This window comes from Syngnathoides biaculeatus, chromosome 3 (assembly GCF_019802595.1).
Source record: "Syngnathoides biaculeatus isolate LvHL_M chromosome 3, ASM1980259v1, whole genome shotgun sequence".
Lineage (NCBI taxonomy): Eukaryota > Metazoa > Chordata > Actinopteri > Syngnathiformes > Syngnathidae > Syngnathoides > Syngnathoides biaculeatus.
The window spans coordinates 24442515-24514418 of record NC_084642.1 but is presented as its reverse complement, the minus strand read 5'-3'; the positions used below and the strand labels follow the sequence as shown (position 1 = coordinate 24514418).

The 71904-nt window shown below is 42.4% G+C and overlaps 4 protein-coding genes across 5 annotated transcripts; 2 read left to right on the top strand and 2 right to left on the bottom strand.

The window, feature by feature from the left end:
• Positions 1-399: 399 nt before the first annotated feature.
• Positions 400-11268, bottom strand: dhodh (dihydroorotate dehydrogenase). Its single transcript, XM_061814936.1, has 9 exons — positions 10862-11268; positions 8414-8626; positions 5353-5552; positions 3651-3733; positions 3259-3446; positions 2443-2556; positions 1859-2012; positions 1627-1786; positions 400-662 (listed from the first exon to the last, which is right to left on the bottom strand). The coding sequence occupies exons 1-9, from the start codon at positions 10877-10879 to the stop codon at positions 587-589; spliced, it is 1206 nt and encodes a 401-aa protein (XP_061670920.1). The 5' UTR covers positions 10880-11268; the 3' UTR covers positions 400-586.
• A 26679-nt stretch (positions 11269-37947) lies between these two features.
• On the top strand, positions 37948-41718 carry nr2e3 (nuclear receptor subfamily 2, group E, member 3). Its single transcript, XM_061814935.1, is given in 13 exon segments — positions 37948-37984; positions 37987-38025; positions 38028-38101; positions 38103-38121; positions 38162-38202; positions 38205-38316; positions 38828-38978; positions 39534-39637; positions 39767-40057; positions 40475-40653; positions 40799-41039; positions 41220-41325; positions 41465-41718. Coding segments are annotated over 13 exon segments (1527 nt in total). The 3' UTR covers positions 41598-41718.
• A 6214-nt stretch (positions 41719-47932) lies between these two features.
• On the top strand, positions 47933-60668 carry LOC133498055 (receptor for retinol uptake stra6-like). Its single transcript, XM_061814453.1, has 17 exons — positions 47933-48033; positions 48217-48283; positions 48776-48861; positions 48943-49082; positions 49337-49503; positions 49583-49690; positions 51750-51820; positions 52003-52082; positions 52155-52216; positions 55948-56110; positions 56197-56272; positions 56710-56843; positions 57279-57396; positions 57488-57589; positions 57724-57887; positions 58061-58198; positions 60313-60668. The coding sequence occupies exons 1-17, from the start codon at positions 47933-47935 to the stop codon at positions 60564-60566; spliced, it is 2031 nt and encodes a 676-aa protein (XP_061670437.1). The 3' UTR covers positions 60567-60668.
• Positions 60669-62872: 2204 nt separating this feature from the next.
• On the bottom strand, positions 62873-66515 carry LOC133498477 (immunoglobulin superfamily containing leucine-rich repeat protein 2-like). 2 transcript variants are annotated; one of them, XM_061815358.1, is made up of 2 exons: positions 66402-66515; positions 62873-65207 (listed from the first exon to the last, which is right to left on the bottom strand). In XM_061815358.1, exon 2 carries the CDS (start codon positions 65196-65198, stop codon positions 63165-63167), a length of 2034 nt encoding a protein of 677 aa, XP_061671342.1. In that variant the 5' UTR covers positions 65199-65207; positions 66402-66515; the 3' UTR covers positions 62873-63164. The 2 variants fall into 2 exon arrangements, with proteins under 2 accessions (XP_061671342.1, XP_061671341.1); XM_061815357.1 differs by lacking the exon at positions 66402-66515 and adding an exon at positions 66075-66292.
• Positions 66516-71904: the final 5389 nt, after the last annotated feature.

Below are 71904 nucleotides of genomic sequence, written 5' to 3'. Positions count from 1 at the left end.
AGATACAGCAGCTCAAATTTACTTTCCATAAGAAATGACACATAATGGTTCTCTATTAACTGGTATAATTGATCTAGAAAATAAAATAGGTACTACATATAAGTGCTGTGTTCACATGAACTGCTGCTCCACAACAAGAAGGCTCCAGGTTTGACGTGCAGCTGAAGCCGTTACTGTATGTACTGAGTATGTTCTCCCATTGTATGTCTAGCTTTCTCCTAGTGTCGAAAAACACGAGTCTGAGTGGTTGTCTTGTCTCCGCTGTGTTTGACAGGTGATCAGGTTGGGGTGTATTGCGCCTGTAACCAAAGGTCACATAGGATTGGCTTCACTTTCCCTGTGACCCTGTACAAGGGTTCAGAGACCGAATGGATTGGTACAAGATACCAAGTAGGCAGAATGGTAGATTGTTTATTTACAAGAGCATTTATTAATTTGTAAAAACAAAGAGCGTGGGTGAAAGAGTTGAAGCACTTTGCTAATTACTGTTACACTGTAACAAAAGATGAACCTCTGCCCAGCTGGAGGAATAACTGCTACAGAGGAGGCGGAGATATCATCTTGTGTTTTCCATCCATGCCAGGAGTCACCAATGAGTTGAGCCATCTAATCCCCTATGGTCAGCCCCAACGGCCTCAGAAACGGTGCTAAATCCTTGTTCTCTGCAAAAAGTCACAATAATGCAATTTGAGATTAGATCTTGAAAATGAGTCACCTTTTCTTTAGCCATGGGAAGTCTCTTGTACAACAGTAAAATACACCGAAAGGCGACAACACTGATAAAGGAGATCCAGCACAAGAGCATTATGAGATGTTATCAATTCTTTACATCTTAGACCGTGTTAACATCAGCAATTGTTGAAGTAATTATCTTGACAAAGTAAGCAGTAAAATGCCAAGACAGTATCTTGATTTCAAATGCTGGAATTAAAAATAAAAAGTGGTCAGAAAAATGCAGACGTAAAGAAAAGTATAGATACGTGAAATATGAACTTAAGTAGTACTGATTATATTATTAGAAAAAAATTCCAGCTCTCGTGACACAGTGGCACAGTTGTAAAGCATTGGCCTCACAGTTCTGAGGACCTGGGTTCAATCCCGGCCCTCCCTGTGTGGAGTATGGATGTTCTCCCCGTGCTTGCGTGGGTTTTCTCCAGGGACTCCGGTTTCCTCCCACGTCCAAACACATGCAACATTAATTGGACAATTAAGGACACCTAGGTGTGACTCTGAGTCCCACCGTTGTCTGTCTCGACATGCCCTGCGATTGGCTGGCAACTAGTTCAGGGTGTACCCCGCCTCCTGCCCAATGACAGCTGGGATAGGCTCCAGCACTCCCGCAACTATTGTGAAGATGAGCGGCAAAGAAAATGGATGGATGGATGAATTCCAGTTCTACGGAACAATGCAAGTTTTCCCACCACTGGGCAATGGAGGATACATAGATTTTCAATGGAAACTATCTTTCTGTGGGAAAGCACAAAGCTGATCTGGCTGTGGATGAAAATGAGTCAGACGACCCTGCTGATCCGAGCAAAACTCCCCATGACAAACGCTTCATGATCTCTACTTCCGTCAATGTCAGCATCTAATTAACTGGCGGTTTGAACAAGCAAAGATACTCACTTCAAAAGATGTTCCAATTCCCGCTTTATCTTGGTCACGACAGGAGGACCCTGGAAGGCCAAAGCTGTGTAAAGCTGAACCAATGATGCACCAGCACGGATTTTGTCCATCGCGTCTTGTCCGCTGGCCACACCACCGATCCCAATGATTGTCACTTTCCCTAGGCGAACATGAGCCCACTTGCACTGACTGCCACTTACAGAGGAACAGGAAAAAAACTGAAGGCACACACCTTTCGTGAGTCTGTACATTTCTCTGACTGTGTTTGTGGACATGTCTTTGAGAGGCTGCCCACTCAGTCCACCAGTCTCACACCGTTGGGGATCTTGTAGCATCTCTGGCCGGGACACAGTGGTGTTGGACACCATTAAGCCATCCACTCCGAGCTAGAAAAAAACAAAAGACATATGTGTGTGTGTGTGTGTGTGCATGTTTGGTCTCCTATGTATATTATCCACAACCCCACCTCCCACAGAAGAGTGTTGTAAAAATATTTGCCCTTCTTAGTTCCTCTTCCATTAAGGTCTGCCTCCCATTCGCTCGGCTGAACACAGCTGCGGAACACTGCTGTGTTCTTTCTAAAAATGGCCTCCAGAAGTAATGGTGAGGCAACAGTGTAAAGGCCAATGCTGACGTAGGCTGTTTAAAATTTAAAGCCTCTGAAGTTTATTCAACAAAAATCTTGATCATTTTTATTTAAACAATTCAATTCACATCAACAAAAACAAAGTAGCAAAGATACAGCTTTCTGGGAATGAATCTAAAGAGCTCAAGAGTAATTGCTCGTCAAGATTAGATTGAAATCAAACTTCTGACCTCAGTAACAACGTCAGCAATGTCCTGCTTGTCCTGTGCGCTGAGGTCAGGTGCGATCTTGACCAGGACTGGAGGCTTGTGTCCTTCATGCATCTCATCCCGCTCCTTCAACACCTGCCATCATTTAAGAACACATTAAAAGCAGGATATTAGAGCAAATGGTGGCATTTACAAACAATACCCATTTTGAAGATTCAAAAAGAAGTAATTTTACAAGGGCTTTTAACAGATGATCCCTAAAATGTTTTGTTCTACAAATCTTAAATTACTCAAATATTTGAAAGAGATCCAAGGTACTGTACAAAACAATGAGGTAGCAAGGGTGCGGTGGCTAAGATTTGTCGGAGTTGAGGGCAAAGTTGAAAACAAGAGCAGTAGATCAATGACAACTAGTGGAAACAATCATGAAAAAAAGAAGAATTGCTAAATTGCCTTGTGCATCAATATAGTAATAGCTTGCTCCTTGACAATCTATATTCTAATATTATAAAACCATCTGCTGTGTAGGTAAATCAAAGTGACACCTGTGATTTATACTGATTTACCTTAGAATACACTTGGGAATAGACAGTGTACTGTTATAAAATTTGAATCCGTTGCATCAGGGGCAGGAGTTATTGATCTGTCTGTGAAACAGGAAACACCAAGTGGTATTTTTGTTCCAGGAGTGCTGGAAGTGGTAATGTTCAGACATTATAGAGGGATACATTATTTTAGACATTGTGAGTCTTGGAAGGTGAAGGTGGGTAAAGTTTGGTGGATGATAATTGCACCAAGTCACATGAAGTAAAGTAATGAAGTGATGTTTCAAAATACCGTATGGAGGAGCTGGTGGAGCTCAGCTTTGCCTTGTAGGTTGCGGAGACCTGGTGTATTGGGACTGCTGACATTTACAACAAGGTAGTCAGCCAGTGGGCCCAGCACTCTCATCCCCTCCAAGTAATCTGCCCTTGCATCACGGGACTGCTTGTTCTTTCCTAGGTTGATACCTAGGGGAAGGCCGGCTGAATAGAAAAGACAGAAAAACACAACAACCTGCATCATCCCACGTTTGACTCAGCCACAGCGCACACAATTAATGAGGACAAAGATGAAAAGAAAAAAAAAATCTCACACAGTGAAAAATCCAGTGGGCAAAAAGTGAAATAATAATAATAAATAATTGAGTAAACCCATAAAAGGTGCACACAAAACATGGAAAAACCAACCTTTAGTTTGCGCTTGCTGTGCTGCCTCCCGGACCTTTAGCCTCTGGTGTGCGTCTATAACACCACAACTGTTGAAACCATATCTAGACAACAGGAGCAAACAGAAATCCTTTTGCTAAACAGAGATGAAAGTGGACTTTCGTGAAAATTCTTGAAAATACAAATGCCAGCATAGGGGGGTCTGAGGGCATGCCCCCCCTCGCAAATTTTGGAAAAAATGGATGGCTGTGGTGCATTCTGGCGATATTTGTGAACAAATTGAAAGTAAAATTCATATCATGCGCATTGATTTGAGTCAATCACCGTCTTTGTTGTTTACTAATATGAGAAGTCGAGTGGATGACAGGATCAGTAAAAGCATGCAGGAGAATATTTCTTTGAAAAACACAAAATCAATACTACAATACTGTTTTTGAGCATGGATTGCAGCAAATCAATGATTTGAATTATACATTGGGTTTCCTGGATCTGGGATGATTTTTGTGGGTGTGTATTATACTCGAGAGCAGTGAACATTAGAAGTTAAAAGTAAGTGTAGGTACAGTGTATACGTTTGTGAAGATCTACTATGAGATATAAATCATCATACTTGGCGAATACTTATGAAACTCATCAGTTCGCAAGGTAGAATTCATGTTAAATGTTCCACTCTTTAAGATAAAGCAAATCAACTTTATCTATACTCAATGTGCTTTAGATGATTAAAAATGTAAAAAAGAAAAAAACAGCTTTTAAGCATTTAATACAAAGAGAAAAATAAAAATATAGTTAAAGCAGTGTTAAGTGCAAGAAATTTGTGAAAGTGGAAAAAACATGGGGTTGGGGGTTAACCTGGACTTAAAAACATTCATGTTTGAGAGTGACATCACTTTTGTTGGTATTTTATTCCATTTGTGTCCAGCATAACAGCTAAATTATCTTTCAATATATTTGCTTTGGACTTGTCATATCAAATCAATCCAATCACAAAACTGCCTTTTACAACATGAAAAACATTTCAAGAGTGAAAGCTTGTATGTGTCAAGCAGACCAGGAAAAGCTCATCCTTGCTTTGATCTCAAGTAGACTTGACTCCTGTAATGGTCTTCTAATTGGACACCCCAAAGACTATTAAACAGCTGCAGCTCATTCAGAATGCTGCATCTCGAGTTCTGACCAGAAGAAAGAAGTCAGACGATATAACGCCAATCCTAAAGTTCTTGCACTGGCTTCCAGTCAGCTATAGAATAGATTTTAAAGGTCTGCTAGTGGTCTATAAATCACGACATGATTTAGGTCCTGAATACATGAAAGATATGCTTACAGAATACAAACTTAGAAGAGCTCTGAGATCGACTGACTCAAATAGTCAACAAGGAAAGTAGTCCAAAGCAAACATGGTGAAGCAGCATTTAGCTATTATGCTGCACTCAAATTGAATAAGTTCCCAACAGAGGTGGGGTCAGCCCCAACTGTTATTTTTTTTTTAAATTCAGGTTGAAGGTTAAAGCAGCAAATAAGTTGTTTGAAAAAATTTAAGGCGATAAAAATATGGTATATACAATGATCCCCCCCCCCCAAGATAAAGCGACGTAAAGGTTATAGCAACCAGTTAAAAGAAGACAATTCTGAATGGATGACATTCTTTATCTGGTTTAAAAATGACAAATGTTTTATGAAAATTAATGCAAAAGATAGTTTTCTTGATCAGTGATAACCATACCTGTTAATGATGGCATTGTCTGCTGCCAGTCGGAACACACGTGGTTTGGGGTTGCCTTCTTGGGGTTTGGGAGTGATGGTCCCAACTTCGACAAAGCCAAAGCCCATCTTGTACAAACCATCCACTGCTTCTCCGTGCTTATCAAAGCCTGCCGCGATCCCAACAGGGTTTTTGAACTTTAAGCCAAGGACGTTAACTCCCTGTGCACATGAGAAAGCCAACAAAGGATTTGTACACATTTTTGGAAAAAACCTTTTACATAACTTACAAGACAGAAAAATTTGATTTTGCTACTGTTTTATCCACAGAATATTTCAGAATCCATGCTGAGCGGAAAGCAAAGGTTGTTTGTGTTTGAATTTGACCTTTTATGGGTTCTCATTATAATACTGGTTCCAAACAATTGATTGTCCATTATGATTCCTATGGGGGTGAAATTGCAGAGACTGGTTTAACCGTCTGCCTCACAGTTCTGAGGACATGGGTTCAAATCCCGATCCAGGCTTTGGAGTTTAGATGTTTTCCCCCATGCCTGCATGGGTATTCTCCAGGCACTTCGGTTTCCTCCCACATGTTAGTTGAAGAATCTAAATTCTCCATCGGTGTGAACATAACTGCAAAGGTTGTTCGTTACTATGTGCCCTGTGATTGGCTGTCACACAGTTCAGGATGAATGCCACCTCGTGCCTGAAGATAGCTGAGATAGACTCCAGCATTCCCACAACCCTTGTGAGGATAAGTAGTTCTGATCATGGATGGGTAGATTCTTTTGGGAGGAAGATAAAAAAAGGTTCACACAATTTAAATCACACAGATATCCAAAGATAATTATTTTAGCAGCCCGCAGTTTACAGTAAAATTCAGATTTGACATGCCCGTTGTTTGCCTACATTGTACAGTACTTACAATATGAAGTTTGTTCTCATATCTCACTTATTTTCAACCAACCACAGATTTGCTTAAATGTTCCACCAAGGTCATTTTTGTACAGAATTCTCCTGTTATAATTCTTAATGTGGAAATCTGATTCTGCTATTGCTCAGTGCAGGAGTGGACCAATTCCCCTGAGATAAAGGAGCACTTCCCATTGCTTTATATATTAGTATATCCATCCATTTTGTGTACCTCTTCTTCTCACTAGGGTCACGGGCGTTCTGGAGCCTATTCCAGCTATCTTTGGACGAGAGGTGGGGTACACCCTGAACTGGTTGCCAACCAATTGCAGGACACATACATGAAAAACAACAACCATTTAAATTCATCTTTTAACATTTCAAGTGCTCAATTAACCTACCGTGGATGTTTTGAAATGTGGGAGGCAACTAGCATACCTGGAGAAAACCCACGCAGGCACGGTGAGAACGTGCAAACTTTACGGAGGTGAGGCCAGATTTGAACCCAAGTCTCAGAACTATGAGGCAGATATGATGTGCTAACCAGTCATGCTCCTCGATATATAACATATATCAAATTAAACTTGGCTTCGCATAGCTTTACCTACAAACCCCAAATACAGCGAACCTTGAGTAAATGAAAGATAAAATGATTTGCAAATTCTTTTCAACTTAAAGCAGTTGAAATAAGTGTGGAACATGTTAAAATTTTTCTCACTAAATATACTTCCAAAGGTGGTATTTACTTACAGGTTTCACCAGATGTTGGGAAAAACCCAAGTAATTCACATACTCAAAGAGAGTAGAACAAATAAGATCATAACTATGGAAGTCTTTAGTGCCGCACCAGCATGCCGGGAGCATGTAAATAGCGTTCAAAGTGCATGTTTTGTGTCAATTATTTTGTTTTGTCATTTGCTAGCGACGCTATTCTGTTTGATGTGGTGTGATAATTTTAGTTTCGATATGACGCCGTGAGTGTGTACAAAATTGTCAGTAATGACCTGCCTACACAGGCAACGTATAGAGCAGGGGTTGGGAACCTTTTCAACTGAGAGAGCCATCAATGCCGAATATTTTAATATGTAATTTCAAAAGACGCATACAATATTTTAAAAAGTAAATATAGGTGTATTTGCGCATTTATGCAAGACCACCACTTTTAGAGTACAATAAGTCTCTGCATTCTTTTACATAACATTGTTATGATGTTGCTAACCAATGATGACAAAAATACTTCTTAGCATGAATGCGGCTTCTGGTGCATCACGGTTTTGCTGATGCCTTTGGAGTCTGTTTCATATGTTGTTTGACGTATGGAGTGTCTCATTTCTAATGCAAATTATCTTATCTAGACAAAAATATATGTTCAACTGTACAATAAAATGGATAACCTTCTCAATGTTTTTACCAAAAAATATAAGTGTTTATGAATTAAAGTCTTCGAAGTTTGACCTAGCCTCCCGTGTCTGAAAAACACATGTGGCTGACCTCTGATGTCACTACAGGAAAGGACATCGTACTGCAGATAGGTTCTCACACAAGCATGCACAGGCAGATCCATCACGCTGTACAATGAACGGACAGCAAACGACGGCTACCCTACTAGGACAAACTGCGTTTGCGATGCCTCTGCGACAGAAATGAAATATGTAGAGTATGTTGTTATGAGGGCTCTCCGAGCCATATGCAACCATCAAAAGAGCTAGATATGGCTCGCGAGCCATAGATTCCCAACCTCTGGTGTAGGGCAATGTAAGCTTCTTCTGCTTACAGATGTGAAATGCAATTGTTGCTCAATGCCTTGTGAGCGCCATCATATGGTTACATTACGAAGATGCTAAAACACATGCTGGCATGTATGATGATAGTGTAACCAGTGTGTATTAATACAGCATCCATTATTTGTCAATTTTTGTTTTTCACAGTGATGTAAGGAATGTAACAGGGGAACACAACATTTTGCTTCCAAGTCACTTGCAATTTTAATCACAGCCTATACAATTTTATTTATATTTTAGACATCCTTATGATAGTTAACTTTTCAAGGAGCTGGACAATGCATTTTTAGTTTCATTAACTTTTCTTGGTTTTCTTGACTGTACAAACCCTGCCAAGTGTTGAGGACACAATATAATGTTTTCGGGAGACTAAGATGATGCACTCACCAGTGACTGTGGGTCCTGATAGCGGTTGAGAGGAACCAAACCCAGACTAATCATTTTAACAGCGAGCTCATGGCCCATCTCTGCCCCCACTACAGTTTGTAGGAGGGGCATCAACTGCTGGGCATAGAAACGCTCATCTCCCACCACTGTGAGGTAGGAGGCAAAGAGGAGGCTCCCTGAGCCGATGACCTTCAATGCCTCTTTTAGCTGCTTCTGTTCACAGACAGGAGAACCAAAAAAAAAAAAAAAAAAAGACACACACATGCGAGTTTATGGTTGACAGACATGAACAGACTATATTATTTCAATAAACATTCTGGTTATTAATACCCTGCTGTAATTGTCACTCAATTGTCTCCAGGCATATCAAATGGATTCACTACAAATACTTTTTACAGATTTTACAGTTATTTTATTTATGGACTGACATTTCTGACGAACTTTTACCTTTAATCACAACATTAGAAGACACGTTCTTTCAACTCCTTACTTAATGAGACTTTTTTTTTTTCAACTTCCACAAATCATCATCATAAATACAATAAATAAATGAGGCGTCAAGTTAATCACAGTTGAGATATTGACTGGGATCTTGGGGACTGATGGTTTAAAAAAAACAAAAAAACAGGGACAGCAGAGACATGGAGGAACATGAACCAAGCAGCATGAATGACAATGATGCAGCACATTTGGAAACACACACACAAACACGCACAATTCAACTCCCAACTACAGAGGGATCACACTCCTTAGCCTCCCTGGTAAGGTCTATGCAGGGGCACTGGAGAGGAGGGAAAGCATTTGACCATGTCCTTGGGGAGTCTTGTGGGGGCCCCGGGAGTATGGGTGTACCAAACCCCTTGATTCGTGCCGAACAGTCTCTGTATGTCAGAGTTTGGTGCGCATTGCGGAGAGGAAGTCAGACTTGTTTCTGTGAGATTTGGACTCTGCCAAGGCTGCCCTTTGGCACCGATTTTGTTCATAACTTTTTTTGGACAGACAGCGTGGCCGAGGTGAAGAAGGGGTCCAGTTTGGTGTCCCGATTATTGCATCTCTGCTCTTTCCAGATGATGTGATTCTGTTGGATTCATCAGGCTGTGATCTCCAACGCTCACTGGAACAGTTTGCAGCTGAGTGTGAAGGGGCTGGGATGAGAATCAGCACCTCCAAATCTGAGACATTGGTCCTCAGTCAGAAAAGGGTGACGTGCCCTCTCCAGGTAGGGGATGAGATCTTGCCCCAAGTGGAGTAGTTTAAGTATCTTGGGGTCTTGTTCATGAGTGAGGGAAGAATGGAGCGGGAGATTGACAGGCGGATCGGTGGAGTGTCTGCAGTGATGCCGACTTTGTATCGGTCCGTTGTGGTAAAGAGGGAGATTAGTCAAAGGGCGAAGCTCTCAATTTACCAGTCGATTTACGGTCCTACCCTCACCTATGGTCATGCGCGAGTGTATCCATCCATCCGTCCATTTTCTTAACTGTTTAACTTCACAAGGGTTGCGGAAGTGCTGGAGCCAATCCCAGCTGTCATCAGGCAGGAGGTTGAGTACACCCTGAACTGGTTACCACCCAATCACAGGGCACATGGAGACAGACAACATTCACACTCTGTCTCCAATTGATGCATGTTGGGGCTGTGGGAGGAAACCCGAGCAGGCACGGGGAGAACATGCAAAATACACACAGGCGGGGGCAGGATTTGAACTCTTGTCCTCAGAACTGTGAGGCCAATGCTCTACAGCCGTGCTGCCTGCGCGTGTGTATATTCATATATATCTTGTGCAACGCTAACTTCGACCAGCTTTTGGCATGAAAACAATTCTGTAAGTAAGCTGAAAAACAAAACCTCATGTTTTCCTTTGCTTTTTTTTTTTTTTTTTGCTTGTTTTAGTCTGTAAATCCACAACGTTAGCCAAGCTATGGGAATATGTTTTAATAGCATTAAAGTCTGAGAAACAGGGAAACTATATTATGTTCACAGAAATTGTACTATATAATTCTGTAATTCTTGTTTACTTGAGGAGTTGAATCAGTATACTCCGGCCATTTTTTAAAAACATATTTATCTGTATTTCTTACTCGTGCAGTGTGCGTACTTTTGTCACCTCTGTGTTACTGGCACGCTGACTGTGCGTGGGTGCCCAATATTGTGATATTAGTTGACTGTGGTCAAACTAACAAACAGAATTTTAATTTACAATGTCGCGTCATATTTAATTGCGGTACAATCAAACTAAGCTCATAAAGTGCTCACTATTAATGTGTTTTCACAGCTACACGTGCAACTGTCCGGATTGCAACACCCTGAAGATCAGCTGCCTACAACAACCAGTTATTCACTTCCGGTTGTGTTTAGCAACCGAGCTAGCCTATGTACTAGCCTGGGGAGCCAAACTCCCAAAGCTTCAGTTTATGTCAGCGATATTAAAAAGTTGATGTGTCATTCTACCTTCAAATGTGCTGCCATATGCGCCTGTTCCGATTGGGGATGAACGGGAGGGAAGAGCCCTTGTCGAACCGTCACATTATTCCACAAACACTCGCGGTTCGATGCAACGCGTCACGGTTTTGCACTGAGGTCAAGCCAGCCTCCACTCGGAATGTAGCCGTCAAACCAGACCCCCCCCCCCCCCCATTTTGTTCACACGAGACATTACGGCTACAAGTCGCCAACCAGCGTCCAGCAATCTTCAAATATACGTCGACCAGCAAGGTTAATTTGAAACATCTTGAGGTGCTGCGAAAATGTTTGTTTGATATCACGTAAAAAACTAATGGCCTCAGCCTAATTAGGTCGTTATTCACACAATCACAGTGGCCAAAGTGCTTCTCGAAGCTCGACATTCACGCCCATACAGTTGGTCCCAGGCCAGGCAGAAAACTGTGTGCCATTTCAAAATAAAAGAAACCGCAACGTTTCACTGTGCCCACCGACTTTGCATCTTTTGGGGAAGACCTTGGGCGGTCTCGCGTCCCACAGAACCGGACTGTTGTTGCACTATCGCATTGATTATTTTAAATAAATCGACAATGTTGAAAGTGAAATATGCACATTTTTAGTGAACTTTTATTTTGAAATACCAAATCTGATTTGGTTGGAACCGTTGGCACCTCTTTAGTTGGAAACATGAAGTGTTAAGATATTTCTGGACTTTTTTTTCCCCCACTGAATTTGCACGTCAGGTGACTTTTATTTAGAAATGCCACAGACAGCAAAAGATGCAGTTTTCAGAAGCTTTTATTTCGAAGTACAATATCAGATTTCTTTACAATTTCTTTTAGTGGAGTCCTACGTCACACAGATCTGGAGTAGTCTTTCGAATCCCTGCTACGACACAACCCACGTCGAACCGTCCTGCAAGGCACTGAACCCTAATGTGTTCCCAGTTACTGGCAGTGTCAAACTTGACGGCAAGAATGTGTGACTGTGAAGCTTTATAAAGTCCTTTAGGCACTGTAATCGTGAAAAGTGCATTCCATTTATCATCAAAATTTTCCAAGATACCAAATCAACAAACTTTTTTTTTTCTTTTTTAACTCCATCTCAAAAAGATACAAATTAACCCTGCCGGGCGGGCGCATTGACGTCCTTCTTATTGAAAAGCTTTTATTTTGAAGGTTGTTCGATGCGAGTTGGAGACTTATTACCGTAATGTCTGGTATGAAAAAAGTAAGGGGCGGCTGGCATCTCGTGTACAGCGGTTCTTTTCAGTGTACTGAATCACTCGAATCAGTTCAGTTTGTTGAAAAAAATTCATTCGTTCATTTCTTTTTCATAAAATAATTTAAATGCCTTCTCATCCCGTTAACGACCCATCCCTGTCCCTTAAAAAAAAAAAAAACCTCGCACAGTTCCTTTGAAAAAGCATTTCAACGTGGAATATCAGACAAGTGAAATTGAACCATTCGCCGCTAGATGGCAGCAAACGCTCCATTTTGTATACGTGTGTGGATGCGTGCGAGTGTCAGTCCTTAAATATCCATCCATACATCCATTTTCTGAGCCGCCTATCCTCACGAGGGTCACGGGAGCGCCGGAGTCAACCCCAGCTGTCATCTTGCAGGCAGCGGAGGACACCCTGAACTGGCTGCCAGCCAATCACAGGGCACATGAAGACAGACATCAGTCGCACTCACAATCTAACACTTAAGGCCCAATTTAGAGTCTCTAAATAATGTATTTTGGGGGGATTTGAACCCCGGTCTTCAGAACTGTGAGGACAATGCTCATCTGCATCACCGTGCCTCCAGCCCTTAATATTCACATTAAAAATATTGAGTTAACCTACTGATATCCATATGCATGGTGGGGCCTTTAGGGATAAAATGGAGCCGAGATCATTTCAGAGAATATTACAATGATATGATTTTATAATATGTAATATCTTTACATTTAAATTATCCCTTTGCTGTGCGTTGCAGTCAGTATCGGAATAAAAATTTATTTCCTATAATGGGCCTCTTACTCTGCATATAAGTAGATCATTTCTTTCTCACTAAACTATGTTCTAAATACAGTACAATGAGAGAAACAAAAGAAGTTATTGTGTGCAAATTTTCATAATGAAATCATTGAGTGCATTCTCACAAAAACATCTCCACTGCAAAATACTGATAGACTAGCACATGGGCACAATTCAACATCTGCAGTCGTGAAATTCGGAAATAATACGCAAGTCTTTGAGTGTTTCTGGTATTTTTCATATTCTGTCCGATTCGCATTTAGTTGCCAAACTGCGGCCCATTTAAGTGATGTCATACAATCTGCAGCAGGTGTCTCATTGTTTCCGCAAAAGAGTCTCATTTAACAACATTACATCCAATCCCAGATAATTGTTGTATTATAGTATTTTAACAGTAGGGGGTCGGTGGTGTGTGGTGTCAGAGTTATTGTTTGAAACAGATGTCAGAAGTATGATGAATTTTCATTAGCGTTAAGCATTTGATAGCATTTTCTTGGTTGGCTCGGGGGTGGGGGGATTGAATGTTATATTTGCAGATGGCAGCCTCCCTCTGAATGCTCTGAACTTCTGTTCTCATTGTGTCATGCCATGCCGGAAAAATGTTGCCTGGAGAAGTTGTTTTGGAGTGAATAGCCTAAATGTGGCTCGAATTTCATAGTGGAGGCGATGTTATATACATGTCGTCATTTATACTATAGACTTCGTTTTCCATTCCAAAGTATTAGTAGTCAAAAAGTCAAACAAAGGATGTTCGTCTGGGCCAGGAACTGTCAGAGGCTCAGCAACATTAACTTAACACTTACTTACTGCTCAGCCTTTTTACTACCCACAGTTTTGATTAATAATTATGTTAAATATGATTACAGGGGGCGGCACGGTAAAGCATCGGCCTCACAGTTCTGAGGTTCCTGGTTCAATCCCGGACCCGCCTGTGTGGAGTTTGCATGTTCTCCTCGTGCCAGCGTGGGTTTTCTCCGGGCACTCCGGTTTCCTCCCACATTCCAAAAACATGCAATATTAATTGGACACTCTAAATTGCCCGTAGGTGGAATTGTGAGTGCGGCTGTTTGTCTCGATGTGCCCTGCGACTGGCTGGCAACCAGTTCAGGGTGTACTCTGCCTCCTGCCCGTTGACAGCTGGGATAGGCTCCAGCACTCGCTGCGACCCTTGTGAGAATAAGCGGCTAAGAAAATGGATGGATGGATGATTACAGGGGCGGCACAGTGGATGACTGGTTCCCTCGGCGTGGGATGTGTCATGTCCACTGGGTTGCTCTCGGGTGGACCTCTGGTCCAGGACCTCGTCCTCATTTGACTAGGTGGGGTCCTGAGGCTCTGCATTGTGGGCACAGCAATTATCAGGCACTTGTGTCTTTTTGCATGTACAATGGTGTGAATTCACTTAAATTATTCTGTAGGCGTACACCCCTCAGATTCTTTCACTGGGTGTGGGACCTCTCACTTATTGCAACAAATAACTCATCTATTGCTTGTGTATCTCCTCCACATTTATTCTCGTTGTATGCACTCCAATAATTCACTAAGTCAGTCCCATCACACTTCAGTTGTGCAGCTGGGTTCGTGACTCTTCTTCTCCTGTCCTTGTCCTGTCCTATCATGTCCTGCCTTTCCCTCACTGGGAATCCCTATAGTTTTATTCATCTCTGCAAACACGCACACATTACAACACACTCCATCATATTAAAATTGTCAAGTCTGGTGGGCTTTATCAAATTTCCAATGAGCTTTTAGTTGATAGGCCTGGTTTATTATGATGTTGGATGCCGTTTAAGAAAGCTACAAATCAATAAATACGTGCGTCGATGAAGTTGAGCATGCCAGGAGGTCTTGTGCAAGTAGTTGACTTATTGATTGACTGTTTGGATGTTATTCATGCTCTTGTAGTAGTGAGTAGACATTACCTGTGTCCATCCACCCCATTTGTTTTATTTGTTCAATAATCCTTGGTTTATTTATTCAAGCACTGTCCATTTTATCTTTGGATCAATAACATGCTTCAATGTCACTTATGCAATCTCGTGGGTAATGCGTGTCATTGGATTTTGAAGTAATGAATATCATCAACCAAACCACAGTGCCTCTCGGTCCCATACTGTAGTTCAATGCTCAAGATATTGTAAAAAGGTGCTTTGTTTGTCATGGGTGAGCAGCACAGGCCCACATTGAAGGGAAAAACAGGTAGTTTGTGTTTAAAACATATCTATTGTGACACCAGTCCTGAACCTCTCTGACACACCTCATATTTACAGTGTGTAAAAATAGCAGTACAGTATACTGTATAGAGTATTTTTTGGGTGATTGATATTTGTTTTTCACTTTAACTGAGGACTTCACTTTAACTTTGAATATCATATCCTTTTTTCCCCCTCATCACACACATACAGAACGGTACCTCACAACTCGATGGTTAAATTTTCGGCATTGCAACTTGCGTCCAAGTCACTGATGGTGCAATGACTTTTCCTTCAAAAGGTACAAATCTTGGCTTTGTTATTGACTTGTCAGTTTCTATCAACATCACAGACTCACGGAGTTGAAAGGTGTCAGTGTATCTGTGTCTCCGGTGGGGGGGACCCTGAACACTGGAGGGGGTGCCTTGTTACACACGATTTGAGTCAGGGGGAGAGGCAGGACAATGCTGCTGTTAACACTGCTGGTGGGGACCTTTGGATCCACTGAAAATTTAATGTGACTCTGCGAGCGACCTGCCCTCTGAGGTCAGAGATGAGACCAGTCGGATGTTGGTGCAGGTTGCCTTGTGTTGGCGCACTTGAAACCGAATGCCAGCAGGGGGGCATCAGGTCCGGGGCTTGTTTTGTCCGCTTTGGCATGGCTAATGAGGCATCTGTCTTCATGCACTTCAGAGAGAAGTGAGGCTCACTGTCTCAATGGAAAAAGAGCACAAGTTAGTTGCCTGATTTGCAGCCCAGTGAAATGTCCAGTAGTTCTGGAGCCATGAAGTGAAATTATCCATCTTAGAGCCACTTGTTATTTCAAACTCTGGTTTGTGGAAATGTAAACTTGTCAAGTCAAAACAAACTTGTGGTTAGACCGAGTGGTACAGTTCAATTCATTTTGCCAGAGTATGGTTTAGAACAGAATAAAGTTGCCATGTTCCCTTCACAGGTCCGGCACCATCACGGATGGTATGGAGCATATTTAAAATTACATCTCTGCAACCAGCGTTAACCCAACAATACATTCAAAAAAGAATAGCACCAAGACAGAAGAGAAACAAACAAATGAAAAGGGAAAATATCTCAAGGCCAAGAAGCTTCTTTATTTTTGTCATGTTACTTCATGAAAAGAAGACAAGCTTTGTTTTATGAATAGTAGCTCATCTACGACTTTGGAAGCGGAGGGTAGCGGAACAGACAAAGGAAATTGCGGCTAGTTGTTGGAGAGACGCTTGAGTTCGCCGTACTGCATCATCCATTGCATTCTGCAAAATGTTACTTATCTGTCTGGTGTGTTGCAAGGAAAATGTTTATGATTGAGAAATCATAATGAATATAGTCTTTCCCCTCTTTGCTCACCTTTAGTGGATTGCCCCCCTCTCTGTTTTTAACATTACCAACCATTACTTATATCGTAAGGAGGCCTATGGCTTCTTTTTGAACATGACAGTGCGCCATACTATGTTACTTCGAAAATTGTCCAGTATTTAAAGAACTCTACAAAAGTCCATTTCCATTATTGCTTTCGGGAAATCCTATTTGAAATCCAACCAAAGTCAAGGCTCTAAAGCACAGGTGTCAAACTCAAGGCCTGGGGGGCAGATTCGGACCGCCACATAATTTTATGCGGCCCGCGGAGCCAAATCTAGAGGGACAATTTTCATGATTCTTGCAAAATCTATACCAAAATTTCAAAATGTCATTATCATAATTGATGAAATTGAGGTATTACAAGCATTTTTATGTTACCAGCTGAAAAACACATTGCCCTTGATTTCTGATTCCAAAACTAGTTCATAAATTGATGATGTAAATATGATGAGACGATTAAATATTTGTATTTTTTCACAGTCACAACGGCCCTCTGAGGGAAGCCGGAAGTACAATCTGGCCCCAAATTCAAAGAGGCTTTAGAGTCTAAAGTCTCTTTGAATTTGTTTTCTGAAGATAACTCAAAAAGCTCTTGTAATTTCTTTTGAAGCGGATTTTGCGATTTGCAGTTTGGACTCTTAACTGGTGTGCATATGACAGAAGCCCATCAGCCTCCCACTGTGGACCTCTTGGAGTCTGTGGAGTTGGCTATGAGGCCGAAAGGTGATCTTGAGAGCGTTTTGTCTTAGTGTAATCAGACAGCGACATCATCAATCATGAGAGGGGGAATTACAGCAGGTTACAATAGGAGATAAGATAATGAGTGGGGCCACGGAGCCCTCGTGAGAGACAGCTCGAGTTCCTGACCCGATTACATGGCAGCAGCTTGCCCTCCTGCCTGGCTGCCTAGCTGCTCACCAGCTGAGGACACCGCTTGCTCAAATCCAACACTTTGAAAAGATGACTGCATTTGAAATTATTTAAGGTTGTGATGCCAGGTTATCAAGTCAGCTGTAATGGGATCCAGCTTCACTGTGACTCTGATCAGGATAAATAAAATGGAAAATGGACTGACATTTAGGTGACAGACGAGACGTATATTGCTGTGAAAAACCATGGGCCCGCTATTGAAATTCTTATAGTTTTGCAGAATTTCTCCACATTGTTTAAGATCATCAAACAAATGTAAATATTAAACAAATATCACCCAGGTGATCTTGAAATACTATTTTTAAATGATCATTTCGTTTATTAGGGAAGTTGACTTGCTGCTGTGTTTTGGATTGTTATCCTGCTACAGAACCCAAACGCGCGCCTCATGGATGAAAATTACTTCTCCGTTGTTATGGAATTTCTTTGAATCATGCTATTTTGTAGCAGATTTTTTTTTTTTTAAAGCAAAGCAAATCAAATTTATTTGTATAGCGCATTTCATACTCGAGGTAACTCAATGTGCTATCTATGATTAAAAGCATTTGAAAACAAAGAGATAAAACATTTAAAACAGCATAAAAACAATAAAAATGACAAACAAAATAGTTAAAAAAGACAATTAAAACTGCATACAGTGCGAGTAATATGATCAAAAAGTGGATATATTCTAAAAATCATGAGAAAAAGGAAGAGTTTTTAACCTGGATGTAAAAATATTCACACTTAGGGCTGACCTCACCTCAGTTGGCAACTTATTCCATTTGTCTGCAGCATAATGGCTAAATGCTGCTTCACCATGTTTGCTTTGGACTCTGCGATCCACTATTTGACCTGAGTCAGTCGATCTCAGAGCTCTACTGGGTTTGTATTCTCTAAACATTTCTTTCATGTATTAAGGACCTAAATCATTTAGCGATTTATAGACCAGTAGCAGAACTTTAAAATCTATTTTAAAGCTGACTGGAAGCCAGTGCGAGGACTTTAGGATTGGAGTTATATGCTCCGACCGCTTTGTTTTGGTCAGAACGTGAGCTGGAGCATTCTGAATGAGCTGCAACTGTTTAATACTCTTTTTGGGAATCCAGCCAGAAGACCATTACAGCATTTACGTCGAGTTGAGATAAAAGCATGGTTTTTAGCTCTTTCGTCCGGCTTGATTTTGTCAGGGCAGATTCTCTTTTAGTGATTACTTGATTGAACCATTCTGGAGGTAATTAGGCTTGGGTGTGATCAGTGAAAATTTACCAATTATTGTGATTAGCCACAACCAATCCATGAATAAAGAAAGAGCTAATTACTTTTTGACACTTTGAATCCCCCCCCCCTAATAAATCACCACTTAAAAACTGAATTTCAAGTTCAGTTGGGTTACATTTGATATTTGCATTTGTTAGCGGTTATGAAAATGGTTGGATGGATGTTCTAATACTAATGTGACATTTTAATTCAAAGAGACTTTTGTCATTTGCAGATTTTTACCAGACTAAGGAAGAAGAGCGTTGTAGAATACCACTCGACCTGGTCTTTTTGAGTTTGCATTTCATTTTCTCAATTTATATGACCCAGACATCTATCCAAGACAATTTTGATGAGCTTGACTTTTCGTTAGATCCTCTAGTTTTCTGTTTCGTGTTCAGAAGTTACTTGGTGCGGTTCTCTGTTGTTACATTTAGTGAAGAAAATAATTATTTGAACACCCTCCTATATTGAAAGTTCTCTCGCTTAGAAATCATGGAGAGGTCTGAAATTTTCATCATAGGTGGATGTCCACTGTGAGTGAGATAATCTAACGAGAAAAATCCAGAAATCACAATGTATAATTTTTTAATGATTTATCTGTGTGATACAGCTGCAAATAAGTATTTGAACACGTGTCCAGTAGCTAGAATTCTGACCTTCAAAGACCTGTTCGTCCGCCTTTAAAAGTCCACCTGCATTCTATGTGTTATCCTGAACCTGTGTAAAGTCGTTAGCTGCATAAACACACCTGTCCACCCCATACAATCAGTCAGATTCAAACTTGTAATTTGGCCAAGACCAAAGACCTGTCCAAAGACACTAGAGACAAAATTGTACAACTCCACAGCTATGGAGCTTGGCGGAAAAAGTTCCACTGTTGGAGCAATCATTAGAAAATGGAAGACGCTAAACATGACTGTCAATCTCAATCGGAGTGGAGCCCCATAGAAGATATCAACCCCGTGGGGTCTCAATGATCCTTAGAAAGGTGAGGAATCAGCCCAGGACTACACGACAGGACTTGGTCAATGACCTGAAAAGAGTTGGAGACCACCGTTTCCAAGGTGACTGTTGGTAATACACTAAGACGTCATGGTTTGAAATCACGCATGGCACGCAAGGTTCCCCTGCTTAAACCAGCACATGTCAAGGCCCGTCTTAAGTTTGCCAATGACCATTTGGATGATTCAGAGGAGTCATGGGAGAAAGTTTTGTGGTCAGATAAGACCAAAATGGAACTTTTTGGTCATAATTCCACTAACCGTTTTTGGTGAAAGACGAATGATGAGTTCAATCCCAAGAACACCATCCCTACTGTGAAGCATGGGGGTGGTAGCATCGTGATTTGGGGGTGTTTTTTCTGCACATGGGACAGGACGACTGCACTGTATTAAGGAGAGGATGACGACGGCCATGTATTGTGAGATTTTGGGGAAGAACCTCTTTCCCTCAGTCAGAGAGTTTGAAGAAGGGTCATGGCTGGGTCTTTCAACTTGACAATGACCCGAAGCACACAGCTAGGAAAACCAAGGAGTGGCTCCGTAAGAAGCATATCAAGGTTCTGGTGTGGCCTAGCCAGTCTCCAGACCTAAACCCAATCGAAAATCTTTGAGGGAGCTGAAACTCAGTGTTTCTCAGCGACACTCTAGAAACCAGTCTGATCTACAAAAGATCTGTGTGGAGGAGTGGGCCAAAATTCCTCCTGCAGTGTGTGCAAACCTGGTGAACAACTACAGAAAACGTTTGACCTCTGTAATTGCAAACAAAGGCTACTGTACCAAATATTAACATTGGTTTTCTCAGGTGTTCAAATACTTATTTGCAGCTATATCACACAAATAAATCATGAAAAAATCATACATTATGATTTCTGGATTTTTCTTTTTGGATTATCTCTCTCACAGTGGATATGCACATATGATGAAAATTTCAGACCCCTCCATGAGTTCTAAATGGGAGAACTTGCACTATAGCAGGGTGTTCAAATACTTATTTTCTTCACTGTAAATGACATTGAGGTTAGCATAACTGTCACTTTGATGGATTTCTGTCTATTGAGAAAATGTAGGAAATACTAAACAATACTCATACTTTGTGCTATTGCAAAAATGCAACCTATTGAGCAAGCCAGAGCTATGTGTGTGTGTGTGTGTGTGCGTGTGCGTGTGTGTGTGTATCTCTATGTGAATGATGGGTGTTACTGTGTATTCAACAGTGAGCTAGTTTTGTTTTGCTTGTTAGTAGAGATGGCCAGAAGTAAACTAAACTAAACTAAACTAAACTAAACTAAACTAAACTAAACTAAACTAAACTAAACTAAACTAAAATGGACATAACATTGTGACAAATCACAGTCTGAAATAAAATGTGTACAGTGTCTTTACTGTGGCCAACACCTTTCTGCAGTTGAAAGTTGATGTTTACATACAATATATAAAGACGTGCATTTTTCCTCACGGTCTATCATGACATGAGACTAGACCGCTTCTGTTTTAGGTCAATTAGGATAACCAAGATATTTGTTAAATTCCAGAATAATGACAGGATTTTTTCTTTTCGAGGCTGGAGTGGGGGCAGTGCAATTTGTCATTACTTTCTTTCAAGTCAATAATGCAGATACAGCAAGATTACTTTGTCTTTAAACAATTTGGGAAACCCCCGCTGGTGATGTCATGTCTTTGGAAGCTTTAAATAGGTTTACTGACAAGATTTGATTTTAGTTGCGACACACATGTGGACGTATTTGAAGTCACAAGAGAAACACACTACTTCTTTGTATAACAGTATGCTGAAGTCAAAAGAAATCAGGAAAAGAATTGTAGATTCGCTGTCTGGTTTGTCTTGAATTTCCAGATACCTTAAGGTCCCACATTCATTTGTATTAACTGTCATCAGTATTGTTCCAACATGAGCTGAAAGGTTTCTGCCAGGGAGAAGCCATTACTTTTAAGGAAACAAAACAGCTAAAAAACAGTCTGCTAATCCAAGCAGTAAGAAACACCTGAGTTTTTGGAGACACATCCCATAGGCTGATGAAACATAAAACTGAGCTGTTCGGCCATATTGAGCATTTTTATGTTTGGAGGGAAAAAAAGAAGAAAGGCTCGGAGCCTGAGAACACCTTATCAAATTTGACATATGTGAGTGCATCATGTGGGATCATTTTGCTGCAGGTGGGACATGAAGCGACTTTATACAACCCTGCTCGAGTGGCCAACAACGCCAGCATTGCATCACGTGATCGATGTTTTGTCAGTGGGAGACGAGGAAATTAAAAAAAAAAAAACATTGGCAGCGAACTGCATGAAACCAAATGAATTAATGCACCACTTAAAGACATTACACCCCAGTCATGCTGATAAAACGCTGGATTTTTTCTGCGAAAACGTGCTGAATATTGCCAACAATTCCCGCCCTTTGTGAAGTCTACTATAAAACAACAAGGACTGTTAGCCTCATATAAGGTAGCGTACCAAATTGTTAAGTGCAAATAACCCCACGCCATAGCAGATTTATTCATTTTTATTTATTAAGTTAAAGTGTTTTATATATTGTGCTCCCGAGTTAATGTTGAACTGAATTTGAAGCTATTATTCATTGATTTTATTTAATTGTATTTTTCACTATCAAATGGTACAATAAGTTGGTAAATTTTTTTATTTTATTTCAGACATATTGATGTGCTTAAAATCTTTTCTGTGACAGACTAAAAACAATGTTAATGAAGTTATTCTTTGTTGTAAGTTGAACTATTTTTCTCTTCTAATTTATTTTGTGCTTTCTTTAATGTTAATAAGGATACAATGTTAAGCAGAGTTGTACTTCTAAATTTTATTGACAAATGATAATATTTATAGTCATGGGGGAGGGTGGGGGGGCATGAATTGTTTTCTTCTTGCTGGGGGGAGTGTAACAGGTATATGGTATCGTGTTATTGGACATGCTGTACATATAAAATCCAACAAGCATAATTTTATTATTTATATTTCATCATGTTTTGTTATCGGTTTGTTATTTGTGTAAAGAACAAATATGTGGTTAATTCTATCATAATTATCTATGGTTTTATTCCACATGTTTAGAGGCAAAACCCAAAGGTCTTGTTGATGCATTCATTGAAAATGAAGAAAAGTAATCAGTCATTCTATATTGAAAACATCCACCTACTGCATATTTAATACGAGTGATGACCTGAAGACCCATTGAGCACTTTTAAAATGTCATTCGGTTGATTAGCGTCACTACAGTTTGAAGCGTAATCGCAACAGACGGCTGCCACATGCTCGCAGGTTACCGTTTTCATGAGCCTGTGCGGAATCATAATCTGTCTGCTTTGCGACTCTGCAACGACGAAGCGTGTTTGGACGTGTGCGGCCAGCCCTGAGCCCCAAGACGAGGGCTCTGTCTGTCGCGCACGCTTGGACCCACACTCTCACTCCCTGACATGTGCCGCTGCTTGCTAATCCCTTACTGACGCCTCTGTGGAGCATTACACTCCACAACTAAACAATACGTGACCACTGCGATGACCTTGGAGGGGCCACCGGCTCTTCCTGTACTGTATGCGTCTTATCTGTCTTTGGCCTTGATACATACAGCATCTTACTGTATGTATTTTGCAGATTGCTTCAAATTATGCTGCTGCGTGGAATTTATAATTCTTCTTTATTCAGGATTAAGGTAGTTGTAGGTTTGAATGTGAAAAGATAAAATGGGAAGACGTGAATGCTAATGTGATTATGGCTGAGCTGATTATTTAACAATGTCATGTTTTTTTTATTTTTATTTATAGTGTGAAAGGTGTACTACACAGAGCATTTGTTGCAGTCACATGTTATAAACTCCTGACTCACGGAGGAGCATCTGCCTGCTGTTAAAGCACATCTGACCATTTTGGATTATAATGGTCGGTCTACCATGAATGATGAAATACTCTTGAGAGCCTAATCTAATGAAATGTAATCTTATATGATTATATTGGTTTGAGGAGGATTATCCCCCTAGGAGCTACATTATTAAGCATTATACACTACTTTCGGTATACAGTAATTTTAAGAGAAAAACAAAGAGATTCAGACATCAAACAATTTTAAAATCCAGATAATTTCATGTAAATGTTTACTGGAGACTGGCAAAAATTCTCATTGAAAAGTTAAGTCCTCACCTTTTTCTAGCTTGTTGAAACATCCTGTTTAACCTTGTAGCATCTTGTAACATAATACAGTAGCTCGACACTAACTGTCTGAATTTAAATCATTCTGACAAAGTCAAATCTTTTACAGTACTGTAAGACAATTTCTGCTAAATCTCGGCTTGGGTTCTTGTCACTATAACAAGCTGTCTTTTTTTTTTTTCCTTGTCAGTAAAATGTTTGATGATACATTACCTCAGTGATCAGTGATCACTGAGTGTACAAACATAAAATTGATCAAGCGGTTATAGTCTGCCTAAATTACAGTGTTTTACATGCCTATGATATTTACTCAGGCAATTGATTTTCTCACTCTGATTATTATTATGTGGATGGCAGATGGCAGGCCGGTGGTAATCCCAGATGCCCAATGGCCTGACCCTTTGCACTCAACCCCTCCCCAAAAACCTTAACCAAGCGGCTGAGCTGAACAGCCAAAGAGCTGCTTTAAACTGGTGAGTAATGGCTGTGTCAGCAGTCACTAGATGAGCCAGAGGGTGAGGTGAGGTGGGGTGGGGAAGCAGGTGGATGGGTATTAGTGCGCTCTTCAACCCAAGCGGCTCTCATTGTTTAGGAGAGAATGGATGGAAAACACTGGACCTACTGATGTACTGTTCGTATGCGTTTCAGACAGCAAAAGTACATATTGAAAAAAAATAATTGGGCTTCCTTTTTTTATGATTGATTCATAAGGGACAGGACGGTGATGCAGTTGTAGATTGTTGGCCTCACAGTTCAGAGGACTGGGGTTCAAATGGAGTTTGCATGTTCTAACCGTGACCGTGTGAATCTTCTCTGGGTGCTCCGGTTTCCTCCCACATCCCAAAGACATGCAACATTAATTGGACACTCTAGATTGCCCGTTGGTGTGATTATGAGTACGAATGGTTGTTTCTCTCGATGCGCCCTGCGATTGGCTGGCAAGTTCAGGGTGTACTCGGCCTCCTGCCCGATGACAGCTGGGAATGGCTGCAGCACTCCCACGAACCCTATAAGCGGCTCAGAAAATGGATGGACGAATGATTCATAATTGATGGAGTAGTCGTTAGCATGTTTACCTCACAGTTTTGAGTTCTAATTAGGTGTTTTTTTTTTTTTTTTTGCAACATGCATCTTAAAATTGACATTTTACCACAGTCCGTCTCAGAAGACTTTTCCCCTCCCTTAATCCCAAATTATCGATTGACACTCTAGTTATCAGTACACCGCTCCACCAAAGTGCTCCATGAATTGTGATAGAGAGACACTTTTCTGTAGTTTACAGAAATGTAACAAAGGCTCACTTCAGTTACCTCATTTGTCATAATCTTCTTGCTTCCTCTGCATTTCCACAGGGGCCCCAATCTAATCTAAAGTCATAGGTGCTAATCCGCCGCAGCAACAGAGGTGGCAATGGTCGAGGAAAATTAGGTCTTGGAGTGATAGCCATCTGCTAGACGTGAGCTTAATTAGTTGATTTTACTCATCCAAGATGTACAGAGGTATGAAAAATTCGAAAACCTGGAATAATTCATGTCCTTTGAAATACAAAATCTTATGAATCTGCTTCTTTCGAATACTATACCAATCATCTTTAGTTTAGAGCACAAAAAGCAACGTTTCGTTAGAGCAAAGTACATGATAACCACCTCACAGGATAAATTGAAAATTAAATTAAAATAAGTTGACGGCTCGTAAATTGTGATACTCTTCCAATCTTGCGGAACGGTGAGCGACTGGTTAGCACATCTGCCTCAAAGTCCTGAGGACCTGTGTTCAAATCTGGCCTTGCCTTTGTGGAGTTTGCGTGTTCTCCTTGTGCCTGCTTTGGTTGTCTCCAAGTACTCTGGTTTCCTCCCACATTCCAAACACATGCATGGTTGGTGAATTGAAGACACTAAATTGTCCATAGGTGTGAATGTATATGTGCATGTGAATGGTTTTTGAGTGCCCTGCGATTGGCTGGCGACCAGTGCGTGATGCACTTCGCTTCTTCAGCTTTTATAGAAACCAGTATGCCCCCCGAATCCCGACCCTCGTGAGGATAACTTGAAACCATTGAGGAGTGAAGACAACACATGTGGCAAAGAAACAACAAAAATGACAATTAGGAACATGATTTCCTTGGCAACGGTATAACAATACCTAGCGGTCATAATCCTACTCTTTGCCAACACTTGACATTGAAGGATTATCTAAACCGATTTAAAATGATTGACAATTCAACCACTTGGAGGATTTAACACACGTGCATGCTTGTGTGCCCCGTACATGTAAATTCATGAAAACTTAAGGTACCTTTAGTCCATCAGATTTATATCTTGGATTTTGTTATGCACACAGCAATGCAAATCAGATTGTTTGACGTGATGTGCATGGAAGATTTATTCATTTATTTATTTATTATTTTCATTATTTGAAATTCATCAAGCCATACATTTTTTATTTCGTTTTACCTTATTGTGGTTGTAGATGACATTTGAGTGAAAGGTGGTGCAGATGCAGGTGCAGGGCACATAGAGACCATTCACAGAGCCATGCTAAGTATAGCTTGGAGGAACACACAAGCATGCTATAAACATGCAAACTCCACATAGGACAGCCTTTGTCAACATAACAACAACACAAATGTGTTCCCTCCAGATTTTTTTTTTTTAATTCACTAACTATTGGAAAACCAAATAGTTGTTCTAATAGCAAATTCTTCTCCGTGTAGCCTCACTCTTCCCCTTCCAGGCCTCTCATTCACGCACATATATTCTGTTTTACTTCGGCTAATCTTCATTCCTCTCCTTTCCAGTGCATGTCTCCATCTTTCTAATTGTTCCTCTGCATGCTCCCTGCTTTCACTGCAGATCACAATATCATCTGCGAACATCATGGTCCAAGGGGATTCCAGTCTAACCTCATCTGTCAGCCCATCAATTACCACTGCAAACAGGAAGGGGCTCAGAGCTGATCCCTGATGCAGTCCCACCTCCACCTTAAATTCTTCTGTCACACCTACGGCACACCTCACTACTGTTCTGCTGCCCTCATACATGTCCTGTACTATTCTGACATATTTCTCCGTCACACCAGAATTACACATGGAGTACCACAGTTTCTCTCTTGGTATTCTGTCATAGGCTTTCTCTAGATCCACAAAGACACAATGTAGCTCCTTCTGACCTGCTCTCTACTTTTCCACTAGCATCCTCGAGGCAAGTAATGCATCTGCAGTACTTTTTCTAGGCGTGAAACCATACTGTTGCTCACAGATACTTACTTCTGACCTGAGTCTAGCCTCCACTACTCTTTCCCATAACTTCATTGTGTGGCTCATCAACTTTATTCCTCAATAATTCCCACAGCTCTGCACAGCTCCTTCTGACCTTCTCTGTACTTTTCCACAAGCATCCTCAAGGCAAATAATTCATCTGTGGTACTTTTTCTAGGCATGAAACCATACTGTTGTTTGCAGATACTTACTTCTGTTCTGAGTCTAGCCTACACTACTCGTTCCCATAACTTCAATGTGTGGCTCATGATCTTTATTCCTCTATAATTCCCACAGCTCTGCACATCTCCTTTTTTTTTCTTAAAAATGGGAACTAGCACACTTATCCTCCATTCTTCAGACATCTTCTCGCTCGTTAGTATTCTATTGAATAAGTTGGTCAAAAATTCCACAGCCACCTCCCCACAGGTATCGTCTGCACAAAATATAATCCACCTGCATGCTTCTCCCACCACTCTTGTAGGTCTCTTTATGTTCCTGCCTCTTATGGAAAAAAAAGTTTACTACTGCCATTTCCACCCTTTTTGCAAAGCCCACCACCATCTGTCCCCCAAGGTTCCTTTCCTGGATGCCGTACTTACCCATCACTTCTTCATCGCCCCTGTTTCCTTCACCAACATGTCCATTACAATCTGCACCAATCACAACTCTCTCTCAGTCTGGCATGCTCAGAACTACTTCATCTATTTCCTTCCAGAATATCTCTTTCAACTCTAGGTCACATCTTATCTGCGGGGGATAGCCGCTAATCACATGATAGATAACAATCTCAATTTCAAATTTCACCCTCATCACTCGATCTGATACTCTTTTCACCTCCAAGACATTCTTAGCCAGCTTTTCCTTTAAAATAAACCTTACTCCATTCCTCTTCCCATCCATCCATCCATCCATCCATCCATCCATCCATCCATCCATCCATCCATCCATCAATTTTCTTAACCGTTTATCCTCACAAGGGTCACAGGGAGTGCTGGAGCTATTCCCATCTACTCCATGGTATAATAATTTAAACCCTGCTCCTAAACCTCTAGCCTACTACCTTTCCACCCGCTCTCATGGATACACAATATATCAACCTTTCTCCTAATCATCATGTCAACCAACTCCTGAGCTTTTCCTGTCTGAGTCCCAACATTCAAAATCCCAACACTCAGTTGCAGGCTCTGCGCATTCCTCTTCTTCTTCTCCCAACGAATCACCTTTGCTCCTCTTCTTTGTCTTCAACCCACCGTAGCTGAATTTCCACCAACGTCCTGCAGGTTAATGGTGCTGGGGGCGTGTGTTTTTAACCCAGGCCACGATCGATCAGGTATGGTATTCTTTAGATGAACGCTCATATTTGTTTGGCACAAATTTGCGCCAGATACCCTTCCTGATGCAAACCTCTGCATTTATCCGGGCTTGGTGCCGACCTACAGATTGCACTGGCTCGTCCCCCCCATTGGGCTGCATAGGTCTGGAATCCAGTTGTACAACTGAAATGTGTTAGGATTAACTAAGTAAATAATTAAAAAGTATTAGTGACAAGATACACAAACACTTTGCATATTCAGAAGTTATTTTTCACAACAAATGAGTTGCCCCACACCCAGTGAAAGAATCCCAGGGGTGTGTGCCTGCAGACACATGCAGGTGAATTGACACTATTTTACATGTACAAAGACTGACAGTCACGTCCCGTAATTGCTATGACTATCCCATGGAAGCTGAAGACCCCACCCAATCAATTAAGGGGGAGTATGGCCCAGGGGCCCACCCGATAGCCACCCAATGGACGGGACACATCCAACACAGAGGGACCCAGGGCGGTCTGCCAGCCCCACAGAGGTGCCCAGCCCTGGGCCACCTGTTGGGCCGCAAGGCCCCAGTGCAACGCCCCCAGCAGATGCCCACCATCACCCATCCCACAGTTCTGCAATTGTTGGAGTCTGTCTGGTGTGTATTTTATCTATTGTAGGCAGTGAATTGAAATAATTTTCTTTGAAGTGCAAAGCAAAATATATATATATATATATATATATATATATATATATATATATATATATATATATATATATATATATATATATATTTGAGCCAAGTGTTTTAGGATGGCCTAAAACAAAAACAGGGAACTGAGCTGCATCAAGAGGCTCAGGTAAGGTTCAATCTGACGTTTATCTCTCCCGGCTGTTCTGCTGATGGCAGCACGACGTTTGTTTAGAAAGCAGCTGTTTACTGTCAGAGATCTAGGTCAGGAAGGGAGAGTGGGTCACAAAGGGCAGACCTGGTTCCTCTGCCAACAGTTTACACACAGACACGGAGACCCCAGGCACTATTATGAGCCATTTTGGTGTGGGGCCAGGCCAGGAACTGAGCCATGGAACATTACGGGGATTGTGGATATCAAATGTACAAATGTACAAGATGCTTAATTGTTTCAGTCAAGATACAGTGAACGACACCCGTCTTTCCAGTGCCTTAGAATATTCATCACTTAGTCATCAGCTACTCTACAATAAGTATATATTATGAACCCAAACATCCTCCCTGGTCAGACTTAAAAAACAAAAACAAAAAACACATCCAGACAGAAATGCTTTAAATTACTGTTCACTTTTTGAAAATTTGCAGTGGCTCCATTTAAAATAAAAAAAGTTAGTCTATTATTAAAATTAACTTTTTTTGTGACACAGAAAAGACCACATATTGGTCCATCCATAGATCTATCTTCCATACTGCTTATCCTCTTTATGGTCATGGGCGTGCTGGAGCCTCTCCCATTTATCTTTGGGAGAGAGGTGGGGTACAGCCTGAACTGGTTAACAGCCAATCGCAGGGCACATATAAACAAACAATCATTCACACTAACATTCAGCCCTACAGGCAATTTTGAATCTTCAATTAACCTACCATGCATGTTTTAGGGATGTGAAAAGCAACTGGAGTATCAGTTGTGTGTCTCTGTGAATGTGAGTGGGACCGGCTGGCAATCAGAGTGTACCCTGCCTCTTGCCCAGAGTCAGCCGAGATAGGCTTCAGCATGCCTATAACTCTCATGAGGATAAGCAGTAAGGAACAGGGATGGGGAGTAGTATAAAGAATATAATAATAAAAAAAAAAAATGCTGTGTGTATGTGCCAGTTTATGTCAATATGCACTGAGCTGATTCATGTGTTAGATTAAGATCCGCTGTCAGACACACCTGACGTACAGGTAAGAGGCTCAGTTTCCACAGTCAGATCCCCAAGGCAGATTTATCATAGTGTTATGTAACACACACAAACACAGACACACACACACACACACACACACACACACACACACACACACACACACACCAGTCACCCACACACACATGCGTGTGCATGCACACATACATAAATATACACAAGTCACGAGGCAGGATGATGGCAGGATGCTGTCACAATGCTGCCATCAGCACTAGTCAGATCAGATTTAACACCCTGCTTCGTCTCCACACAACCATCATCAAATTGTCTCCGTGATCCATGGCAACACACCTAGATTGGAGAAAGTCTCGGAAAGATATCCTGGAAAGTTATGGGCATGTTACCATGAGTGTGTACATTTATTCTCTTTGAAGTGGTCTAAGTGTTTGCTCAGTTTGATTGCCGATTGCCAGCAATAACCTTGAAAGACTACACAATCGGGAGGGACAGTGGCGTGACGGGTTAGAGCATCGACCTCACAGTTCTGAGGATCGGAGTTCAAATCCAGTCCCCCCCAGTATGGTATTTCCATGTTCTCCCCATGTCTGTGTGGGTTTTCTCCGGGCACTGCGGTTTCCTCCCACATCCCAAAAACATTAATTGGACCCTTTAAATTAGGGTGTGATTGTGAGTGGGGTTGTCTGTCTCTATGTGCCCAGCTATTGACTGGCAACCAGTTCAGGGTGTACCCTGCCTCCTGCCCGTTGATAGCTGGGATTGGGTCCAGCACTCCTGTGAACCTTGTGAGGATAAACGGCTAAGAAAATGGATGGATGGATGGATGGATGGATGGATGGATGGATGGACAGACAATACTGTATAAAACAGAGATCAGATATCAGTAAAATTCTCAATGTCTAGTTTACAGAAACTTTCTTGATTTGGTGTTGTGTTGTGTGTATACACTTGATGACTGGGCAAACCCTCCAAAGTCCGCCAAAGTAATATAACCAAAACTCAGTGGTGGAAATATGACGTGTGGGACTTAGAGAAAGGAGGAGCACATGAGAACTGAATTAAAAAATAAATAATAAATAATGATTTTTACCCAACTATTAAATAAAATTTTATTGAAAAACGCAGAGTCAGAATTTGAAAACAAATTAAATCACAAGATATTTTAGTGAGTCTGATTGGCGTTCATCAATTTCTTTAAATTGGTAAGTAGAAAAAAAACCTTTATTTATTTTCCAGACTGCATGATTCATCATGTAAACAGCTGCTTTTGCACAATTGACATTGTTAACACACTTATCTATATAGATTTCACATCTTGCGCGTATTATAAGGAATAATTCCTATAAACAGAAAAGTCTCTTGTTCCTTGTTCTTGTTGCTATGTTGTTCCCTGTTCTCTGTTTTCTCTTCTGAATGTCGTACCAGGGCATCACCGACTGCTGGAGAAAAATACCTCGTCTGTTCTACACACTTGGCCATTAAAGCTGATTCTGATTCTGAAAATGAAAAAACAACATAACCATAGGACTTCATATTATGTAAACCAAAACAAAAAGGGAAGCTACAAGATTGCCAGACTGTTGATGCCGATGTATGTTGCTGCTCTTTTCAAAGTCTGATATGAGACTTTAATATCATTTTTAGATAACACAGCTCCTCTAATCATTATTTGAATCCTAATATTAGACTGCTCACATGCTAATCTAATTGTTTTGACATTATCTATGGCATGCTCATGTAAGCATATCTTCACCTGAAATCCCGCTTGGTGCTGTCTGGAGCTGTGCACGTCCACAGAAACAATATCCATCCATCCATTTTCTTAGCCGCTTATCTTCACGAGGGTCGCAGGAGTGCTGGTGCCTATCCCAGCTGTCAACGGGCAGGAGGCGGGGTACACCCTGAACTGGTTGCCAGTCAATTGTAGGGCACATTGAGACAAACAGCTGCACTCACAATCACACCTGGGGGTAATTTAGAGTGTTTAATTAATGTTGCATGTTTTGGGGACGTGGGAAGAAACTGGAGTGCCCGGAGGAAACCCACGCAGGCACGTGGAGAACATGCAAACTCCCAACAGGCGAGTCCGGGATCGAACCCGGGACCTCAGAACTGTGAGGCCAACGCTTCAGCAGCTACACCATGCTCCCCAGAAATAATATATGTATATTTATTTAAAAGTAAGCAAACTAAGAGTAATTTATTCTACAAATGGCCATTTGCTCAAACAAATGACAGCAGAGTTTATATTATTGGAAAGGATAATAAAGACTTTAATGAATAATAAAGTAGTTTTATTATCATTCATGAGATCTGCAGATAGGATATTAAAAGGCATGGCCAGTAAATATTAGGTAAATTATTGCTGCATAATACATGACTCCAAAGACATGACTCTGACGGTGTGATTTTGTTGTTTATTTTTCATAGCGGCCTACTCAAATGACAACCTTTTTTTGTACTCTCTGCAAAAAGGAGAACAATGTGTTCCTGGTTTTCAGAAACTTTGATAAAAAGTTACATTGTTCCCTGATTATGTGCATGTTACCGCTCTTTTTTACTACCTATCTCAACTTTTTTTTAAACGTCGGCTCTATCCCTTGACTTAAAACCACCTGCAATATTGCGTTGTTGGTGACTGAGTCAAACACTTTTTCACAGTTGATGAAGACTACAAACAGAGGTATTTCATACTCTTTGTGTCATTCAATTATTTGTCTAACTGCCTGTATGTGGTCCATGGTATTTAAACTGCTCCAAAAAGCCTCTTGTTCTATCAGGGATGATTCATTGAGTTTGATTCCAATTTGTTTGTCCAATATCTTTCCAAAGCCTTTATAGAGCTCGTGCACGTGACATCAACATTTTCACGCCGCCATATTGCCGGTGAAACAGAACTGCTCGACATTGTGGGAGACATTGAACCGGAGGAGAATATTTACAATACCCGAGACCTGTTGTGCTGTTGGTTGTCACAACAGAGGAGACAGATATTCAAAGAGATCATTCATGAGTTCATGGAATACCATTTGAAAAGACCAGAAAATATCAATGGATCTCAGCAATTAAACATGATGGATGGTGCCCAACCAAAATAGACACGCGCCTGTGTAGCGATCGCTTCATTTCAGGTAGGAACTATTCTTCTTAATCTCAAATTACCAAAAATTATTTATAATTATATTTTATAAAGTTGGCTCATTTGAGAGCAAAAAAAGAAAATAAACCGTCTGTTGCAATAGAGAGGTTAATGTGTGGCCACATTCGCTTCCATGTACGTTGGCGACAACTCCGTCCTCCTTTTTTTCAATCATAGTTAATGAATGAGAGTTTGTGTAAAACCTTGGGTCATTTATTAAAATATTGGTATTTGTATTGAATACTATCTGAAACGATTGATGGATTCCGGCAAAGGTTAATGTGTGGCCGAATACGCTTCCGCATTCACGAGCCGTCAATCCGTCGTCTTTACTTTTTCAATCATAGTTAATGAATGGGAGTTTGTGTAAAACCAAGATTTATTTATCTAAATCTTGGTATTTGTATTGAAAAAATCTGAGTGGGTCCATCACTATGTGGGATTTATTCTTGATTCAGAACAGATCCAGCAACGAAGTATTTGTATGCATCGAGACTTTTCTACGCTTTCAAACTCTTCCGTGTAAATCTCGACGACTTACTCACCAAATCCATGTGGATATCCAGTTGTCCAAGACAAGCGGAAGCGAATTAACAGTCCAATTTCTTATCGGGGAAAACATCGACTTCAGCATTAAATATGGATCCTCTATGCCAAGTCTCTCTCATTTTTCCACATACCTTAATTTATTATCACCTTCTAAATGTTAAAAGGTATCGGACAAAACTCTGGGCATCGTGATATAAGACGTGTTTTCGCCTCGTCTCTAACTGACTTAGCATTGAAGAATGGTTTGTTTGACTGGCAATATGTCCAGTCATGTGATTTCGGTGACGTAGGTGCACAACCTCTATATATCATTGAGAGCATGTACATGTATACACCCCCCCCCCAAAAAAAGAATGATTCCATATCTAGGTAATCAGTGTGCGATAAGGTCAATCCAAGCAAAAACTCTTTAGAACGCTGACCTCTGAGGACTAATTAACCGCTAAATCTTACAAAGGTCAACAGTGCGCCGACCAAGGATGAAAAGAGTAGTGAACATATGGCTAAAGATGCCCTCAAGAAGTGTGTCTTCACTGCTCTTTTAATCTTTTGAGCTAATTGTGTCCCCCCCCCCCCCATCTTCTATTGAGTGTGGCTGGTGCTCGGCAGACAATATGTGGTCAAACCCTAATCTACTTAACTGCCTTGCACCTTGTTTTTGCCATTTTACTCAGACCTTGTTGTTGTGTTGCTTGAAACACGTTGACATCAACAATAAACTTGATCCGCAATGCAGGTTTGTATGTGATTGAAAGATGAGCACAAACTGCATAAAGTTTATACATTCACACACATTTGGCATGTTTTTAAACCATCATAGACATGAGCTTTGCTGTCACTGAATTGAAGCGGCACCAATCAATAATTTGAAAGTTAGCAAACACGACAACTACAGTACACTAAGGTGGTCATTGATTATTGCCTCCAGGGAATTTAGAGAGCAGCAGAGAGATGAAAATTTCTAAAGATTTAATCGGTAGTTGGTAGGGAGAGGGTGGATTACTTGCAAAACCTGAATGATTGAAATTCTAGAAAAATGCCGAAAAGATCATAGTTTTGAGGACCCAGGTTCAAATCTGGCCTCATCTATGTGGAGTTGGCAGCCTTCACTGGACTATTGCTCTAATGGGCATTCTAACTGCTCTAAATGCTAGAAGGCAATCCTTGTATAAATGTTAGTTAGAAAATAAACAAGAACAGCCCTCCGTTTGATCATTTTGCAAACTACTTTACATTTGCAATATTTCCAAATGGATATTTTCAGTGTATCATTTTTTTTTTGCTGAGAATGTAGTTATTCACATATGTTGCAATGAATTATAAATTATGAATCACCAAAGGGAATTGTGCTTAGTGTCACGACCCATCGAGATGGAGGTAGGACCCAAATGCAGGAGTCGGGAGACACAGAGGTAAATCGGGAAAAACCTTTATTATTCCAATGTCGGGGATCAGGCAGCCAGTCAGGTGCAGCAGCGGTAGTCAGGACGTCGGGCGTGGAGGGCAGGTCCGCGGGCAGGCAGGAGTCATTACACGGGAGATCGATCAAAGAAGGCAGAAGTGTCAAAGGAGTCTGGCTTACGGGGTCGGTCGGAGAACAGGCGGAGGTCGGTACATACGGGAATACGATCAGAGATACGGGAGTGCTGAAACGGGGCATTAATCGCAACGATCTGGCACCAGACCAGTTGTCCCCATGGTCCTATATACATTGGGGCCAATCAGCCAGCATGAGGCGCAGGTGTGCGCCTCCCAATCAGCGCGGCAACCCGCACAGCCAGGGCTGGACCAGCAGGCCCATGACACTTAGCTTCTCATCTTGCACCGGAGTAATTCATCCATCCATCCATCCATCCATCCATCCATCCATCCATCATTCATCTGAGCTACTTATCTTCACAACTGTCACGGGAGTGCCAGAGCCTCTCCCAGCTATCTTCGGGACTCTGAACTAGTTGCCAGCCAATCGCAGGGCACATTAAAGCAAACAACTGTTCGCACTCACAATCACACCTGAGGGCAATTTAGTGTTTTTGTGATGTGGAAGGAAATCTGAGGGACCAGAGAAAACCCACATAGACACAGGGAGAAAACTCCACACAGGCAGGGCTGTGATTTGTACCTCGTTCCACCGTGCTGCCCAAATAATCAATGACTTTGAATTTTATGGCTGAAACACATTCCAAAAATGTGAGGACAGGGTTCTTTTTTTTTTTTTTTTATCTCTGTGTTACATTACCTCTTCTTTTAACAACATTCAATAGACATTTGGGAACTGAGGACACTAAGTGTTGAAGCTTTGTAGTTGGAATTCTTTCCCATTCTTGCTGGATGTACAATTTCAGCTGTTCAACAGTCCGGGGTCTCCGTTGTCATATTTTACACTTCATAATGCACATTGGAATACAGGTCTAATACCCAGTCTAATACTTCTTTCACTATGAAGCCACGCTGTTGTAACGAGTGCAGAATGTGGTTTGGCATTATGTTGCTGAAATAAGTAGGGGCGTCCACGAATAAGACATTGCTTTGATGGGAGCATATGTTTTTCAAAACCTTTCAGCATTAATGGTGCCTTCACAGAGCCCCACACAGCCCCAAACCATCACAGATGCTGTTTGAACTTTGCATCCATAACATTCCAGCTGGTTCTCTTCCTCCTTGGTCCAGATTAAAAAATGTCCACAATTTCCATAAACAATTTGAAATAAGGACTGGTCCGACCACAGAACAATTTTCCACTTTGCATCAGCCCATCTTAGATATGCTCGGACCCAGGGAAGATGGGAGCGTTTCTGGGTGTTGTTGACAAATTACTTTTGGTTTGCATAGTAGAATTTAAGTAGAGTTATAGGATTTTATACCAGACTTTACTTACTTACATTGGCTTTCTGAAGTGTTTCTGATTCCATGTGTTGATATCCTTTACCCAGTGATGTTGGTTTTTGATGGAGTGCCACCTGAGGGATTGAAGGTCACGGCCATTCAATGTTGGTTTTCAACCTTGCCGCTTATATGCATTGATTTTTCCAGATTCTCTGAACCTTTTGATGATATTATGAACCGTAGAGCAAATCCCTAAATTCCTTGCAATTGTACGTTGAGGAGCATTGTCCTTAAACTGGTCGACTATTTTCTCATGCACTTGTTCATAAAGAGGTAAATCTTGTTCACAATGAGGTAAATCTTGTCCCAATTGGGGTTGATATGTGTTGTGCGATTGGCTGGCAACCAGCGCTTGGTGTACCCTGTCTTTTGACCAAAGTCAACTTGGCTAGGCTCCAGCTCACCCACAATCCTAATTAGCGCAAGTCCTCTAGGAAGTAGACAGCTGCATAGTTTTGAGCTTTGGCTCAAATGTAAAGATTCTGTTAAAAAACAAGAAAGCTTTCGATGAGGATGATGATCTCCTTAATTTATTGACCGATAGTCCTATACAAATTTCTCCAATGAATGGTACATGCATGATAATTCAAACTCTATAGTCATGTGTAAATGGAGCATCCGTATGAGTTAAAATCATGAACATCAGCTATTCCACTTTTTATAAGCGCCCCTGGAATCCATCACCCAGGAAAGAGCAGGTTTGCATGTTCAAAAAGCAAAATTGGAGTTGAAGGGCAGTTCCTGAGCAAACACGGGTTTTATTTAGAATGAGAGGCAATCACACAAATCAAATATATAATGGGAGAAAACCAAGGGTGAAGAACAAATTGAAGAGGTATGAAAACACAATTATGTGAGGTCCCCCGTTAAATCCAGGGTCTGTTGGACTGACAAGACTTTACAGGCTTAAAGTTGCAAGACTTCCAGAGGTCATCACATTTTGGGAGAATTAGCAACACCAACGTTCGGGCAATGTGACTGATTGATCCACTCGATGAACAGTAAAGATTAAGAGGATGACAAATAAGCATGCTGCTTACACAGCACTTGGGGCTAATTCCCAGCACCCACCCCCCTCACCTCCCTTTTGAGGAGGTGCCACCGGGTAGAACCCACAGACAGTGACGGACTCTGATGGTCACTGGGACGACATACAACCTGTGCAGCAAGTGTGCGCTTGAGTCTGCATCGCCACGCCAGAAGCTCCAGCCAATAGACAGGCACTGCAGGAGATCCAGGTTGCCATCTGCACATTGGGAGCAACAGCGGGCCCTGTTTTTTTTTTTCTTTTTTTGAAGCTCCTCCTTGGTGGCTGAAACTAGATACCATATCTGTTGAATTTTCAGAGTTGGGGACAGTTATTTCCCCCCTGTTCATCATCACTACGGAAGAATATATTTTCAGTAAAAATGATGGAGGATCATCTGACTAAGATACCCATGGGGCCGTCCTGTTCCCCCACTGAGTCGATTGGGAGCGGTGGGACGGACAACAGCAGAGGAGGTGAGAGCCCTGTTTCAGCTAAGGTGCAACAGGTGTGCGTGAGGGAATGGACGCAATGAACTTTAGCTGGTAGGGAAAAAGACTTCAGAATAAAAGACGCATCATAATGCTCATGGCAATGCATTACAAAATAAATAATGATTTTCGATGTAATCAGTGCTTCTCAAGGGAAGCGATGATGCATAGATAACTGAATACTTTCATGCTGCATCTGAAATACGGTGGGTTCCTTCAAATGGAAAAAGAGGTTGAATTTTCTTATGTGTGGTACGTTTGAATCAAAACAAATATAGAACTAAAAATGAAGTACATGTAATTTAAATTGGTCAAATTTATATAAAACACCTGACAGATACTGCGACATGAATAATAATCATAAATGTTGATTCATTTCATTTGTGCAACTTGTTTCTGTGCCCCCACTCTTTCATTGTTATACCTTGACAATTACACACTAAATAAGCTAATACAATGTTGCGTATCTTGTAACACTGCTGGTCTTGGCCCGCAGCCAAGAGTCCGGCCCCCGGCAAAGCCCTCAGCCCCGCTCTGGTCTGCAAAGTGTGCGGGGACACCAGCAGTGGAAAACACTACGGCATTTATGCCTGCAACGGCTGTAGCGGCTTCTTCAAACGCAGTGTGAGGAGGAGACTCATTTATAGGTAGGACAGCGACACAGTACACATTAATTCCATAGACACAGAAATAAAAATAATATTATACATGACAGTTCCAAAGTATCTTTTGTTCATTTCACTTTAGTGTGATACATACAGCTTTATTTTATGCATTGAATTTTGCCATCATGGGTAGTTTCTGATAAATAATAAATATGTGATATTTTATTATACTGTTATTAATATCATTTTCTTTCAATGCTTATAATACTAACAATACTAACACTTTCATTGACATACTCAGAGATATTTAGATTGTAGTATGTTTTATTGCATTTGTCAAAGTATATAGTATCTCAGTATGGTGCAGTGCAGTTTTACACCACTACAAACAAAACAATAAAGAAATAACTTTAAAATTAAAACATCTCCGGCAATGCCAATAAAAAGTGAGACTTTTTTGTTGCTACCAGTCGAAATGTTAAAGGGGTGTATATTATATTCATCTTTTGTTATCAGCTATCAGTTATCTTCAGAAAAGTTGGATACACAGTTTTTCCAAACCTTTTGCAAAGATGAATTGTGATTGTTGGTTTGCAGGTGCCAGGCAGGCACAGGCATGTGCCCTGTTGACAAAGCTCATCGCAACCAGTGCCAGGCGTGCCGGCTGAAGAAATGCCTGCAGGCGGGTATGAATAAAGATGGTAGGTGTGCGGGATTCTATTTAAAGGACCAACATGGTCCGTTCAGGGGGTGCGTGAAGGTGGACTGAAGCTTGACGTTTTGCAAGGCAATGTAATTCTTCCATCCTGCTGCTTTCATGTGACCCGTAGCTGTGCAGAATGAGCGGCAGCCCCGCAGCACATCTCAGGTGCGTCTGGACTCCATTGATGTGGACCATGAGAAGGAGCACCTGGCCACCACGCGGGAGCCCACTTCCTCCTCGTCCTCTTCCTCATCTTCCTCTTCAAGTGGCTCTGTCATCACATGGCCACACATCACCTCGTCCATAGCCATCACCTCCTCCGTGCCCCCGCAACGCTGCGTCAGCCCTCAGAACAACCACCGCTTTATGGCCAGCCTCATGACGGCCGAGACCTGCGCCAAGCTGGAGCCTGAGGATGGTGAGGAGACTTATTTTTTCCGATACAGTTTCTGCATGATGTGGAGCCATACTTTTATATTTGGGGGCAAGCCCAAGGGCCAAGAACTGACACTGGTAGTGTAGATATTGTTTCATGGGCCCACCAAATATCTGATAGCACACCGTAGTGTGTTGATAGCTTCTGAAAATAGAGCCAGCAGGAGGTATAAGCAAACTAAGCAATTGCGAGGGACCCCTAAAAAGTGTTTTTTATACACATTAAACAAATTAAGAGGTGATAGTCTATCATATCAGTATTAGTGGGTAAGCATGCGCTGAATTAACCTTCTCTGAAAAGATACAAAATGAACATTTACAAGACCAACCCTCAAACAAGGCTAAAGACTCATTTCATCAGCAGAAACCACACCACAAAACATTTTCTTCTCTATTCCAGTTGACGAGAACATTGATGTGACCAGCAATGAGCCGGAGCGAGCGTCCTCGGAGTACCACATGGCACTTTACCCATCCACCTCAGAAAATGTGTACGAGACCTCGGCGAGGCTCCTCTTCATGTCGGTGAAGTGGGCCAAGAATCTGCCAGTGTTTTCCAACCTACCCTTCAGAGACCAGGTGAGACTTCTCCCATTTCACATATCCAGGGTGGACATTCACTTTGAGGATCAAATGAAATATTTGATGTACTGCGAATTTGAAACCTAAGTCATAGGGCTGAATTATAGCATAACTCTGTTTCACATTCTTGGTATCCATGCAGGTGATCCTACTTGAGGAGGCATGGAGCGAGCTCTTCCTCTTGTGCGCAATTCAGTGGTCTCTGCCACTGGACAGTTGCCCCCTGCTCTCTCTGCCAGACCTGTGCCCAGGCATGCAGGGCAAGACCAGCTACACAAGCTTGGACCTGAGACTCCTGCAGGAGGTCTTCAGCCGCTTTAAGGCCCTCGGCGTCGACCCCACGGAGTTCGCTTGCCTCAAGGCCATCGTGCTCTTCAAGCCTGGTGGGGAGCTGCCTCTGTAAAAACCCCCTTTTCTTCAGTAAAATAATATATTGTAAAATAAAAAGTGAAGCTAAGATCAATAAGAAACCACCCATAGAACATCTTAAGTAGAACTTGTTTCAAATTGTTATCGATTTTAAGGTCATTTATAACTACTCACATTGGTCCTCTTCTCCACAGAGACCCGTGGTCTAAAAGATCCAGAACAAGTGGAGAATCTTCAAGATCAGTCACATGTGATGCTGGGACAACATATCCGCTCTCACTACCTCAGTCAACCCGCCAGGTGTGGTCTACAGTACTTTCATTTACTGTCAGTCACTTGCAGTATTTCTAAGAGACCCATGTGTAATGTAAATACACATCTGAGTGCTATAAAAGTGTAATAAGAATGCGGCACTAATAAGTATTTTTGTTTTGTTTAGGTTTGGAAAGCTGCTTCTTCTTCTCCCGTCGTTACGATTTGTGAACTCTGAGCGCATTGAGCTACTGTTCTTCCACAGGACCATTGGAAACACTCCTATGGAGAAACTGCTGTGTGACATGTTTAAAAACTGATTCTGATACCTTTCAATGTGCAGTCTATGTTCAGTCTTCCAGGTACTACCAGAATGGAGGAAAGATGCTTTGATAACCGTTTAAGGTTCAGTTTAAGATCACTTTGTTCATGTTTGTTTGTTTTCTGTCATCCCAGGAAATTCTGTTCATACCATCATGCTTGCTGTTACTTGTGTATGATTTATAATTTCTTTTTTTTGTGTTACACAACTGTATTGCACATATTTCTTTGATTGGTTGATAGATGAAATGTATATTTAGCGTGAGTGTGTTTTCATGTTTTTATGCCTTGATAAAGAAACGGAATTATTTTCCATTTGGTTTCTTATTTCATGGGTTTGTGTAATACATTCTACCAGTTCAAAATAAATTAATTAAAATAGTTCTGTCCATCACAGTGTTGCATGTTATTTGTATAATAATTCTATAATTGTCAAGAATGAGACTCGAGGGCGGACCCAAATGCACGACTCAGGTGACAGGCAAGCAGTGAGGAATAAGCCTTTATTCGTTCCAACGTCAGGTACCAGGGAGTCAGTCCAAACAAGCAACAGGATCAGTAACGGCAGGATTATGGGGGAGGTCGGGAGACAGGCGTTGGTCGGTCCACGGTAGGTTGGCATCAGGAATGCGGAAGTGCGGGAGTGAGGCATGCGAGGCACCAGAAGACCAGTCGTCCCCTGGGTCCTATAAATACCGGGGTTAATCAGCCAGGATTAATCAATTAATCAGCACCGGTGTGCTGGGCCACGTCCAGCCACCCAGCCATCTTTCGTCGACAGCCACACTCGTTGTCCTACCTTGTCCCCTCTCCTCTTGAGATCCGCTGCGCACTTGTAGGAGCTGCCCATGCGCAGCAGCGTCCTGTGTGCTGCTTCCCAGGTTCGCTTGCAGCATCTTATCACTGCCAGGGCAGATGGCACCGCGGAGTCCGTGGCCAACGAAGGAAACAGAGAGGGAGGATAACCGTGCATGATGTGGAAAGGAGCCATACCTGTGGAGGCGGAGGGTAGGGAGTTGTGAGCATACTCCACCCACCTGAGGTGCTGGATCCATGTGCTGTGGTCCTGAGATGCCAGGCAGCCCAGAACGGTCTCCAAATCCTGGTTAATCCTCTCTGTCTGGCCGTTGGACTCCGTCAGGCTCACCGAAGCGCCGATGAGGGTGCAGAACTCCTTCCAGAACCTGGAAATGAACTGTGCTCCTCTGTCAGAGACGATATCCACCTGGAGCAAGTGGTAGCGGATGACCGATGGATATACTGACGGGATCTTCGGGGCCGGCATGAAGTGGACCATCTTGGAGAAACGGTCGACAATGGAAAGCATCACCATGTTCCCCTGGGAGGGAGGTAGCCCAGTGACAAAGTCCACAACGATGTGCGACCAAGGGCGAGAGGGAATTGGCAGAGGCTGCAGCTCTCCCAAAGGACGCAGGCGGGACGTCTTGTTGGCCGCACAAACCGGGCAGGCATTGACGAACTCCCTCACCTCCCTACCCATGTTGGGTACCACAACTGTTGTTCGATGACCGAGCGTGTCTTTGCCATGCCCGGATGGCAGACTGTCTTATTGGTGTGGGCTCAGTCAATGATGTCCCCCCGGAGCGACGGTACCACAAACAGGCAGCCGGGAGGATAATCAGCGGGACCCGGAGTGTCCCTCAGGGCCCCCTTCACCCGTGTCTCAATTGCCCAGGCGAACCCAGACACAAAGCAGGCCTCTGGCAGGATCGGGACGGTCGCAGGCTCCACGTGATCCCCCTTGTGATCCCCCTCGTGGATCGGCGAGAGTGCATCCGGCTTGCCATTCGTAGAGCCTGGTCGGCAAGACAAGGTGAAGTGTAAACGGGTGAAGAACAGTCCCCACCTGGCCTGGCAAGCATTCAGCCACTTCGTGGTCCTCAGATATTCCAAGTTCTTATGATCCGTGAGGACCACGAACGGAACTTGTGACCCCTCCAGCCAATGACACAACTCCTCCATCGCGGTCTTGACTGCCAGCAGTTCGCGGTCTCCCACGTCGTAGTTACGCTCAGCCGGGGTCAGTCTCTTCGACCCTAACCTCCTTGGTGCTCCTCTGGGATAGAATTGCTCCAATTCCCGAGTCAGACGTGTCACCCTCAACCACGAACTGCCGATCCGGGTCTGGCACTATGAGGATCGGCGCGGTGGTAAAACTTGCCTTGAGTCTGTCGAAGGCCTTCTGACAGGTCATGGTCCACTTGAAGGTGTTGCGTGGATATTTGAGAGCATGCAGAGGGGCCGCAACGGAACTGAAGTTCTGGATGAAGTTCACAATCCCGCTGAACCTCTGCACGTCCTTCAACAAGAGGGAGAGGGCCATTGAAGGACCGCGTCGACCTTCCAGGGATCCATTCGAATCTCTCCCTCTGCCAGGATGAACCCCAGGAAGGACACGGAAGCTCAGTGGAACTCTCATTTCTCCATGTTCACGAACAGCTGGTGCTTCAGCAGCTGCTGCAGCACCTCTCTGACGTGGGAGGTCAGGTCCGAGGAAAAAAACAAAATGTCATCGAGGTACGTCATTAATAAAACTCTGGAAAACAGCAGGTGCGTTCGTCAACCCAAACGGTATCACCAAATAATCATAATGGCCTGTGGGAGTGTTGAATTCCATTCGTCCCCCTCCCAGATCTGTACCACATGGTACGCACTCCGTCGGTACGCACTCCGGGCCCCTTGAAGCAGTTCGAACGCAGTCGCAATCAGGGGAAGAGGGTACCTATTTTTCACGGTGATGTCGTTGAGTCCTCGGTAGTCGATGCTGGGCTGTAGCGACGTGTCCTTCTTAATGAAGAAGAACCCTACACCAGCTGGTGAGGACGACGGGCAAATGAGCCCTGCTGCCAGCGACTCCTCGATGTACTTCCTCATGGCCTGGTGCTCCAGTCTTGTCAGAGAAAACTACCTCCCTCGAGGGGGTGAGGTGCTGGGCAGGAGCTCTATGGCGCAATCATACGGACGATGTGGAGGCAGGGATCTAGCTTTCGTTTCTGAAAACACCGCCTTGAGGTCATAATAACAGGAGGACACAGCGGTTAACGGCGGAGCGGTACCCAGCTCCTCCAACTGTACGGGTGCGACTTGGATCCTCACCTCCTCTCAAGCAGCGAAGCACCGCTTGCGGCAATCTTCGTCCCACGCCTTAATCTTGCCCGTGGTCCAGTCTATATGCAGATTGTGTTCCTCGAGCCATGGGCTCCACAGGGTGATATCGCTACTCTGCGAATTAAAGACGTGGTCGCTAATACGTTCCGTGTGGGCGTTCGGAAAAACCATCCCTAAGGTCTGCGTGCAGAGCATCACCCGACAGAGGAACTTTCCGTTCGCAGCGTAAGCGTTGCGGAACTGCTGCGTCGGAAAGGTAGCCGTGGCCAACGCCTCAACTCCACGGGGGTTGATCAAATTGGAGTCAGAGCCTGAGTCGATGAACGCTGACACGGTACACGACCGACCATCCGTGCTTAGGGTGAGTTGGAGAAGCAACTGACTTGACCCCGCCAAGGTATACCGCACACTCACTGCCGGTACGCTGGATTTCCGCAGCGGCCGGAGCAGATGGAGTGAACTGGACCGTAGTAGCAGCTGGAATGGCCGCTGTCGGCGTAGTAGCAGCGCTAGCCTGAGAGGCTAGCCACGGCTCCAGCCAGGCGCAGATCTTAAGGAGCCTCTGATTAGTCACCTGCTCAGTCAGACGTCTGCCCTGGACCTGCAACGAGCGGCGGATGGCTTCAGAGTTGGCTGGGTCCATGTTATGGCCAGATCGTTCTGTCAAGAACGAGACTCGAGAGCGGACCCAAATGCAGGACTCAGGTGACAGGCAAGCAGTGAGGAATAAGTCTCCATTCGTTTTAGCGTCAGGTACCAGGGAGTCAGTCCAAACAAACAACAGGATCAGTAACGGCAGGCTAATCAGCGCCGGTGTTCTGGGCCACGCCCAGCCAGGGCTGGAAGGCAGGATCATGACAATAATATTTTAGAGCTACGCGTGTTTTTGGCTTTATATTCCTTGCATACTTTGTATTGATTGCTAGTTTGTATTAAGTACTAAGAAAATGTACAATATGTACAACTATATATTGCCAGCCATCCATGTGCAGTGTGTGTGCATGTTGTGTTGTCTTGGAAAGTGTGAGAGTACCCAATCACGCAACTTCCAGGGGACAACAGCCCTCTGCTGCCTCTACAGTTAATCGAAGACATCACAGCTAAAACTCACACATATACAGATTAGATAGATAGATAGATAGATAGATAGATAGATAGATAGATAGATATAGATAGATAGATAGATAGATAGATAGATAGATAGACAGATAGATAGATAGATAGAGATAGATAGATAGATAGATAGATAGATAGATATAGATAGATAGATAGATAGATAGATAGATAGATAGATAGATAGATAGATAGATAGATAGATGATAGATAGATAGATAGATCCACTGATGATTATAGATTTTGGATGCATGAAAACAGCCGAAGTGCTGAATAGCTGTGCCAATCATGTCAATCATCGCACAGGGCTTCTCTGCAGCCAGCCAAAGGTCAATCCATTTTAATTTTGAGTTTTATTTTATTTTCATTTAAATTTTTTATCGCATCTACATGTGCACGTGTGTATCTGTGTGGATGAGCTGCGGGAGGGGATTGACTTTACCTATGCAAAGCACTTTAAAATGAAAGAAAGAGGGTTTTTTTCTCAAGGCGGTTGCAAACAAAGGTTTTCTTGTTCAAGCCTGAGATTTTCATTTTGTAATGGGATTAGTCTCTTCAGTAACTGACTGTGCAAGGCATGGCGGTTTATTCCATGCTGCAGCATGAAAACAACATTTAACCAGTTTTTGTGATAAATCAGGTTTGGGTAGTTTTCTAAATATTTTTAGATGCCCATCTGAAATTATTTTGAAACGAATAGGTCGATGCGGATACTCAAGTTGAAACACCCCACCTCCTCAGAAAAATAGCAACAGACAAAAGTTATTAAGGACAAAGCTGTCATTGTACACAAACATTTCCGTCTCCATGTTCACAAACGGTGTAAATAGTTTTCTTTGTTCCCTAAGACCTCCCAAATTTTTTTTTAAAACTAACTTCCAGTGAATCTGCTAGTTTCTTGATGTATTGCTTCTCATGGGAAACACACAAACACACTTTGGAGAAAATGTAGCCACTGGTAATGAAAAATGTTAGCCATTACAGTAACCCCAGTGTCCAAGCTGCCCTACTGCGAATAAAGAATACCTGCTAGTAATTGACAGTATGCCAAAAAGGTTTTTAAATGCCTTTAGATGCTACAAGATAGCAACACATAAAGCTCTTCAACTCACTATAATATACTTCCTGGCACCATGATACCATGAGATGTTGCCAAAGCAATACTGGCATGAGTACACATATTCATTGGGTGGTGCTCAAGCACCAGCTCGATTGCCGTGTATCAAAAAGTCCTCTTTTTGCTGCAATCCACATATATATTAATATTAAACAACATTTATACCCTCTCTATCATATTTTTTTATATTTTAAGCACTAACAGGAACTTATTTGAATATTTGGGATTGGGAACATTGTGAGCCTAATGGCATAATCAAAAAAATACTACTCTAGTTGTTCGAAAGTGTATTTGTGTAGATTCACAGTCATCCAGGTCAAGGTAATCTACAAAGGTTGAATTAAGGCAAATCTTTTTGTATGTTTGTTGTGGGTTTTTTTCTCGTTTTTCTCAAACCTTTCAAAATTTCTCAGGTGTTTATGCTTTTTTTCTTATGGCTGATAATGTGTGCCCACCATGTCACAGGCCCTATTCCTTCTCCTTCTAAAAAAGATTTGAAGAGAGGCATGTTGATCTCTTATATCCAGTGTACAATTTAAATGCTAATGTATTTTTTTCATAATTGAATGAATAACTTTACGGATGTGTGCCCTTTTTTGGCTTCGATCACCTGTATCCAAACATCTCGGTGTACCTGCCTTCTCATACAGTAAATTATACTGGGCTCCGATGCCAGTATAGTGAGCAAACAAATTTTGGTTGCACAGAATGCATGAATAGTATGGCTAATCTTCACTTGGTATCAGAGTTCATATTCATTCAAAATGTTCTTGCACTTCTTCCAGTCTGCCATGTGCAGCAGCTAATCTACTGTGTTTAATTCTTAACACTTACTGGAATGCATTGCGCGACTTGGTTCTAAGACCTCATCAGCCCCAGCGGATCTGGCCTCGTTACTTGACCTGAAGGCAGATCGAGAGGCAGAAAAGGTTTATTCATTCTGCGTTGCCTGTTGGCCTTCATCAAGTAGTCACAATGAACCACAGCAAGGATGAATTTGAACCTTTTGAATATTCCTACTATGATTATCCAGACTGGTACTCCAACAACCCAGAACCAACAAAACCTCCCAAAGAGTGAGTATTACTCTGAAGCTTTGAATCAGAAGAGAAGGATATTCTTTGTGACAGTATCTGTCATTCAATCAGAATATAAAATGGCATTAGTTAATAGTTAACATTAATTGTTGACGATAGTAAACAAGTTGGTGCTTCATGTGTTTTGCTTTAATTGTTGACTTGCATTTATTTCTCTGGCAGAGTTATATCACCGTGTGACCCAACAGCAAATGAGGCAATATTTCACATATGCATACTCTCTATATCTGTAAGTACTCTACACACTGAAAAAGAAGCCATTTGTGAAAATATGTAAATTGTTATTAAGCAAATGTGCCAAAAGCACTCACTCTCTACTGTACTTACTGTACTCTGTACTGTCAATCTCTACTAAAGTAGAAAGACAGCTACTTGTATGATAAGTGAGTGAAGTAGACATGGGATACAATACCGGTTCATAAGTAGAAGTAAGACAATAAGTGTCCTTTGACAGCAAACTTGACGACTAAAAGGTGCATCGTAGCTTATCCATATCAATAAAGACCAATCTTGTTTTCAAGTGGTGAATCCAAGCTAGTGCTTAACCGCTCTCCAGTTTGTATTATTCTACTTTTACTTTTTTTCTGGCATGAAGCATCCTAGATTTGCAGATCCATCAATTTATTTGAACCAAAGAACATGAACCATCAAAGTGCCAAAGCACTTCCAAACGAGCAGCAACACTTTGACGTTAATAGAAGTCTTGCTTTGATTCTCCTAGCTGGTGACCATGTTAATTCTGGCAGCTCTAATCAGAAGAAATAAACTCTGCCAAGGATTTACAAGAGGATCCTCCAGTATCTTTAGGTGAGTTCCACTTGCAATTAGAACTTGATAACTGATTACATATTTGAGTGATGTGTTTATTTCTCCTGTATGCTCTTCCAGTCCAACCAACTTCCTGGATCAGACACAGAGGAAAGGTGTGGTGATGGCTGTTTTTGGACTGGTGTTCAGCAAGCTAGCCATGCTGGTGATTGCACCTGATCCCTTGCCTTTCTACAAGGATACTCCAGCTGAAATCAAAGGTGCAGACTGGGAGTGCAAAGAAAATACATATCTTATACTTATTATCTGTGTTGAAGGAAAAGTGGTGAGATCACCTTACAGGGACAACAGTAACCTTGTGGCACCAGAAATGCTTGCAGCAGAAAGATTTCCTCTGAGAAATTGTGGTTTTATCCCCAATTTCCCACCATCTCTATATGAACGGCGATATATTAATGTTATGCATTATTTATTGAAGAAAGGAGCCATTGATTTCATCTCCATGTGTGTATAGAGTTCATGAAGATAATCGCCATCTTCTACTATCCAGTTTTCTACTATCCTCTGATGGTTTGTAGCACTCTCCAACACAAGGCTGGTTATGTATTTGGCACTCTGCTCTCTATATGCCATTTTGGTGTCCAGCTGTGGCAGAAAATAGACTGCCCAAAGACTCCAGAGGTATGGGATTAATAAATACTGTACAAGTTTCCTTTATTACATTCATCGTCTCATTGCATGTTTCTCTATTTTTTCAAAGCTTTACAAGTTCTACTCTTTGCTTGCAAGTCTGCCTCAGCTGTCCTGCCTGGCATATCTTTGCATCCAGTTTCCTTTTCTGTTTTTCAGAAAAACGCAGACAGAAGAGGTGAGAAATTTTGTCAAATGAGACGAATACATTCAGCGACATTGAACAATGTTTCTTCCAATGTTAGGCATCACATTAATTATTATGATAAAGAGCTTGGTGTGAGCAGAGTAGACATACATCAGTGTCTTTTAAGGGATTACACAAGACCTGTGATGTTTTTTTTTAATTCTTCACATAGACTAAGGTTAACAATACAAGGTTTACAAAAGTCCTCCTGCTGAGCACATTCAAGTTCTTCTGAGGCATTTCAACACTCAATTGGGCAATGACAGTAAGGCCTGGAAGGGTGTGATTGGGAGAAAAAGACTCCCTGATCAGACCCGAGCCGTGTCCTGTTATTGGACTTCATTACTCATCATGATATTGTCCAGAACAAACACCATATTGAGACATAAGGGTTTCCACATGACCACTTGGCACCAGGACGCCCTAGGCTGCAGTTCTATGAAAAGAATTAGTCCTACTGAGCCTTTTTGGCTTGTGGTGATGTGGAGATAGCTGATGGGTACTGGCTAGCTAAGTGAAACAAAGCTTTGGTCGTCACTGAGTCAAAAAACTCAGGTGTGGGAAGAGTTTGCTGAGGCCATGGAGAATGACTAAACGATAGCTTTGAGGAAATTGTGTCATCTCAGGAGGGGCAAGCAGTGCACCATCAACACTGTGAATAGCGGGGACGGGGAGCTGTTGAACTGAACTCAGGACATTGTGAGTGAGTGGTGTGAATATTTAATAGTTAATAAGACCTCAATTCAACCTACATGCTTTCCTCTGAGGAAGCAGAGTCTGGAGATGCTGAGGTGGGCTCTCCTTTCTCTGGGGTTTAAGTCACCGAGGTGATTACATAACTCCTAATTGTCAGGGCTCCAAGGTGGATGAGATCCACCTGGAGGTCTTAAAAGCTGTGGATGTTTTGTCCTGGTTGAAATTTCTCTGCAACATTGTGTGGACATCGCGACAGAGTCTCCAGATTGACAAACCGGAGTTTGGTCCCCCTTTTTAAGAAGGGGACTGGAACGTGTGTTAAAACTGCAGGTGATCACAGTCCTCATCCTATCAACGATTCTGTTCATTACCTTCATGGAGAGAATTTCTACTTCCAGCCGGCCCCCGATAGTATTACATCTCTGCATTTTGCAGATGACGTAGTTCTGGTGGCTTCAAGCTGTGATCTTTCATCCTGTGACCCACCAGCGACTGAAGCAATATTTCACCGATGCATACTCTCAGAGGAGTGGTTTGCAGCCAAGTGTGAAGTGGCTGGGATGAAAATCAGCACCTCCAAATCTGAGACGATGGTCCTCTGTCCATAAAAGGTGGAGTGCTGTCTCTCTCTCATTGAGATGCTGCCTCAAGTGGAGGAGTTCAAATATCTCTGGGTCTTGTTCATAAGTCAGAGGGGAATCGACAGGTGGATTAATGCAGTCTCTGCAGTGAAACAGACTCCGTATCAGTCTTTTGTGGTGAAGAAGGAGCTGAGCCGAAGGGCTAAGCTTTCAATTTAACAATTGAGCTATGTTCCTACCCACACCTACAGTCACGAACTGTGATGGCCAAAAGAACAAGTCGGTGGTGACATGCAACTGAAGTGAGTTTTTTCTGGAGGCTGTCCAGCCTCTCTTTTAGAGATAGGTTGAGAAGCTAGGTTATTGGGGAAGGACTCTGAATCAAGGTGTGGCTCCTCCCCATCAAGACGACCTGGATGAGGTGGCTTGGGCATCTGAGAAGGATTTACCAAGGATGCCTCCATGGTGATGTGTTCCAGGCACGTTCCATGAGCAAGAGAGCACATTCACAACCTAGGACACGCTGGAGAGACGTTGTCTCTTGGTTGGGCTAGGAACACCAAGAGATTACCCTGGAGGAAACTAAACAAAGTGGCTGGGTAGGGGGATGTCTGGGCTTCCCTGCTTATGCTGTTGCTCATGTGACCCGATGCCTGATGAATTGATGATTTTTTTTTGTCAGTATTATTTTACAAAATTGTTGTAAAAAAAACAAAACAAAACACACATATATATATATATATATAAACACGTTTGACTTATTTGTCTTCCAGGACTTTGACAGCAGGTATTACAATGACTATGTAAAATACCTGCTCAAAAAGAAGAAGTCTGCAGCAGTCAGGTGACTGGAAACCAATTGCTCAATATTCTACTTCACAAGAAATCAATTGATAGGAAACCAATGCATGCTATTCAAGGGCCAAATGAAATAAATTCACTTTCTTCAATGTAGTTCTTAATACATAAATTGCCAATTACAATCTTCGTGAGTTTTGATGTGGTATTTTTGTTTAAAAATTGTAGCCCCACCTCGTGTGAAAAACCAACAATGGTGAGAAGAATCTTGAATATGTCGAAGAATTACATTTATCTTCCAGAAAAAGGTTTGTGCATTTTCACATTACAAAATGAAATTGTTACTCTCAACTCTTCTGAACTTTTTTCTCCTCTTTCAGTGTTTCATTTCCCTCTAAAGCTAGCTGTATCACTATTTGTGGCCCTGGTGGCAATATACCATGTAAGTGTGCTTTAACGACTCATCATGACACCTCATCTGTTTTATTAAAATGCATTCTAAAATCGTTAACCACAATGATTGATTTACATGTAATACAAATACATCCATCCATCAATTTTCTTAGCCGCTCGTCTTCACAAGGGTCGCGGGGAATGCTGGAGCCTATCCCAGCTTTCAATGGGCAGGAGGCAGGGTACACTCTGAACTGGTTGCCAGCCAATCGTAGGGCACATGCAGACAAACACCCGCAGTCACAATCACACCTGGGGGCAATTTAGACTGTCCAATTAATGTTGCGTGTTTTTGGGATGTGGGAGGAAACCGGAGTGCCTGGAGAAAACCCACAAAGGCGGGGGAAGAACACGTGTACTCCATACAGGGAGGGCTGGGATTGAACCTGGGTCCTCAGAACTGTGAGGCCAACGCTTTCCAGCTGCTTCACCATGCCATCTAATACAAATACAGAATACATAAAATTAGAAATTATGTATGTGTATTATCACACATACCGTCTTGATCACATGGCTAAACAACTTACACTCTGGTATTTAAAGAAAGGATAAATGTCAATTTTGGTATTTTATGAACTCTGCCAAATTATTCCAAATGTTTGCCTTGATGTATGTGTCAAAGCGTCCACTTTATGAAGTGCAGCTGTAAGGCTTTGAGAACTGTTTGTCTTGTCAAGATATAGACCCCTAATCTCCCTCTAATCTCTTCATAGTCAAAATTGTTGAGAAAGTTATTTTTTATCAACTGAGCAATTTATTGAATTCATATGATTTGGTTTCCAAACTTATCACAGTACAGAATCTCCTCTTATCAAAGTGGTAAATGATGTAAGAAGTACTGACTCAGGAAAGATGTCAATTTTGGTCTTGTTAAATCTCAGTGCGGCTTCTGATACCGTAGATCACAATACACAGCAAACAGGTTGGAAAAAGTGGGTAGGACTAAATGGAACAGTCCTTAAAGGGTTCAGATCCTACCTGGAGGAAAGGAGCTACTTTGTAACGATTGGAAGTGCTCAATCTCAACAATTTGCAATGAAATATTGGGTCCCTCAAAGGTCAATTCTTAGAACCCTCCTGTTCAGCCTGTATGTGCTACACTTTGGTCAAATTTTCCAGAACTTGAGTATCATAGCTATGCAGATGACACAGTTATATGGAGCAGTGAGTCCAGATGACTATAGTTCAATTGAGGTGTTGTGCCACTGTCTAAAGCAGACAAATAACTGGATGAGCCAAAATTTTCAACCAAACCACAACACAACTGAGACAATTGTTTTTGGCAATAAAGAAAAGAGAACTACTGTCCGTAAATACCTGGACTCACAATCTTTAAAAACCCAAAACCAAGTGTGAAACCTTGGTGTTCTGAAAGATTCCCACTTGACCTTCAACAGTCATATCAAATCAATTTCTAAAATTATCTTTTACCATCTGAAGAACATATCTAGAGTGAAGTCTTGTATGTGTCGAGCAGACCAGGACAAGCTCATCCATGTTTTTATCTCAAGTAGACTTGACTACTGTATTGGTCTTCTGACTGGACTCTCCCAAAAGAGCATTAAACAGCTGCAGCTCATTCAGAATGCTGCAGCTCAGGTTGTGACTAGAAGAAAGCGGCCAGAGCATATAACCCCAATTCTAAAGTCTTTACACTGGCTTCCCGTCAGTTTTATAATCGATTTTAAAGTTCTGCTACTGGTCAAAATCACAAAAAATTGGTTTAGGTCCTGAATATTTGTAAGAAAGGCTAATGGAATACAAACCTAGTAGGGCTCTGGGGATGACTGACTCGGGTCTAATAATGGAGTGGAGAGTCCAAAGCAAACATGGTGAGGCAGCCTTTAGCCATTATACTACAAAAAATTGAATAAGGTGAGGTCAGCCCTAAGTGTGAATGTTTTTAAATCCAGATTAAAAAGTAGTTTTTTCTTACCCAACCTTCAGTGATATTTTTTGCACTAAAAGCTGTTATAATTGTACTTTTTCCAAATGTTTTTATTTATGTATTTGAATGCCTTTGATCATGTAAAGCGCATTTAGTTACCTTGTGTATGAAATGCGCTAAACAAATAAATTTGCTTTGCCTTGCTTTTAATCTAGCGGTATGGAATCAGATTTAAATCATACCAGTTGATTTGCCAAAAATGAATTATAAACAGACATTTTATGTGCTTGACCTGTCGGTAGAAAGTACTAAGTTGAGAGTATTTTAGTATTTTAGTTTGTGACACTGATTTACACCACCTTCATGAAAATTGTAGACTAGATTTAAAATGGTGGGTGTGGTCATCTCGATCTTTCTCCATCCCTCTTACACCCCCCCCCGACGTATTTGACTCTTGACTCCCACCTTCTCTTGCTCTCTTTAGTTTTCTTCCTCGCTTCATGTTCTGACTGGCATCTTGCCAGCCACGTGCTGTCCTCGGCCACGACTTGCCCCTGCACTTTCTTTGTTCAGCCACACGGCTCGGTAGACTGCGAGCCTCGGGGATGAAAATCTGGCTCCCTCGGTTCAGAGGACTGCCACCACTGAACCTCCGGAACAGTGGTTGTTGATTTACTCATATAAACTCACAGTCGAATGTTGAGTTTTCAGAACGTGGTCATGGACCCTGGACCCAAGCCGGGGAGAGAGAAGGTCATATTCTTCCAAAGAGCTGTGATGAACAACCATTTTTCATCTTCCATTTCTCCCATTTTTTCTCCTACATCTTTTTCTTCTTCAACCAAAACCTCTTTCTGAGATGAGGCCAAAGTGAGGCACTCCCAGAGACCAGCGGATCCACGTTCGTGAGGAGACACTGCAAGTGTCTGCCAGATTCTACAATATGAGTGCCTAATCATTTTGGAAAATGACCAGCTCCAGAGAAAATCTCAACTTTGTCCTCTTGTTCTCGCACATACGCACTGGACGGATTAAACGCTCTTGTTTTCAACTTAAGTCCAACACAGGATGTTCTCTTTCCTTTTTCGTATGCCCATTTCCTTCTTTCACCATTATTAGATCCCTTGAAGATATCATTAAATATTATATAAAATTCCACTCTTGGTTGTTGTGAGTTTAAGAAAGTCATTTTAAAGTAAAATTTCACAAAATGTTGCAAATTTTGTATTATTAGATTAACAAAAAAAGATTTCTCTTCTTCTTTTTCTTTAGGCTGGTCCCATTAGGGGTCGCCACAGCGTGTCATCTTTTTCCATCGTAGCCTATCTCGTGCATCTTCTTCTCGAACCCAACTGCCCTCATGTCTTCCCTCACAACATTCATCAACCTTTTCTTTGGTCTTCCTCTCACTTAATTGCCTGGCAGCTCCATCCTCAGGACCCTTCAACTAGACTCACTCTCTTGCCTCTGGACATGTCGAAACCATCGAAGTTTGCTCTCTCGAACCTTTTCTCCAAAACTTCCAACTTTGGCTGTCCCTATAATGAGCTCATTTCTAATCCTATCCATCCTGCTCACGCCTGGAGAGAACCTCAGCATCTTCATTTCTGCCACCTTGATTTCTGCTTCCTGTTGTCTCTTCAATGCCACCGTCTGTAATTCGTACATCATGGCCGGCATCACCACTGTTTTAATAAACTTTGTCTTTTATTCTAGCAGAGACTCTTTAAAGGAACTATTAAAATTACAAGACAATGGCCACACAGGAGCACAGTAGATCATGTTCTGGTAGATCATTCTGTTGGCTTGCATTCAATTATTTTGTCTTTTAGACAGCTCTCTTGTTGGTAGTGTTGGTTGTCCCAACACTCCATATTGTTCGTGCCGGTATTGACGAAAACATCGCCTTCCTCTTACTGGGTTTTGGGATCATCCTCTCCGATGACAGAATGGAGGTTGTCAAAATCGTCACGTTCTACACTTGGCTACTGGAAGGTTTGAGACAATCTAATTAAAAATGCATTTTGACTAACAGAGATAGTTTCATATGTTCTGCTTCCTGTGTTATTTATTTTTTTCAGTTTGCTACCTCTGTGCAATGACCCTGTCTTGTGTGGTCAGTCTGGTCATGCTCACGAGGACCATGGTATGTCACAGGTACTGAAATCTAGAGTCCAGCTACCAAGAAATTATTGTATTGTTTCTAGGCTACATGTGGCCTAGTGGGTAGCATGTCTGTTTCACAGGAGTTAAAATCATGGCCCTGACTTTTTTGTGTAATTTCTTTGTTTCCTCAGGCACATGCTACTTTTTCTGCAGGTGCTGTGACTTTTCATTGCTAAAGATACAACATGTTTGGTTCATGAATGACTAAATAGTTCATATTTGTGATTGAAAATGTACCGTAAGGGTGGTTGTTTGTCTCTGTGTACCAGTCTGGGTGTACTACTCTTCTTGCCCAAAGTCTGCTGGGATAGCCTCCAGATAACCTGTAACCCTAATCAGTACAACCACAATAGAAAAAGGTTTTATGTACCTGGATGTATGAATAGAAACTTACCACTCGCATCTTCCTCCTGTGTACTTTGCTTCAGGTCAAATGTGAGGGGACTGTACAAGGGTGAGATTTACAACCTTTACAACAGCCAGAAGAGCCTTCGTCCATCTAAATCCGGTGTTGTCTGCTGGATGGGCTTGACTGGATACCAAGCTGCTGTCGTTTGTCTGGGTAAATGTCAAAAACATTTCACACGTCATCTGTGGTCATTATGTTATCTGACCGTTATCAGCATGAAATCTCATTTAAGCACTTAATCCTACCATAACTTCAGGAGTGGACAGATTTAGGATATTAGATAACTTTCCCTAAAAGGAACCCACTATTTTGTCTGTCAGTACTTCATGACTACTAAATACCTAGTATGCACTGAAACACACCTGATAAATACCCCATTGAATACCGTTTATATTTTGACTTTGAAATACTGATCTATGTTTATTTCATACTTTTTGGCACACCTGCAACATCTGTTTGTCGTTGACCAAGTGTTATAGAACTTCACCTTAACAAACTGAAATGTGATTTACTATCTGTATCTCATTTGCTCACACAAGCGAGTTTGCATAAAAATGGCTATGTTTTTGTCCTATGCTATCTTAATAGGTATGGTGATCCAGACTGTAGTGTTTTTCATCTGCTTCTTGTTCCTGGTCTTCCTTGTCATCATCCCCATCTTCTATGGACGTAACCTGATTATCTTAGAGATTGCTGGCAAAGCTTGGTCAGTTAGCACACATTCATCCATTTATTTTGTTTTAATTCTCATTTGACAAGTTAACAATAAACACATTTTCACTTCTGTGATGCATCAGGCCAGCATGGGTTACAATAATCCTGATCACATTGCTTCAGCACATCACTGCCAGGTTTGCCTTTGTCAAAAAAGATGCCGGTACCAGAGACTTAAATAACAGGTACGTGTCACTCAGCCTCAAGAAAGCCTCGTGCTGTATATGCTGGGCTTGATCGCGAATCAACTAACATATAAACATCAAGGGAAAATTTCCACTTCTATCTTTCAAATAGCACTTTTTTGTTGGGTTTCCAGGGAAAGTTTGTTCCTTCTGACATATTTGCTGTTTCTTATCAACACTGTGGTGGGGCTGATAGTGGCCATATGGAGAATGGTCATCACTGCACTGTACAACATTGTGCATCTTGGTCGTGTCGACATCAGTCTGATACACCACACTGCTGAGGACTTTGACCCAGGTACGCAGGGTTGAAACAATAATGCAACTCTTGGGCATAACATTTGATTGGTAACGACAGGATACAATGTATAGAGAATTGATACATTATTAGAATCAAAGAGCTACACATTTATGATAGTGTTGAATTACCGTCACCAATCACCGCCAATGTGTGTTTTGACCCCTCCCTAGCATTCCACTACTACAAGCACTTTCTGAAGGTGGAGGTGAGCCAGTCACATCCGGTGATGAAAGCTTTCTGTGGGTTGCTGCTGGACATGATGGTGGAAGGTGGCCGAATGGGCCAGAAAATACGAGACGCAGAGGAAGGTATGCGTCTGTATACTCTATATTGTAAATACTAACACACAAACACACAGCTGCATCATTATTTTGGTCACCACTATTTTCCCTCCTGTAAAATAGGGCAGTTTTATCAAATAAATGAACTGACAATTCTTTCAGCAGTTTCTATTGTCCATTGCGGTCAGAGTTTGTCCTTCTTTGTGGCAGCACTAAACCAGACTGTGATGGGGGAACACAGTATTGATTCGATGACCACTGTGTCGAACTGCCTCAACAAAGTGTCCCAAAGTGTCCGATTCAAATCTGCAATAGAAGATGTTCTTAGCTTGGGGCAGTCGTCGCTTGTAATTGATTAACGATTGTAATGCACGCCAGACTTATTAAGAGTCGTTAGGTCTAAACATTTTTTTTTCAATCAGATGGTTTCTAGAGCAATTATACCAGGTCCAGTCCCCAATGCGGTATGCGACCTCATTAGCCTGATGAAGTTTCTTAAAGGGGAAATCCAGCGCTTTGCTTGGACTGTGTATGAATAGGTCATGTATCAATAGGTCCGCCACCATCGAAGCTCAGTTAAAGGCCTCCGCCACCTGAAAGCTCGGGTTGCGGCCCGCCGCCGAGCTCACTCGCCAGATTCTACATCATTCCTGTCCGAAGAACCATCCGGGGCTGCAATCCTGTAACTCCCAAGGGCCTTTGTTTACATGCACTTATGCTGCGCGTAGGCCTCCAAGTAGTCAGACTCCGCGTCATTCTGCCCAAAGAACCATCCAAATATTCAACATTAATTACAGCCGCAGGTTCTAATCGAGCCTTTGTCGTGGCACAGTACATGTCACATACGCCCACGTCGTTCATGTGACTCCCGAAAATGGACGTGCCCCCGAATATTCGTCATTGTCGATAAAAATCGTCTCAAAACACTATTAAATGAGAGAGGATTTAACATCACATTGTCAAAATAGGGTACATATTACATGACCTATTGATACACTGTTCATGCAAAGCACTGGATTTCCCCTTTAAGTATGGAAGTGAACTGCAACTTGTTATTTGATGTGCAAAATGACTTTATGGGTACACACACCTCTTCACAGAAACTGATACAGGATGTAACAGTGTCCGTGTATTCATCCAGGTTGCTTGCTGAATTTTCCAAGACAATCTAGTGTGTGCAGTGTAAAAAAACTTTGAAGTTCTGTTTTTGCTTTGTTGGTCCACTTTTTTGCTGTTTTCAACGTAGTCTTTGCACATTGAAGTTATTGCCTGTATCTAGATATGAAGCAAATTAAGGAGTGATCAGAGGTATTTCAGGTGTTAATGGTTGAGTTTAATATTAGTTTTGTTAATGTCTGTAAATATTGCCAATAATTACGAACTGTATTTGTATCATTGTCCACCTTCTGCACTGTCATTAAGATGTGGACTGATCTGTTTAAATGTTATCGCTATTAATATTTTTAGTGTCAGGCAACCTTTTTGGCGGGATGGTGGATCAATTGGTAAAGCGTTGGCCTAACACTTCTGAGGTCCTGGGTTCAATCCCGGCCCCACCTGTGTGGAGTTTGCATGTTCTCCCCGTGCCTGCGTGGATTTTCTCCGGGCACTCCGGTTTCCTCCCACATCCCCAAAATATGCAACATTAATTGGACATTCTAAATTGTCCCTAGGTGTGATTGTGAGTGCAACTGTTGGATGTCTCTATGTGCCCTGCGATTGGCTGGCAACCAGTTCAGGGTGTACCCCGCCTCCTGCCCGTTGACAGCTGGGATAGGCTCCAGCACTCCCCTCAACCCTTGTGAGGATAAGTGGCTAAGAAAATGGATGGATGGATGGATGGATGGATGGATGGATGGATGGATGGATGGAAATCTTTTAGTTTTCTTCTGGAGAAGGTTAAAGTACACTCACTTTTCCTATTTGGGGAATTGTGGAAATTGGTTTATCACAGATACTGCATTCATTTAATCATAGATAATTGTGGTCATTGTGATAAAAGCTCTTAAAATAGGGTTACAAAATGTAGAAAAAAACCCTTAGTATGGAGCAGACAAAACAGTAATACGGTGTCTAGTCTCACAGATCCTCAAGTATTTATAGGTGATGTGGTCTAAGTGGATGCTCTGTCACATTTGCAGGGATCCAGGAGAGCTCGCAGAGCAGGTCGACCAACAGTCGGAGGATTCGCTCTCGTTGGCATCTGGTTTACACGCTGGTCAACAATCCCTCTCTCCTGGGCTCTAGGAAGCACTTCCAGAAACTTCAGAGCTTGGACAGCATCCTAAATGGCAGCCCAAAACGCAGTAAGCAGAAAAGCAGCAAGAGGGAAGTGGGCAAGGCATCGGCCACTGAGGCTGCTCCATCCACTGAGAGCCAAGATAAAACTGATTGAGAAAGAAACCTATCATGACAGCAAAGTTGACAGTAGTCTTCCAATAAATTCATCACTGTTTCCATTAATGCTGCAAACTAGAGAGCAATTTATGTAAGTAGGAAGTGGCGGCCTTAGATGAGCTTAAAAACAACCAAGTGTGTCGGGGCAAAGGGTTGGCTTGAATGGTCTCGCACATAATGGCCCTGTTAACTGTGCTAGAACCACCGACTATGTTTTACTAATACTGCACATATTACTATGATTAGCTTCACAAATCTAACTAACCTAACGGGTGCTCATTTCTGTCATAACTAACGTACAAAGTTGTTGCTATTGACAAGTAAATGTGGTGGATAAACCTTATTATCCTGCCATCCTTAGTGTTAAACTTTGGAACCTACTGTATATCTATAACCTTATTGATTGTATTGTACAACACAAACATGAAAATATGTTGGGGAGGTTTTCGCAACCATTTTTCCCTACTTCAGATGACACAATAAAATATGGTCACATTGTTTGTGTGATGGCTGTCATTCGCTAATATGATGCCTCTGGAATCTCAAAATAACGTTCTTTTTTTTCCAAAAGTCTCATTTTGATCTTTCTCAAAGCAAAAGAACGATGGACCTCGGATTCAGCATCTGGGGTCCCGCAGATTTACTTATCAGTTCTGCTGTGAAGTTAGTTTAATTTGCTTTTGACAATGCAACAAACTCAAATCAGATGCACATTTTTCCTGTTTCTCTTCTTCTGATGATACATCATTTATGCTCAGAAAAGAAAATATGACTTCAGTTGCCACATTTCCTGGCTCCTGAGTAAAGGAGATAAAGAAGCTGTCAGTTGGCCTTAGTGTGACGAACGAATGACAGAATGTGCAGAAGTCCACAGGGCCTTTGCGTATTGACATCCACATATATTGATCAGGACTGATCAATTGCAGCATGACAACAGCGTGCTTGAGGTCAAAGTTCAACCTAAAACACGCCAGGGTAAAATAAAGTGCTCCCTCCCACATCCCGAAGACATGCATTGAGTGGACTCTAAATTGCCCCGAGGTGTGATTTTGAGTGCGACTGTTGTCTGTCTCCATGTGCCCTGCGATTGGCTGGCAACCAGTTCACGGTCTCCCCTACTTCTTCCCCAATGACAGCTGGGATAGTCTCTTGCACTCCCGCTATCCTTGTGAGGATAAGCAGCGCAAAAAAATTGGGTGGATAAATCAGCCCAAGTTCAACTTTAACAAGACAGGGAGTTTGAAAGAGTATGAACAACTTGAGTATAAACACAATTGTTGTTTAAATGCCCGAATATACAGTAGAAAGGAGATTATGGAAAACAGTAAAAACGAGATTAAACAGGGCAGTAACCCCACCCAAAGTTATCTTTTGCGCTACGACTGCAGTAGATGCAAAATACGAAAAATGAGGTTCTAAGAAGCATCTGTACTTTTATATTTACCGTGCAGGTGTGGGGAAAAAAAGTATTGCACCAAATGATGCACAAATAGCAAAGCATGTTTGAGCAGACATTTAGTTTAATAGTACAGTATATTGTAACTGTTATTTTAGGCCAAGGTACATTTTCACAGATGTGTTAAGAATACTCGCATGTGTACAAAAAAGTGAGTGAAGGTAAAAATGTACTTTAGCATTTCTGTTTGACAGCACATTCTGTAGCAAGTAGCAAATATGTATTCCTTTCTATGAAGCAAAAGAAAGGGAATGCTAGGCAGTTGTGACAGCAAAAAAAAAAAAAAAAAAAAAAAAGTATTTAAAAGCATGTAGGGCTGTGTTTTTGTGATGAGTGCAGATCCAGCGCTGTGGTTGCCTTCTCTCACGCCCTAAAATACGGTGCAATGGCCTCACGTGAAGGTGGGAGAAGACCCAGCGATCCGTGCATGACTGGAGCATTAAACATGAGTGGCTACGCTGGCCTGACTCCACCAAATTCTGGAACCTATTAACAGCCAAGGATGATTCAACAAAATTGCACAATTCTTCTGCTTTTTCCTGAAAAACAGCACTTTATTATGTCATCCCACTGGTCTTGTTATTAAGGTTCGGGAAGAAAAACGCAAAAAGTTTGAAGGATTTTCAAATGTTATTTTTGGGGAGAACACATTTTTTTTTTTAATTCCAAGCATGACTGTTTGTTATTGAAGCCACAAACATAACCACCGATATGAAGAGTAAGCGGCTGTAAAATATCCCAAAACAGTCAAATCGTACATTTGTCATCTTTGTTATTTGATTGTTTGCTACATTTGTCCAATTATTTATATTTATTGTTACTCAACGGCACTTCAACACGACAACTGCAACAATAATGGACAAGTTTTTTTTTTTTTTTTTTTTTAAATCAGCTGTCCCTTTTCTCACAATCTGCTTTTGAAGTGTCTGCTACATTCATCAAACGTTGCTTGATTGTCTAGTTAGTTAGTCAGTTAGTTGCCCGGTCAGTCGACAAAAAGTGCGACGGTCCCTCAGATGACATTTTCAGCACATCCACACAACACACTAAAATCGCTAATGTCACTGGCACCATGTGAAACAATACTGAGTGCGCTTCATTTATAACAGCACAATGCGCCGTTTACCGTTGTACGCATTTTTAATTGCTCGTGATACTGACAGCTTCAGCCCCCAAAGGAAGCCTATCGCTAAAGTCTGATCCGACCTCGCAGTCCTCCAAATTCCCTTTTGAGTGAGACAAAGTGGCAGTGTCAGTCATGACGCTTTCTTCTGTATCTGCCTCCTTCTCTCCATCCAGACTCTCGGTACCCCCATCCTCTTCGTCCAGTTGATGGACGTGTATATTCCTCTGAGACTCAGTTAGTGGTGGGATGTTGACGGTGCTTGCCCGGTTCCTCTCCATTTGGTACTGGTCTCTGGCCTTTAGCATCAGCTTGTACGTTTTGCTGCGGTATTTATGAACCAAGTGGTAACATATGGCTCCTAGAAGAGGAACGGTGGACACAGTCAGAAGGCAGATGCTGACTGAGATGATGATGATCAGATTCGGCACCTTCTTTTTGGTGCTGAACAGCACTTGCACTTCACAGTCTTCCCCCTCGCGGGTCAAACACAGGGAGTAGTTGGTATCAGGCCGCAAACCACTGAGTTGGTAGGTGCTCAGACCCTCTTTAACCAGCGACCACAGCACAGGTGAGTGTTCGTGTTCAGTGGTTACACACAAATACAACCCTCGTGAAGGGATTTCTTCAAAGTCGTTTTCGGTGGCGTTGTGAGGGCCTTCCGATGATGCGACGGTGGCGGCAGTCCGGTTTTCCTGCGTGTCTCTGGGTATAAGAACAGAGTTGAGTCGTATTGTTGCCTCTGTTTCTGACACCCATAGGGTAATGACACCAAAGTCGAACATGTCGGGATTTGTGTCATCCGAGCTCCCATTTAAGAGTTGGCTTGAGGTGTGGATTTTTTTAGCTTTCAATCCGCATTTAAATGGAGCTATTAACTCATTGAAAGGCTGTGGGTTCATCTCTTTGGTGGGCGAAACAGAATCAAAAACAAACATTCCAGTTGTTGACTTTATTGGTTGCTGTGTTGGACTGTAAAGCACTTTCGTGGTCTTGTCCTTTGCGGATGTTTGTTCTGACGCAGACGCCACTTTGACAAAAATCCAGCCTACCGCAGTGCCAAATTCATTTGAGGCAGAACAAGTGTAGTTGCCTCCAACGTCTGCGCTGAGGTGTGAGAGGATGACGGTTCCGTTATTAAAGACTTGGACAGAATTATTTGACAATAAGGACCCATCATTTGATGGATTCTCTGTAAAAGTCTGGTTCAGTTCGTGTGCTTGACTGGGAATATTCCATGTGACCAATGGCTCTGGGGTCCCTTGATACTCACAATGTAAGACCAAATCGTCGCCCTCGTACAAAGTCCTGTGGTCTATATTTGGCTCAGTCCATATTGTGACATTTGGGTGGGTGCATTTTGAAGCAGGTAAGTTCACTATCATTTCTCCTTCAAGTGTCGCTGGAGTAGCGCAATTGATCAAGTTGTGTTGAGGGATGGAGATGGTAGTCGTTGAAAGCCAATCTCGAAACCAGTCTATGTAACAAGTGCATGCAAAAGGATTGTCGAAGAGCTGTAAATGGGATAAAGACATCAAAGAATCAAATGTCCCCTCAGCTATAGTCGAGAACTTGTTATTGTTAAGACGAAGGGACCTGAGGTTTTTGAGATTAACGAAGGCATCTCTGGGCAGAGTGACCAACTCATTGTGGTTCATCTTCAGAAACTGCAGGGCAGTTAGATTCTGCAGATCCCCCCATGGGAAGTCAACTATTTTATTGTGGCTGATGTCCAAATTACGCAGCAGAACCATGGGAGTGAGGCTTCCTGGCTCGATGGAGACAATTTCATTGTGGCCCATCCATAGCGACAACATCTGGGTGACGTTGTCAAAAATGCCTTGTGGTACCATACTGATCTTGTTTGCTGAGAAACTGATAGTGCTAACATTAGGGGGCACGGGAGTTGGGATTTCAACCAAGTCTCTGTAGGAGCAATCCACAAAATAATGTCGAAATCTGACTGAGCAGGTACAAACTGTTGGACATCCAAGTAAGGCACCGAATAGTGTGGAAATCACCACGGTTAAGTACAGGACTCTGGCAGCCATTTTCAGCTCCTGTAAAAGAATGACAACTTTTTAGCCAATGGAATACTTTTTTTTTTTCAACAACTGTTTCACACATAAAAAAACCTCAATGTCAATTTTGATTTGAATTGTTAAAAAAAAAAGAGGGTGTGTAAAGCAAGCTACGTCTTGATCCTAGGAACACCACGCGAAGGACACAGCTGAAAATTGTGATGAAACAGAAGCTTTCAGTAAAATAGCAGCAAAATTCATTGAAGGTGTGCCTTTTTTTTTCCTCAATATTTGAGCGATTGCTTGCATCTTCTATTTTGGAGGAGCAGACATTTCATTACAAAGTGACATCATTTTGAGAAAAAAGATGAGAGCTCCATTCTCTGCTGCCCGCTTGGATATAAATAGAACAGCTGAATCTATCCACGCAGGACATTTGGAAGGGCATCCAACTCTGATTCACAATGCATGCGGACAGTCATTCAATATTGTGGCATGTCCATATGGACAAGGCAGACACGCCAAAAGACAAAGTCCAAAATGGTGTCGTTGGATAACAACAGAGAACTGTCTCCCCCCCACCCCCCCAATAGCACATGTTCCTGCTGCGGCCACACACGGAGTACTCCCTGTGTATGTTCGTGTTTAAATGACAAAAAGTGTGTCATCAGGGGAAGAGTCTGTTTTCAAAGTACGCGTCCTCGGAGCATCGCCAGGCAGGCAGCTGCAAGACAGATGTTTGCAAACAGGACTCGTAGCATCAGCAGCACGCAAAGCGTCTGCTCGCTTTGCGCTTCAGCGATCTAGCGAACATCCCAACCAGGAGGATTCTGAGACGGCCGCAACGCCGCATAAAAGATTGATGGCGGCGACAGGAAAGATGATCTTTTCAGCGAGCTCTCTTACCTGCCTGCCTTCACTTGTTTGTTCATGCGTGAGAGGAGCTCCGACAAGGCTACCGTCTTTCTTTTTTCTTTTTCGCCCCCCACCCCTTCCCCAGTCCGAACGGCAACTGGTAATTCCAAGTTGGAAGGCTGAAAGTCAGCCCTTCGCTGTGAAAAAAAAAGAACGCGTATCTGCGTTTTGCTCTATCTGCCCCACGTTAGTCAATTACCGACACAGACATGAAAAAAAAAAAAAAAACCTTAAAGAGAAACCCACCACGTCAACACTTTTCAGAGTAGGGAAAGTAAGATCTATATTCACTCACAACTTTCATGTATGTAACATCACCTAATAGTAAGTTTCCTCCGGCTTGTCCCATTAGGGGGTCGCCACAGCGTGTCATCTCACATGAACGCTCATATTTGTTTGGCACAATTTTTACGCCGGATGCCTTTCCTGACGAGTGGAGGCCCTAGTGAGATAGAACTCACGACCACTGGTTGAGCAAACCAATGCTCTAACCACTGAGCTATGGTGCCTTTAACATTATAAAAAATAAGATGGGAAATCTGCATTTAAGATTAAAGAAAACTTTTTTTTCCTTTTTTTTTTGATTGACACAGTCCAGAATGTGGTCACTAATGGTGTAGTGGTACATATACCTTCCTTTGGTGCAGGCAGCGTGAGATCGATTCCCGCTCAGTGGTGGTGGAGATATCTTCCCTGCGACTGGTTGGCGACCAGTTCAGGGTGTAGTCCGGCATTCCCCCAAAGATAGCTGGGATAGGGTCCAGCTCTCTCCCCGGATAAATGCAGAGGGGTTGCGTCAGGGAGGGCATCCGGCGTAAAAATTGCGCCAAACACATACAAGCGTTCATCTGAGATGACATGCTGTGGCGACCCCCTAATTATCACGAAACATCGGAACGGGGGTAGGACCCAAATGCAGGACTCGGACGATGCAAGGTAGTTCAAGGAGAAACGTTTATTATATGCCGAGGTCGGGGATCGAGCAGGCAGTCCGGTGCAGCAGCGGTAGTTGGGACGTCGGGCGAAGAGAGCAGGTGAGCGGGCAGGCAGGAGTCGGTACACAGGAGAACGATCAAGGCAGGCAGAAGTATCAAAGGAGTCAGGCTTACAAGGTTGGTCGGAGAACGGGCGAAGGTCGGTACACACAGGTTGTCGATCAGGGATACGAGAGTGCTGGAACGGGACATGAAGCTCAACGAACTGGCGGGGACCAGTCGTCATTGGGGTGATATAAATACACAGACTAATCAGCCCGCATGAGACGGAGGTGTGCGCCTCAATCAGCGCACCCACGCGGGCACCCACGCGGGCACCCACGCGGGCACCCGCACAGCTCGTGCTGGAGCGGCAGGATCATGACAGTACCCCGCCCCCCTCAAAGGCACGGCTCCCAGATGTGCCTAAACGAAAAAAACACAGACAATAATTAACACAGGCAGGGGTGGGTGGAAGGGGGTCCGGAGGAGGGCACGCCCCCCCCTGAACCCAAGTCTGGTGGCCATCCAGGCCACCAAACGCAAGGCCTCCGTGTGGACAGGTCAGGAGGACGACCCGGACGCCAAGCACCAGGGTCCCCACGGGGCGATTAGGGCGGACAACCTCTGTGAGGAACCAAAAGGCGAAGCAGGAACATGAACGAGGCAGGCCACTGCTGCGGACGATAACCTCCCACGCTGTGGTTGCAAGACGACCGGGGATTGGTCGCCACCGAGGCTTGGTCATGAAGCGGCTGGGAGCTATCAGGAGCGAATAGGATGATGGAGAGAAGGACCAGAGCCATGACCGCCACCATTACCATCACAGCCATCCTGAAGTCTCTCCAACTCCGGGGTGGCTCATCAGAACTCCCCAGCTCTTGTCGCCGTTGAGACAAGGGCGTGGGACGGCCGGGGACCGGTCGCCGCTGGTACTCCTGGACAGGAACGTGAGGCGGCTGGGGAACAGTCACCACCTCCTGGACAGGAACGTGAGAAGGCGGAGGCAGCATCACCAACTCCACCTCCTCCTGGACGGGAACGTGAGGAGGCCCTCCTGGACGGCAACGTGAGGCGGCTGGGGAACCGTCGCCACCTCCTGGACGGGAACGTATGGGCGTGCCCGTCGCCGACGAAGCAGGAACGTGGAGCGACCGCGGGCCAAGCAGCGCACCCGCGCGGGCGCCCACGCGGGCACCCACACAGCTTGGCAGGATCATGACACTAATGGGAAAAGATGAAAGAAATACATACATTGACGCAGTCCAAGATGAATTCATTAAGTAAAAATGCAAAAATGACAAAAAAAAAAATGCTACCAAGGCTGCTATTTGTTTGCTGAGAAATACTGTAATTATAATATTCAGTTTTATTTTGATGATCGATAAAAAGCTCCATCTTGATATTTGTGGTATTTTAAAATAATTTTAAAGGTACTTATTAATTAATAGTTTGCATAGGCTGTATTGATTAAAGGGGCAAATACCATACCTGTCAACTCGTACAATTTAGCTCATACAGTTACAGCTAGTTCATACAGATTTTGTGCTGAATTTTACGTATACGGCCGTATGTCACAAATCATACGGCTTGTGAAAATTTCCGTTTGCTTTTGCCCAGAATGGCGCTAGTCTACTCTATTGTGGGGAAAACCCACAGCTGGGGAAATCCAAACTTAGCCTGCACCAAAGATTTTTGTGGCAGCAAGCATGATGTTTAGCGCAGCGGCAATTGATGATTTAGATCAACAAAATCCTTTCATTTCCGGCAACTTTCCACTAAATCCTTGGCCCGGATCGAGCACCGCGGACCCTGACAGCTCACCACGGGAAACATGGAGGCTGCGGCCGAGGATCTACTGGCCGGCCCTCGGCTACCAGTCACAGTCTATCAAATCGTTAACGATACGCTATTGGGGACACTGACCTATTGAGATAGGAGCTATACGGGGATATTACTTGACTGCCATAAAAAGTGTCATTTTTTTATCTTGACTTTGATCATTTCTGGCTCAAATTTGACTTAGCTTGTAGCTAATGTAGCGTCCATGCTCGGTGGTTACATGGGATTATTGTATCTGACTTTGTAGCTGTCTTGCTAGCATTCTAGCTCATGGTTGTGTTTTTATAACAGCTGGCAATAATATGATGAAATGCTGTGTTTTCACCGCAAGGGTGTCATGTATGTCAAGATAGACGTTCTATTTACTAAGATTGAGAATGGCTTCATAGAAACAATAGCTAATGTCAGTGAGTTCATCTATAATTTATTGTTAGCCTTATCATACAGATTAGCTCCTTCCTTATTCACTAAAAGTAAGGAATTGCTCATCAGCATGTAGTAGATATGTAATCTTTCAAAACATTTTTCTTTTCGCGTCACTGATTGTCTTTGGTGAATGTCTCTTACAAATATCTGAGGTATTGTAGCCTGTCTGATAAATAGCCATATTTTTGATCATTCTATTTAGTAGAATTCGACATTAACTTCAGATATTATCATTATGGAGATCTACAATAAAAATCATTGAAAAACTTCGTGTTTTTTCCCTCCGTTATTTTGACATACAATTCGCTTCGGTGTGTTATAATGATGTTTTTGCTCTCTATAAGATTTTTTTTTCTTTTTTTTTTTTTTTTTTGGTAGTTTATACAGGTTGGCGCTCCGATAAATTGACGGATATGCAATACTGACCTGGCAAGCCTCATCCAGAGCTTCTATTTCGCAGACCTTCAAAGGTGAGAAGACTAATTCTCCACTAGATGGCAGTAAAAGCCTTGTCTGTTTGCTAAGATCATGAAGAAACCCTCTTTACAGCACAGTACAGCCTGTATTCTCAATTTTCTTTTAATCTCAATTGGAGTCTTTGACTAAATGTTCCAGGTCCAAAATTATTCTCACCCTCTCTCGATACCAATTCAATATTATCTTTATGTTTATCTCTTAGCTTTGTTCTGAATGATGTATGGTGGGTTACTGGTGTTGTTCCATTTAAATCACTAACATAACCTTTTTTACTGCTTTGCCACTTGCTTGTGTACTTTCAGTTTTTCAACTTCTTAATCTTGAAATTAAATTCATAATATTTTTCTGGACTGTATAAACTGTACACATTTATATTTCCCTTGTGAACAAATGATGCCACAAAGCTACAGATTTTGTTCCGTAATGTTCCTGTGTGTCTGTGTGCAATTTTAGCTGTCTGTTGCCTTTTTGTGTGTATGTTAATAATGCATACATTATACATAACAGTGTCTGCCACCATGTGAGATTGCCGAAAAAGCTCCATTTTGGTTTCGGCGACCTCATCACAGCACCTCTTCTGGAAAACCTCAGATGGGCCTCGACATGCGCCTTCTTGAGCAGGTAGAAGTTGTGGGCATTTCAGTTCATCGTGTGGCAGTGTTAGCTATTTTTTTGGGGGGTGAGGTTTGGGGTTGGATGATTGGGGTCCCATTTGCTCACTAAAGCCCAATTGCTAGTCCACTTTGTGCAGCTCCCTTTACCTTTTTCACTATCATTCTCATCCCGCAAGGTAATCAACATCTTACATGGAGCACCAGAGCAAGGGCACTTGACTGTATTGTGTCTTGAATTTTTGAATTAAAGCACGAATAGTTGTCACCTTATCATCGAGTGTTCTGCTGAAGGTTTTTTTTTTTTTAAACAGTATACAGCATTGTGCAGATCTACACTCTTGTCCCCTTGACATATTTTGGCAGCTCTTTAGTTTTGGAATTGTGTGTGTTGTGGTGCTGAAATATTTATTCAGCACTTCACAACAATTAGTTTTTTTAAATACACGTTTTTACCAATATCCTGTCTATTAACAAAATGAATAAACAACCACGAAAATTGGAGCTGGGTTGTTTCATTGTAAGTGAGCAAATTTCAAAAATCCACAGGGGAAGAAATGATTATTTTTTTGCCCCCCGCTGCTGGACAACCGGCAGGCAGCCAGATATGTTACGCTGGTGCTGATGAAAGACGGCTTCCGCTGACACGGCCCTGCATGACAGAGTAATGAATGATTGATGAGCTCCGGCGATTTTGCAGGATGTAAGGAAGAGTTTTCCTCTTTTTACACATTCAAACTTGCTACAAAGGCATCCAAAGAGCCCGGTCGTGCCACTTTGAATCAGAATCCAGCCGTGGCTGAATTTAATCAAGTCATCTTACATTTTTCACCCAGCTGGAAAATTAAAGAGATCACGTGTGTCAATGGAAATTGCACAGAGGCTTATCCTTATTCCCACCACTCCGCCTGCCGTCTGCTCCATCTATCTCCCCGGTAAACTCACACCCCTCACTCGAGGACAGCAATGTGATTTTGGCAATAATGTAGTTCTATTGCTCCTCCTGTGATGCCCTGCGGTATCGCTGACTATAACAACGCAGTACAGCGAGCTTGGAGGGCTTTGGAGAGCCTCATTTGCCTCCATAATCTCCGCCAGTCATTGACATGCTGGCATCGGAGAACGTACTCACGCACACGATGTACGGCGAGAGGGACAGAACATGTTTAAACAGTCCTCGTAAGCGTCTGAGTGCAGGCTGAATTATCATACCGAAGACACTGCATTATGCAAATGCACTATGGTTGCTCTCTCTGACAGAGCTGGTAAATTGGATAATGCTTTATGATCAAGTAAGAGAGAGTTAAAGCTCGGTAGATCAGTGCATTTCATACCTCTATTCTTGGAACATGGCTCGGAACGCGCTGGGATGCTAAAGTCTTTAGGTTGCCTTCCAGGTGTCATGATCTTTGTCACCATTCGGGATGCCAGACAATAGGACACCGAAACAGTGTTGGATTAGACCGCAGACGAACATGGGGGTCATGAGGA

What these genes read in the sequence shown, in the direction of transcription:
- LOC133498055 (XM_061814453.1), top strand. Translation starts at nt 47,933, where the DNA reads ATGAACCACAGCAAGGATGAATTTGAACCTTTTGAATATTCCTACTAT. An exon ending in CTACACTTGGCTACTGGAAG is followed by an intron (nt 56,111 to 56,196) that starts GTTTGAGACAAT and finishes TATTTTTTTCAG; the next exon opens with TTTGCTACCTCTGTGCAATG. An exon ending in AGCTGCTGTCGTTTGTCTGG is followed by an intron (nt 56,844 to 57,278) that starts GTAAATGTCAAA and finishes CTATCTTAATAG; the next exon opens with GTATGGTGATCCAGACTGTA.
- LOC133498477 (XM_061815358.1), bottom strand. Translation starts at nt 65,198, where the DNA reads ATGGCTGCCAGAGTCCTGTACTTAACCGTGGTGATTTCCACACTATTC.
- dhodh (XM_061814936.1), bottom strand. An exon ending in ACAGCAAGCGCAAACTAAAG is followed by an intron (nt 3,447 to 3,650) that starts GTTGGTTTTTCC and finishes TTTTCTATTCAG; the next exon opens with CCGGCCTTCCCCTAGGTATC. An exon ending in AATGTACAGACTCACGAAAG is followed by an intron (nt 1,787 to 1,858) that starts GTGTGTGCCTTC and finishes ATGTTCGCCTAG; the next exon opens with GGAAAGTGACAATCATTGGG.